Below are 63,413 nucleotides of genomic sequence, written 5' to 3'. Positions count from 1 at the left end.
TAATCATGGCACTTCTTGAAGAAACTTTATTTTCAAATCAAATAATGCTAATGTCTGCACAAAACAGGTGAGAAATCCTGAGCACATGAAAGTTATAACAAACAACAAACTCTCAAGATCCCCCTTGAAGTCTGTCAAATGACTTCTTTGGAAATTAATTTCAGATTGTTTGTTGCATTACAATCTGCATGTTTCTCCCCTAATCTTCTGAAAGAAAATTCTGTATACACATGTACCAAATTTTAATCCCATAACAGAAATGAAGAGACAAATAATTGTCTAATTACTCTTATTTAGATAAACAAGTGCCTATTTAAGATGAATCTTCTCTTTAATAGCAATAAAGTTTGGAAACTTAATGTCCATGGTGCTAAAAAAACGTAGCACAGTGGTGTGTGTGTGTGTGTGGAAGAAGTTATCACATTTCACAATTAGTTAATCAATTGCCGCAATGTTTATATAAAATAATCTTTTTCTGTATACCATGTGAGACATTTCATGTCTTTTTCATTAATCAGAAAATAAAGTAGATGCTTTTTGTTTTGAATTATGCCTTTTTAGGTGTCTACTTTGAAGATGAGAAATGTATTTTCCAGTTTTGTTTGTTGTGTGTGCACATATTTTTTTTTTAAGACAATAACATTCACACCGTCATATTATCTTTGCAAAACCTACTTCACCAACTTACTGCTCTGATAAAACAGAACAATGACATACAGTATCTTCTACCTCTCCCTCCACCTCTCTCTATCTCTCTCTCTCTCTCTCTACATCTCAAATGTCATGTATATTTACAATCTGTTTCACCAGACTTTCCGTAAGATAAAAAATTATTAAAACAAGATCAAAATCAAACACTTCACAGTGATTGCATACTGTAACTACAAAACAAATAGCACATGGATGGAAGACTCATTGTATGACATGACTGACTATTGATAATCTTTGTATTTTTAATACCATGCAGTTAGATACAGCACAAAAGTCTGATTTTTATCAGCACAATTTTCTGACTATACATGGAATAGAGGTGTCATTCAAGATCTATTTGCACGAGGAATAGATTTTATTTTCAAATTTTGTTTGTACTGCATATTTTTGTATATATATCAATCCTGACATTTTTTTCAGTTAGCGTACTGCAAACACAAAATGTAGGAAATATAACACAATCATGTGTGATACAGCTGTATCATATACAGGTGTATTGTCTTTGACTTTCAGTACACTTCCCTCTACCCTCCATCTAAACCATACAAATACAAAATAAAACAAAAATAGAAATGTCGCTATGGCAACTGGTATGTACCTTTTACAGCACATTATTCTCCCAATATGTCTACGGAGCATCTTGCAAATAAGAGACAATGATTTCACATGATCAGCAAATAACCACTATCTGGTAATAAACCAATATCCATGACAATGCCTCGAGCATTTTTTACAATATGGACCAAAATAACGAAATTGTAGGATTTTGTCTTGACCTTTCAACCCATGACCAAAACCATTCCAACAGAATCACTGTGCAGTCATGGATGTAGAGTGTACTATATACCAAGTGTAATTAAGCATATTCATTGAGTCACTTCTAAGATATATTCAGCTGCTTGGAGAAATATTGTAAAATTTACCTTTAACCTCATGACCCCTATTGCTAACTGATGCCGTCTTTCTGGTACATTTACAGAATTTTGCCTCGATGCATGTTAAAACTTGATGAAGAATATCAGAAGAGCCCATGGCTGAATCATAAACAAGATACACATACAAGATGGTACTACAAATAAACTTTGGACTTGGTTGCACACCATGTGTTATGTTTCTTCCCCTTTTTACATTAGGGGGTGCACCATATTTCATCCAAGTATTAAGATAGGAAAGCTATACTCAACCCAGGACCACCATCCATTAGCACTATGTCTGTTACACACATCAGCAGTCATGCTCAAGTCTTGCATAATTTCTGGGGTTCAAAAAAAGCATGTTTTGCTGGTCTGGTTGTTTGCCGCTGAACTGAAGACACCACTTTTCCTGTTTTATTCGTCTTCATGGATGCTATCTCTCTCTTTTTCAAATCCCTAATATTAACATGTCCTATGGATTTAATTTGTCTTCTGTTTGTGAGTGAAGGCTAGCTCTTGCTCTTTTCACTTCTTCCTATAATTGGTTACTCTTGTAGTCCATGATGTACACAGTGTCTGTCTTAGGAACCACAACTCTACTGCCTCTAATTTTCTCTCCATATCAGAGCTGCCAACTTTTGTAAAAGCCTTTCAGTACTATGATGGCTGAAAATCAGTAATTTGCACCTTTTTTGAGTGAAAATCAGTAATCCTTAACAGTGGTATAGAATTTATCATAGACAATGATTTCTAAAATCAGTAATTTGCTTGTAACCTTCAGTATTCTTGTCCAATTTCAGTAGAAATTACTGAAAATCAGTACTAGTTGGCAGCTCTGCCATATCCTTGTCAATTATACAACACTATAAAAAAAAAATCTTGCTGGAGGGCTGACCATTCAGTTAGGTGAACTAACTGAATGGTCAGTTAGGTAAACTACATGTAACTATATGGTCAGTTAGGTGAACTTTGAAGTCATGCACACCCCAAGTATGCCTCTACCACAGAGGGTTGATCAGCTGTAAAATGATGTTTCAATGTCAGATCTTCATATCAGCGCAGCATTTGTTATTTTCTTGATGTGAGCAATTACAAATGGGTACACTTTATTTTCAAACTAAGAATCATATACAACACACACACACACACACCCTCACACACACACACACACACACACACCTGTGATCATGACATTCCATGATATACATCAATTTCAAGTCATATTCTCCATCCAAGTTTAGATTGGATGAATTATTGGCACATTTGATCCCAGTCCATGAGATGCTTAAAGAACATAAACATGTTTGTGTGTTGTTCTTTTTCAAATCATCAAAGCTTAGAATTTCAGACATTTCTCGACATATTAAAAAAATCTAGCTGATGATGATGTTTTCAATCACTTGTTATAAGGAAAAGTGATATTGATAACACTCTGTTTCGTAATTGTGAAAACGTAAACATGGATGGTTCAAAGCAGGTTTGAATGCACTAGATTTCTACAGACTTTCAACTCCTTGCTCATTTTAAATGCAACTTAGCAGAGATGTTTTTCTCCCCTTTCAAGACCTAGTAGTATGGGGATACCATGGAGTGCCAAGGCTGGCCCAGCTCGGATGTATTCAAGAATTCCTGTATTAAACTAAATGCATACAGGTCTATCACTGATCTCTATGTAAGTACACACACACAGCCGATGAATCTTGACTGCAGCCGACTGTTACCAATGAGTGTACGCTTCAATGCACATATTAGTTGACCCGTGGCTGATGGGCGCCACTCATGGCTTTTGAATGTACCCTGGTGGGCAACAAATGAAGATCAATGTATGATTTTCCAAGCTATGATTTTCTTACAAGTCTTTAACAAGCACACTTTACACACTCATTATTCCATATGTCCACGAGCAGTTCATATTGGAATATGTCTAATGGTCCCAGGCTCTCATTGCGTATATAAGCTGGCTGCAAAAACAATGTCTCTCTTTATCATCTGTGATGCGTCCTCCATCTTACTGGTAAGAATGGGGTCGCCAACGATTTTTGCTGCATTCCGGACGTCCCGACACACTTCTTCCAGCCGCTGTATTGTCCTCACAATGATACCCTCAGACACATCGGTCAGGTCAGTGATGTCACGGAATGGCTAGGGAGGGGGCAAATGAAGAATCAGTTTATCTGTCTCATAAAATGACATTTCTGCAGAAAAAGAAATACAACAAAGTGAGAAGGTGACTTCTAGAAAATCACCAAGGTGACTTGTCCAAACTTGCTATGGCACATTCTTTAGGATGAGACAATCAGAATATGATTTTCTCTAATCTCATCTGGGCTTCTTATTCAAGACAAAGAAGTCCACAAGACTAGCTTAACCTGTTAAGGACGGGATAATTTTGCTATAACATGCATTTCCCATAGACACTTGTCCAAGTATACTCAGGACTCGTATTCAACGGGTTAAACTCACCTTGATGATTCACTCAAGACAAGGTGACTTTTGAAATCTATCTTTCCCTATTACACCAATATAGAAATACTAATGGAGATTGCCTCCAGGACTATTCCCAGCTTTGAAGCAATTTGATTAAAAAAAAAAAAAAAAATGGGTCACAGACATGATGAATATACATTTATGATGAATACAAACTCCTGCATATGAATTGCCCATGTTATGAGCACACATCAGTTTCTTGCAACAATATAAATCTTTGTATATGGAGTAGAATGTTTTGTGCAAGAAGGTCAAAAGTTACAACAATCAAGTGGCCACTTACCATACCCTTTGCCCACTCAAAGACCACCTGAGTGAGGCCGAAGCGGTACTGTTCAACAAAGTCTTCAGCTGGTATCTTCACCCCGCATTGGTACTGAAGTTCACCAATGGTCATTGCTACAGTCTGTATCTGCTTGACCCCCTAATAGCCATCAGAAGAGAGCAATGACAGACCAGAAAGGAGTCAGACTCACAAATCAGGTTAAATGTTATGTGGAAGTAAGAAGGTGATTACATATCCCTGTATAACATTCAGAGAAACTGTTTTATTGACCCCCCATTTTGATAATAATTGTCAGAGTATCACAGCAAATTATGAAGTATTCTTAGTTTCCTCTTATTTTTCCCTCCCTGCCCCTATCTACCAGCCATCCATTCATGCAACACATGCAAGTTATTCTATGCTAAATTTAGTCAGTATACACGTAAGAGCACTAGTCTGGTAATCTGGAGGCCTTGAGTCCATATCCCAATGGAATTGCATTTACTTCGTTCATTTTCTTTAATTTGTTTGTGAACTGATTACAATCAGAGGTACTTGAATCTGGAAATAATAAGAACAATAGGGTATAGCAGCAACATTTCCTTCATCTCCGTCATTGCCCAAGGTCTCACTTGCCTCTTCCAGTTTCTTGGTCAGCTCCGGTTCGCTGCATCTCTTCTCCTGAAAGACCATACAGGAGAGGAGGGCAGCAATCTCTCCCGGCTCGTAGGCAGAGAGAACGTTTTGGAAGACAAGCTCGGTGATGAGGAGTTCGTGGTTACTGACTGCACATGCTACTCGACCCTTCAGCTGGATTATCTTGCTCATGTCAATGTGGCCAAGTTTTTGTAAAACCTGTTGGAGGAAAAAAAAAACATGTTGTATTATCAAGTTGACATAATTCAGTGAAAGTACCTTGTAATCCATGGTTAATACAGGACAAAGAATGAACACAAAACTATAAAGTCCTGAAGACCAGACTTTGCCAGTTAGTGCACTGAATATTTGCAAAGATGTATGTTGAAGTTACTTTTTCTTGATAAAAAAACTTCTACTTTGCTCCGTCTATTGGTACCTCCAGATTGTTGCAGGAAGTGATATTTACAACATACATAAAACATGGTCTCAAACTTAAAAACAATTGATTTCTAAATTAAAGAAATATATGATTATCTTGCTCTTTCTTGGTGTCTCAACTGATTTTCACACAAAGGGTTAATGATAACACATGGTTAACTCTCACATGAAGTGCTTCAACCCCCCAAAACAAGGCAGCCCCATCTTGCGAGCACTTCAATTACATCTGTACATGGCAGCGAGAATCAATCTTCCAATAGGCATCTCCTGTCTTCTGCTTTGCAATGAATGTTCTTTCAACCTCACATATCATCCCTTTATATTCCTGCTGTGATGACTTAACTTAGTCACATTTATAAAGGCTGCAACATGAATACTAATGGTTGTCACGATTCTGTGATAGGTCAACATTCTGCATGACAATCAGCTTACTTCTATCTCCACTTCACACTTTCCACTGCAGACTGTGAATATGACTTGATTTTTACAAACCCTACACTGCAAAGGACATACCTTTATTCTCTGATGGTATTCAGGCAAGAGTTGTAGGCTTCTGTCTGAAAGAAGGAACTTGTAATGGGCCAAGTCCTCCATAATCTTCATCTTGTGGCATGTTTGGGCGTACTAGTAGAGACAGAACAGAAATTATGAATATTAGCGTATTGTATGTGTTACACATTTTCAACAACATTGCTGTTTAAGATTGCTAATCCATTGCATGCAAACACAAGCACTAACAAACACACACACATAGACACACACTCAGACAAAAAAAAAAAAATTAACTGAAATTCCTTCAGAGAATGACCTCTCCACCGTGCTCGTTGATTCTCTTTCTTAGACAGACAAGTCACATACCAGTAGCTCAATCTGTCAGTGAGTTTTACATTTGAGATCTCCTAGGAGTGCAATTGTTTTCTTTATATTACAGTGCCAAACATACAGTTCCCAAAGCCTCCCATACAAGCAAATTCCCATAAAAACACACAAGTCTACACACACTTTCTGACATAACTTTTATTATTCCTTACTATCATGTCAAACTGACACAGACAAGCTGTGTTTCACTTGTCAAAAGCTATGATGGACTTGAGCTAAGTTTGCTGAATATTCAACCATTCCAAGGCTTTACATGACATGATCAAAGTCTGAACAGGATATCACATTTCCTCTCCAGCAAATTTATCACAACGCAATAGCAGCTGAATGATATTCAATGCATCCTTGTCAAATAGCACATATGCTGATCACGTATGATATTGACACAAAAACTAGCTTGGGATCTTGAAATGCTCATTGGTTTAATAACAAACTGCTAAACACTACACCAGTCTGTGTGACCTCTAAATGGCACTACATATGACAGAGTTGTTATAAAAATTAGGATTGTCAATGTTAAGTTTAATATAGAAAGGCAGGATCAGCTTTATTTCCTTAATAAATGATTGCTCAGGCCCCTTCCTCTTTGTTTGTTTTTTTTTTGTTTCTTCACTGGATGGCCATCTTAAAATCATAATATTGCGAATGTTTTGATCATGTGAAGATTTCTAGATTTCTGGGGTTGTATTGTGATTTCTTACTTGATACTCTACATAAACCTGTTGAGCAATGGACTTACATGCTGCTGGAAGTTGAAACAGCGGATACACTTGAATGTGTCCAAGGTCTTCTCCACATGGTTTCTCTCTGTAAACTTGTCGACCAGTTCCAGGTCCCGGATATTGAGATCAAGAGTAGGGATACCGTCAGGGTTGGCTTCAGTCAGTCTCAGCAGCTCCTGGGTTGCTAGGGTAGCTGACTGACTCGGAGGATCATTGCTGAAGACGAAAATTAAGGTGACTTGTCCATGATCTTCTTTCTTTGTCTTCTTGTAAATTTGTCACTTTACACCTTGATGAATTTACTTGTGGTTTAAAGAAAACTAGAAATGTCGCTATGGCGACTGGTATGCCTCCGCCATAATGCATGGTTCTCCGAATAGGTCTGTAGCACAATGTCATGACAATGTGTGATGACAGTTTCACATAACTGGCAAAATATTAAAATGACAGGTTTGTCACAAATGCATTGAATGTTCACTTTTCTTGAACTAGGTTTATCTGGATGAATGGCTATACTGTCTACAGAGTGCAGGTATTTGGGGATTTGAGGATCTGTACCCAACTTTTGATCCTTTTATAAGTTTAAAGAAGAAGTGAAATTTAGCACTTTCACTTGACCTTTTGACCTTTTGGCAAGAAACTTCCAAGAGAATCTGTATTGGGTAATACATGCATACACTAAGTTTCAAGAAAAAATCCTGCAGGCATTGCATAAGATAAGAGGGAAATAAGACATTTTGATGAGTTGACCTTGGCCTTTGACCCCCTGACCTTTGACCAATGACCCCTAAATTCCCTACATGATCACTGCCAGTCAGTACATGCATATATACTAAGTTCCATGAAGATACCTTCAAATATTTGTGAGATATGGAGAAAAAAGTGAAATTTTAGCATTTTCACTTGACCTTTGACCTCATGACCCAAAACTCTCTCTGGGGATTTTAATTTGGTAGTTCATGCATACACCAAGTTTCAAGAAAATACCTCCATGCATTGCATAGATATAGGGGACATAGTGAAATTTTGAGCATTTGACCTTGACCTTTGACCTTGAGCATGTGCGCCCAAAAGTTGATAGGCACAACTTCGCCCACTCATACATATACATGCCAAGTTTCATTAGGATACCTCGAACGTTTTTTTAGATAAACTGTCCACAAAATTGATTACGGACGGAAGGGCGGACGGACAGACAACCCGAAAACATAATGCCTCCGGCAACACTTCGCGGCGGAGGCATAAAAATGGATAGAACACAAGTGCTTCGTAAAAACTATAAAGAACACTCTGTACTTCATGCTGAACTAATGGATTTAAATCTATACCAAAATCTACCATGGAATTATTATGACTGTTGCTGAGTTTTTCTTTTATCATTGTTGTATCATTTGTGTTACAATTAACTTTTTTTTTCTGTGCATTTGAAGCATAGATATTATCCTCATGAAATCCATTAAAATCACAAAATCATTCAAAATTTTGTCACACACACAATCTACCTTCCCCCATCTGCTTCAATATCTTGCTGAGCTTAGAAATAACAGTGAAATCTTTTTGCAAACATATACTTAAAACACACAAAAAAATGAACAGTGACACCCACCTAAATCTTGGTATCTGTCTCTTCTTGAAATTTTCAATGATCTTGTTGTTATCAAGCTTGATGGTCTGTGTGGTAACTCCTGTTATATTGTCTGCCACAAGGTCCTCCACAACATGACTGCACTGGCCCTCCGGCCTCCAGAGGGCCTCCTTCAAAAGTGGTGGTACATGAAGCTCTGCATCTCCCTTGCTACTTCCACTGCCAGATGCAGTTTTCTGATTTGCCTCTGGCTTTGCACTGTCCGAGGGATTGCACAAAATCAGCGTCGTCACTTTTCTCTCTTTCGACGCCCCAGAGGTACTGAGCACAGCACCCAGGACGTTATCATGGCTCTTGCTTTTGACTATCAGGATTCGACCTGGGCAAAGGGCCTTTACTCCAGCAGGGTGAGACAACACTATCCTCTACGATTAGATAAGAGATGACAAAAACAAACTGTACATGTATCACAACATGATATGTTAACTGAAAACGGTGAAAAGACAGTTCACAGGAATGTTCCATGGGTAAGGTCAAAGACAATGAAATTATTAAAGCTCACTGATTTATATCTAGACTAACATGTGGCACAAGTCAAAAGACGGTATAATATCCATTTGCAGATGAAAAGACAGACATTTTCCTGTTCAGAAAACCCCATATCAAGCCCCTCATTCTCAAGCCACAGTATGTCTACCTCTCCAGAGATGGTCAAGGCATCATCAGTATACACAACTCTCTACCCAGAACCTCATCCTAACCCCCTCCGCCCTGATCAAAGTTTACCGTAAATGACATCACCCCCGCTCTTTTACGACCACAGCAAGTCAATGACCTTGATCCCTCAATAAAAGAATCTCTGACCAATCAGAATTAAACCGTGGAATGTATTTTGAATGTAACTTTAGAAGAAGGAGACTCATCCCCCAGGGCTGCACACTAACCCATTTTTTCTGCCGGTCCAACCTGTCTTTGTCAGACCGGTAAATGCCCCTTTTTACCATTTTTTACAGGTCCGAACAGAAAATTTACCGGTGAACAACGACAACATAAAAAACATAAAATGACTTGCAAACTTATTTTCTTGTTTTTTATGGACGTACCCCCCCCCATGTACATTTTACAGATTAGTATTTTTTTTAAACTTGCATTATTTATTGCACAAGAAATTTAAAAATAAAGATAGGAAAAAATTAGAATGTTTGTTTGTGAATTAGTGTAAAATGATAATGAACAAAATCAGATTGTATCAAATGCGTTTGTGACTTTTACTAAACATCGGCGCACGAACTTGCTGCGTAACATGCTCTTGGTGGTCAGTTGGATTGCGATGATTTAATGAATTATTTTAGCTGTGATATTTTCTGATGCACGCGATACAAGGGGTTCTTTATTTTTCTCCCGATAATCTCTTCGCATTTGTGCATGCATTCTTAAAAGGTACACGACATGTACAGCCGAATTCGCAATCCTTTTTGCGCCCATTTCCACCTCAAATATTAGCGGGATTGTGACGATTTCATAAATTACTTCGGCTGTAATATTTTATGATGCACGCGCCAAAACGGGTTGAAAATGTGTCCTTTATTTTTTTTCCCCATAAACTCTTCGAATTTCGTAAGTGCGTTCTTAAAAGATGTACCACACGGCCGAATTCATGATACTTTTTTGTGCCTATTTCTACCTCAAATATCAGCGGGATTGTGACGATTTCATAAATTACTTCGGATGTAATCTTTTGTGATGCACGCACCGGCTAGAATGGTTGAAAATGCGTTCTTTGTTTTTCTCCCCATAATCTCTTTGCATTTCATAAATGCGTTCTTAAAAGATATACGACACGGCCAAAAATCATGATTCTTATTGCGCCTAATGATTCCTCAAACTTCAATGTGATTGCGATGATTTTATGAATTATTATTCGGCTGTAATCTTTACGATACAAGGGCCAAAAGGGGTTGAAAATGTGTCCTGTATTTTTCTCCCAATAATCTCTTCGCATTTCGTACATGCGTATCGACACGGCCGAATTCATGATCCTTTTAGCACCTATTTCTACATCAAATATCAGGGGAATTGTGGCGATTTCATGAATTACTTCGGATGTAATCTTTTGTGATGCACGCACCAGTTAGAATAGTTGAAAATGCGTTCTTTATTTTTCTCCCCATAATCTCTTCACATTCCGTACATGCGTTCTTGAAAGGTATACGACACGGCCGAATTCACGATCCTTTTTGCGCCTATTTCTACCTCAAATATCAGTGGGATTGCGATGATTTCATGAATTACTTCGGCTGTAATCTTTTATGATACACGCGCCAAAAGGTGTTGAAAATGTGTCCTGCATTTTTTCCCCTATAATCTCTTCGCATTTCGTACATGCGTATACGACACGGCCGAATTCACAATCCTTTTAGCGCCTATTTCTACATCAAATATCAAGGGGTTGGAAATGTGTTCTTTATTTTTTCCCCGATAAACTCTTCGCATTTCGTAAGTGCATTCTTAAAAGATATACGACAAGGCCAAAAATCATGATTCTTTTTGCGCCTATTGTTTCCTCAAACTTCAACGGGATTGCGATTATTTTATGAATTATTATTCGGCTGTAATCTTTATGATGCACGGGCCAAAAGGTGTTGAAAATGTGTCCTGCATTTTTTCCCCTATAATCTCTTCGCATTTCGTACATGCGTATACGACACGGCCGAATTCACGATCCTTTTAGCGCCTATTTCTACATCAAATATCAGCGGGATTGCGATATTTCATTAATTATTTCGGCTGTAATCTTTTGTGATACATGCACCAGAAGGGTTGAAAATGCGTTCTTTATTTTTCTCCCGATAATCTCTTCGCATTTGTGCATGCATTTTCAAAATTATACACTGCATGCAGGGCAGAATTCGAGATTCTTTCTTTGCGCCTATTATTGTTTACACAAATTTCAACGGGATTGCGAAATTTTCATGAATTACTACTCGGCTTTAATCTATATGATGCATGCACCAAAAGGGGTGAAAATGTGTCCTTTATTTTTTCTCCCGCTAATCTTTTCCCATTTCGTACATGCGTTCTTAAAAGGTATATCCTTTTTGCGCCTATTTCTACCTCAAATATCAGCGGGATTGTGCCGATTTCATGAATTACTTCGGATGTAATCTTTTGTAATGCATGCACCAGAAGGGTAAAAATGTGTTTTTTATTCTTCTCCCGATAATCTCGTCGCATTTGTGCATGCGTTTTTGATAACCAACACGGCATGCAGGACTGAATTCAAGATCCTTTTTGCGCCTATTATTTCCTCAAATTTCAACGGGATTGCGTTGATTTCATGAATTGTTATTCGGCTGTAATCTTTTATGATGCACGCACCAAATGTGTCCTTTATTTTTTTTTCTCCTCTATAATCTCTTCGCATTTCGTACATGAGCTTTTGAAAGGTGCATGACGCGGCCGGCCGAATTCATGATCCTTTTTGGGACGATTTGTACCTCAAATATGTAAGCGGGACTGCGATGATTTCATGATTTTTTTTCCTCCCTAGTATTATCATATTTTGTGCATGCGTTCTTAAAAAGTACACGGAAGGGCCGATTTCGTGATCCTTTTTGCGCCTATCTTCATTATGAGATCATTCTGAACGGATGAAAACATTCATTTGTGAAATGACTGTGTAAAATGAAACTGAACGCAATCAGATCCATTTACTGTATCGCTGAATATCAAATATGTTTTTACTTTTCTAAAAATCGACACAAGTAAATTAGTTCTAACATGTCAACTGCCACGCTGCTGCGAAGCCGGGATCGGATCGTGAGTAAAATGACCCAGAAATGCGTGCGCTTCTACCAATGCTTCTTGTCTGGCATGACCACCGATCGCAAGCAAACGAAAAGCAGTTACACTGTACATGCTTTGCATGTATTGCATGGCATGGCAGTGCGTGAGCAGCGTCAATGCGCAAGCGAGCGCGAATAACTGGTCGAATGCTAGTGCTCAAAACTGTATGTTTACTGTACAAATTGCACCGGTAGACATAAACGAAAACTTGCATAAAACTTGTTGAACAGTGCGATATCTTGCATTCTGTTTCTCCCTGATTGGGGCTGCTCTTTTTCTTTCTACTGACCCCGCCAATGCTTTTTTTTTTAACTGGTCATGTCAGACCGGTAACTTGTGGATTTCCTGAAAAGTTACCGGTCCAGCAGTGACTTTTACCGGTCTTTGACCGTCGGACTGGCGCCAGTGTGCAGCCCTGCATAAAAGGCACAAGTGGAAATGGTTGTTCTCATGTGTGACATTTTGTGGGAGCTGGGCGCCTTTGAATGTTTCTACAGATAAATGGCGCTATATAAATGCCGTTTCATCATCATCATCATCATCATCCATTGCTCTCTTAATTGATTGGATCACTGTCAATGTATGACCACTTTTATGTGTGAAATTGCAGCAATATTACCAGGTACTTAATGTAAAAACTGACCTATCAGTGTGACAGAGTATTCTTGTACATGTAAATGCATCACAGCATTGATCCCTCGTGACCCTAGTGCCACACAACAGTACATGTAGGTTATTTGTAACTAAGAAACAACTGGAAACATACCTGGGTTTCTTGCCTCAGTTCATGGAGGAGCTTGCATGTCCTGTAGTACTCCTCCAAGTCTGTGCACATATAGCAGTCAACATCCCGCGCCTAGGGAGGATACAGGTACAGTCTACATGGTAAAATTTGCATGCATGCATTTTGGTGAAAACGAAGATTTTTTTCTCTTCCAATATGCCTCTAGAATTGCAAAATATTAATCAATTTACTTGGCCTATAATGCCCATGAATATCAAAAATCATACGCCACCTAAAAATAATACTGAATTGTGTTTGGCCAATCACATGTCACATGACATTTCATATAAAATACCGAACAAAACTGCTTGAAAGAGACAGCAGTGACGACTGGCAGTGACGGCAGAGACGGCAGTGACGACAAGTGACGACTCTTCTTGCCAGTGCTAGCAAGTGCTAGCCTGTCCATTCACAGGTGGCTGGGTAGTCTAGACATGTGTGTGCACAGCCAGCCTACATTATGTGTGTTACTTGTTAGCTGCAGCAGCTAGCTGCGCTGTGCTGCATGCTAATGTACATGTGTGTACGTATAGCATCCTAACTTTTGCAAAATGGCAACCAACTTTGTACTGCTAAATGACAAATTTTTCCGGATAGCAATGCTTCGAAAACGAAAACGCTCATAAAATTTTCACTTTAAAAACTTTAGGGATTTGCCACATTGGCTGGATACAAATCAATTGATGACATGAACAGTTTGACAGTCAAGGAGTTGGACAAATTGTTGTGCAGGTTTCATGTTGGCCTCAGGAAGGATGACGGTACGTTTACAAAGAAGAGCATGCAAGGTATCAAGTACAGAATCATTTTATGTCAAGAGGTATGGACACTACCAGTTGTGAAAATATTCCTGAAAGCCAACAGTGTTTCATAGCCATGAAGAAAAAAAACTGAAGCAAAAGTGAAGGGCTGTGAAAAAGAATCCTGTCAGCAGGGAAGACATGAAAAAATAGATGAAAGTGGACAATTGGATATTGATACACCACTTGGGGCTACAGAACAAAGTTTTTATCGAAGTCATAGTCTACTTTAGACAAAAAGAAAGAGAGTCCCTCAGAGAAATGAAGCCTGATAATTACATCTGAACACAGATGAACTAGGCAATCGCTATTTTGAGCATCACAATGCTTTCATAAAATCGAGGAGAGAGGGTGAAAACAAAGAGTTTGGAGATCAGATGTATGAAATCAAAAGTTCTAGATGCCCAGTCAATATTCTGATCAAGTACAAAGAATCATTCAACCCATCCGGTTCCGCATTTTGGCACAGGCCAAAATCTAAGCCAGCAGAAGTGGGTCCGTGGTATGACAACGTTCCTCTTGGAATCAATACAATCGGAACTAAGATGAACAAAATCACAGAAGGGGCTGGGTGTATCACCAGGTAAACTAGCCATAGCTTGAGAGCAACAACCGTAACTTCTCTGAACGATGCTGGTTTTGAGAGCAGGGATATCATGACCGTCACTGGACATAAGGCTGAGTCTTCACTAAAGCATTATGCAAGGACCACTGCACTCAGGAAGAACAGAAATGAGTGTCAATATAGCAAAAGGCTCAACAGAGTGTGAGAACAAAATCAAGAATGCAGGGCCAGGACCATGTCCAGGGGATGTTGTGTCACATAAAATGATCCTTTTGTCTGTGCCAGATCTACAGCAAATCCAAAACCAGATTGAAGGTGTTGCTGATGTCAAAGGCGAAGGTCAATTGACACTATCCCAAGAACTGATTCAGTTCAACATGAACATTCAATCCTCATCTTCTTTAACCACCAAAATTGGCAAGAATATATACCAGCACTTTTATTTCAATGGACCAGTGACTTCCATCAATAAAGCTGAATTTCTGAAAGGAATGTTTTGTAACTTCATTGTGCTTTCAAGTTCAACTTTTTAACTTTTTGACTAGGCTTATCTCGCGCCTTGTGCAATATTCTTGCACAGTGCATCGACAACTCAAAAATTGTTCTTATACTACAAGCACATGAATTGGGTGTTATACATTATAGATTCAATGGTTTACCTTCAATTTTCCTCTTTATATTTCCCAGGTATTTGATAGGAAAAAGGGGATGAGTACTAATAAATGGGAGAGACTTGTTTATGAGTAATTCCACCTCAGTTCAAGTAGGATCACATTCACTCCTCTCTTTTATTTCAGCAAATGAAAGAAGCAGCAATCTACAAAAGATAATGACAAAAGATGATGAGACCATGTGAAAAGCTACAGAAAGGGGGTCAAACGGCTGCAGACCTGCTTTGCCTGCTGGCTGAGATCTCTGCACTGCTGGCGGTACCTGGCTGTGTCCTTCCTGGTAGCAAACTCAGAGAAGCTCCTCCTCATCATATCCTCTACCCTCAGCTCCTCCACTCGCAGCAGGTTCAGGATCATTCCATAGGTCAGGCGGAACTGGGACTCCAGCTTGGTGGGACGACCCTATCACAGGCACAAAACAAACATCCTCAAGCTGATGCATACAGTGGTAGTAAAATGCATTTTCTGATTCAAATGCACACAGCTTATATCAAATAAGCCCATCAATACAACAAAACATACTCAAGAATACTGGTTTATGTTCCGGTTCAATAACCTTACATTTCAAATAATATTAACAGTTGAAGTCTGCTGAAGGGAAAATGCAGTAACTTGAGCAGGAGATCTCACACTTTGGGGTCATTTTCTCAAAATCTCCCACTCTCCCACACGAGTTTGAATTTCTCCCGCTCTAGCTGTATGTGTATCCCCTAAAATTTTGCTTTCTCCTGCTCAACTTCAGTTTTGTCATACTTGATAGAAAATAAGGCTAAGACAGCTGCACCAGAGAGCATCTACATGTATAACCCTAGAGCCTCCACGGCTCACTTAAGGTCTCTGGACCCTGGTTGCAAGGCACATTGCACTTTGAACTCATGATGTATACATGCACACATAATATTGTTCTCATGTTCATGCAATCTCCAGCTTGATAGGGGGTCCAGGCGGGAGAATCTCTTGTTTAACCCATTGAGAATGAGCTGACTTTCCTCTCATGCATATTTCCCAAAGACACCTGCCCAAGTATACTCGGGGCTAGTCTTCAATGGGTGAAGAGATGCTCGGGGTTGGAGTCTCTGTTTTGAGTCTTTGGCGATGAGAATGACCAAGGAAGGAGATCTGGAGACCTACCTTCATCATGTAGTGTAGATCGGACATCTCGGGAACATCCCCCTTGCAGAGTAGGATGACCATCCCAGTGCTGTCCAGTCCCCTGCGCCCCGCCCTGCCAGCCATTTGGATGTACTCCCCTGGGAGGAGGTGGCGCAGGCTGGTGCCATCATGCTTCTTGATGGAATCAAAGAGGACGGTACGTGCTGGCATGTTGACTCCCATAGCAAAGGTCTCCGTGGCAAAGAGGAGCTGCATCACATAGACAACGAGCAGAGAAGGCTCTTTATACACATGGTGTACATTTACCCTGTCAATGCACATATCTGTATAAATGGCGGACACTTTCACGAGCATACCATTTATATACCTTCAGTTCAATCTATTCTCACATCTTTAAAGGGACTCAACATGACTTGCATATTACTCTTACTCACAAAACATGCTGATATTACTATCACAAAAAGAGTTAAACTATAATTTCTTGACTGCATGAAAAAGTGTCGTTGATCCTCTTTTCACTGACCTTCACAAGACCTCTCTGGAACAGCATTTCTACCACTTCTTTGAGGATGGGTAGAATGCCACTGTGGTGAACGGCCAGTCCATGTTTCAAGAGCTCTGTGAGATGCAACACCTGTCAGACAATGAAGATTACATACGGCCTTGTGATCAAAGCTATGCCCCATTGTCTTCCAATATTCTCTCTCTTCATGAAGTCAAGACACAATGTTGTTGGACTCACAATGACTTTTTACAGTGAATGCAAGCAAAAAATGTCACATCCAAGAAGACAGCATACTGTATACGCCATATATTTTGCGAGTCTAAATTTTCGCGAATCGGGAATTCCCGACGATTTTGCGAGTGGTTAAATTCGCGATCGTGGAGTCTTGAACTGAACGGAGAAATGTACACGCGTACGTCACATCCGCATCAGGATCAGAGTCAATATTTTCGTGTGTCTTTAATTTCGCGAATAGCACCTGACTCGCGAAATTCGTGAAAATAAAAACCTCGCGAAATATTCGGCGTATACAGTACATCATGGAGTAGATACAGAGATATGAAGAATCATCATGGCGGATTCAAAATATACACTGAAATACAACATGAAACTGAAATTACACTTGCTTCATTAAATTGGTTCCAAATGCAATTGAAACATCTGCATTCTATAATTCACTGTAGTTCAGAAAAAAAAAATCAGTTTGGGATCAACTTCATGATGAGAACATACACTGTACATAAGTGTGACGTAAATGTAGAAAAGGCTCCTACACCTTCATTTCTCAGTCTAGAGAATGCTTTATTAATTTTCATTTGGAGAGTGTCGAACATGAACAGACTGCTTCACAGAGAGGCCATTGCACCTCTACAATGGCATTTCATCTACGATTGAAATACATTATGCCATATAGCAATACACCAGTTGTTTCAAGAATATGATGTACCAAGGAAAATTACACTTGTCTGAAAAATCAGTAAACTGTATAGTTAATCCTGCAAACACATGCAGAGTGAATGAGCTTCAGTGCTCTCTACATCTCCTAACACTACTACCATGGCAGTTACCCCCTGTGTGGTACCAGACCATAGATGTCTTCTGTATTTCGTGAGAACAAGCAGGTGGAAATGATTTGATCTTTTTCTGTGTAGATCTCAACCTGGAGACCGAGCTGCCACTGCATTTGCTTTTTATCATATTTTGGGGGTTGTGGCAACTTTCTTCTCATTAATTTCTCTCCACAGGTGATGTTGACATCACAGGCTGTAAGCCATGTTCGTGGTCTGCACAAGATCAATCATACGTGCACAATGCAAAACACAAAATACAGCGGGGCAATGACCTCATTCATGAAATATGAGAAATATTTAGTGGATGATTGATCAATTAGATCACAGGATTCGAAATTACTAGAGGATAAATGTGTATACAACCTGTACCTGTGGGAGCTTCTTGTCCGACCCTTTTAGTTTGTCTACAGACTTCTTGATGAAGACGGTGATCTCACTCTTCTCCTTGCCCGTGGTCAGGTCTAGGCTAGACAGCTGGGCGGCGTTCTCATTGCAGCGCTTCTTGGAGAACGTGAAGCAGACAACAGGAAGCTGCTCCTTCTTTCTCAGCATCTCCACCACAGACATGTAGACATTCTTATCCTGAAGAGGAAGGAAGAAGGAAATATATATACTATATTGGATGGCTATGAATGGGATACCAGGGAATATTGCATGAGTTAGGGCCAATATTGCACGAATCGAAGATGAGTGCAATATTGGCCCTAACGAGTGCAATATTCCCTGGTATCCCATGAATTAATGCCATCCAATATAATTAATTTCATCTACAATCAAGTAGATCAAGCATAAACTGCACAAAAATACTGGGCTTCTACTCGTCTTTGAAGTTAACTCGGCAGTCACATCCCAGCACTGAGAAGGGGAAGCCCCTAAAACTGTGTATGAAGCAAAGAAAGCAACTAGCAAGATTACACTGTATTTGCGCGCTTGTGAAGTAACAAAATGACGTGCACTAGTAGCAAGTATTTGTGCACTAAGCAAGCGCTCATGCAACAGACGAGACAGAATACAGTGTGATCTTGAACGGCCAGTAACAACGGTAGCCTATGTGGAATTAATACGTTGGCCTATGCATTTCGTTCAATATGCTCTGATATTGAACGGTAAAAATTGAGCGGACAACAATACGTGTTTTTAATGTGACATTAAAATGTCCTATATAGATGATAATATAGTATAACCTTGAATCTTTTGTAAACTGTCCAATTTCAATCAAATATCAGTACTAATAGTTGAAGTGGTAACATTGATATTATCTGTTTGATATCAAGAATACCAACAGAATTATCAGAGTGCTTGAAAAGAATATGTCACATCTCTAATCTTCAAACAAAACGAACACAATAGCACACCAAAGAAATATATGATTAATCTTTGCTTAATAGTGCCGTGTCATACCATTTGTTTCATATCTCTCTCTCTTATCAAAATATGCTGGATACGTGAAAACTTACCCCTTTAGAGTGACCTTGTCTTGACCCCTTGGCACCAAAAGCTGCACTGCTCTTCTTTTCTCTGTCCTTCTTTGCCTGCACTGCTTTCTTGTACCTACAAATAAGTTATATTATATTACCAACTCATTTACAACATGTCTACATACATACATACAACTTGCATTAGGTGTTCTGTGTATAATGTAATATGTGAGGATTATGCAAATGCAGAAAAAACTAGACAAACACTCAGAAAGTTTAAGGAAAATCAGGCAATCCATTCTAAACATTGAAAGTTTGAGTTAATTGCTTGAGCTCTCTAGATAATATGAAGAAAAAGTTTCAGAAAGAAGCCATTTTCTAACATGTTACATGAGCAACTTGACTGAACTCCTTCAAAAGGCATGGCAAATGAAATTTGCTGTAATATGTCTCAGTACCTAGTCAAAAAAGTATTTTCCATGGAAAATAAAATGATAATTACTGGCAAAGACTTGACTGAAGAAGAATGTTTTTTTTTTCGTCATAAGAAAATATCTATGACAGAATAAGAAAAGTAAAATAAAAGAAACTATGGTACGATACTTCTCTAACACATACCTAGTAATCACATTAAACTTGCTGTTTTGTTTTTTGATAGTTCTTTAATCTCATAACTGTATTTTCGTTGTATTTTTCCCAATCACCGTCATTAGTTCTTCTTTTACATAATAACATATGGTAGCATTGACACTATTAAAAGAATACGCTACATTACACCTACAGAGAGACTAAACACAGACACTAGCACTGAGAAAGAGTTTAGTGGGGAGAGATGTAATATTACCAATCAAAATCTTCTTGCATTCCCTGTGCAATTAAGATGAGCTATTCAACTGATGAATTTTCACAAGTGGGAAAAGCCGTTCCAGTTACACTCAAATCTATTACCCACAGTCTGCTGGGTAAATTGCACATAGAAGAGAATTGTGGAAGGTCTGCTGTTGTAACATGGGGAAAGTGTAATCAGTTAGGTTAGGTTTAGTTTTATTCAAAACCATTATCTTTTCATTTTCAGCACTCTCTGGAACAGTAAATACATCTTCACTTCTTGTCTTGTGAAGATGAGGAAAGTGGGTATATATCACGATGGTGAAATATCCTACACTTATTCTATCAGTCTACAAAGTTAAGCTCTGGTTATCTGAAGCATGGTTAAAATAATGTATAATTCATATTTACTACATCACTCAAGGGAGTTATAGATAACATTCACACTTAATCCTTTCAACACTAGTCCTAATTTTATTCAGGCAGGTGGCTATGGCAAATGTGTGTAATAGCAAAAATCAGCTCATCCCAAATGGGTTAACACTGTGACTAGCATCCTACCCTGGCTGGAGGAAAGAGGAAGCAGCGTCTACCAGGAGGAAGAGCTCATCACTGGTCTTAGTACTGTTCCCAGTGAAGAGGAAATGCTCCAGGGGAACTGGTCTCTTCAGTGTGCTGATCACATAGATACTTTTTCGCTTGATCCTCCTATAAACAAGATCATTCAATCATTATGCAGAAATATCAAGACCATGTATATCTGTGATGAACATGCAATACATTTACTCCTCACACAGGTATATTATCAATGAAGCATATCATCTCCACCTGTGTTTACACTATTTTGTCATGAGACAAAGTACTGTTAAACCTATAAAAAAACAAACACACATTTCTCATAGTTAGGTATAAGATTAGCGATATGTAATGACATAATAGGAAATTCAAAGAGTTTGAAATACCATTACCCTGACCAGTCTACATCTGAACTATATAAGAGTATTAAAACTACAGCATTATTTTAAGGACACAAGGAATCCTAACTTTGCAATGAATAATACAAACAAGAACACACACACAAAACCACAAAACAACCCTAACCCAAATCCTAATCCTCACATTTAACTAAGCCTATATCCCTATCACAATCCAAACCCTAACCCTAAGTTCTTGGAGAAAATAAGACCACAGCTTTTGTCGCAAGAGCAAATGTTGTGACATCGACTATATTATACTATTCATTCATTCATTCATTCATTCATTCACTCATTCATTCATTCATAAATTTATTCATTCATTTTTTCCATTTCCGACAAAAACATAGACATATTTTACAGAAATTGAATACACAAATTACCTCTTAACGCATAATAAGATATAAGTTTAGAAAATATCGTAAGCATACAGGAGTGCTGGAATGGGGAGGAATGCTAAAAAGCAGTGCTTGTAAAATGCATTCCCCCCACAATTAATACAATAAATCCTATGATTGATATACTGTTAAACATAAGAAGCAGAATTACGAAAGAAACTAAAATATGGAAACCTAACTAACCTGAAACAGACACCCTGAACAAATCCCTACATTAATACATACATCTTGTACTGTTGTCCCATTATGAGATACTGTTGGCACTGCAATGTGACTGCTCACCCAACCCAGTCTGCAAACTCCATGGTGTTTGGCACTGTGGCACTGAGGAGGATGATGTTGACATGGTCCGGAAGCATTATGAGAACCTCTTCCCATACCACTCCTCGCTGCAATGAGACAGTTTTCAACACTTTCTGAGCACTTGGTACCAGTCAGGAAATTCATCTGCATCTACAACATGACTGCTGGCAGTATCAACATTATACTGCATATGCCATATATTTTGCGAGTCTAAATTTTCGTGAATCGGGAATTCTCAACGATTTCGTGAGTGGTTAAATTTATAATTATGGAGTCCTGCACTGAACGGAGAAATGTACACGCGTATGTCACATCCACATCGGGATCAGAGTCAATATTTTCGTGTGTTTTTAATTTCGCGAATAGCACCCGACTTGCGAAATTCACAAAAATAAAATCTCGCGAAATATTCGGCGTATACAGTATACGTATTCATCAACCAATAAATCACAGGTAACCCCCTACAGTATTTGTGATTCTATTGCAGTGATTCTGAGGATATTTGGATAGCATCTACTCCATTTCACATACCTCTGCGTCATTGATGTAGTGTACCTCATCAAAGATGACCCACTCCAAATCACGAATTATCTCTGAGCCATTGTAGAGCATGGACCTGGTACAAATGAATAAAATTGAATGGGCATAACAGATGGTGTCAAAAAGTATCCATTCAATATTTATATTCCTGATATGAGTATAAGTCATATTGTTTGTTGGGCAACAGAGTCTCATTCATTCATTCATTCATTTCAGCTGGCAAAAGTATGCACAGTTGTGATATGGATGAGCTCACGCCAACCTTCCCCTATGCTGTGTTTACACCATGTTCCCGATGGCCATGGCAGTCGTGTTCAAGGCCATCGTGGACAAAACGACAGAAAATATTGTGTAGTCTAGCCCAACCAGATGCCATGAGAACAACTTCTGATAGCTACATGTTCACTGGAGCAAGGACTGGAACAATTAAGACTAGAATATGGAGGGGAAAAACATCAGAATGTCCGATCTACTTACAGCGCACTGCATTTTGGGCAAACAGAGTTGAGAGTTGCCATGGCTGCCAGGAACATGATGTACTAATTACTACTAATTCCTACATGATGTAAACGTAGCATATCTCTTGCCCGATAGGATGCAGCCGAGCAACTGAGCCCTGTGTATTTCTGACTTCATGCTTTCAGTCCAAGTTGTCATTGAGAGACTCAGCAATTCATATCAACAGAATATACTTGTGTGTATTGTCTGTGACTCATCATGTTTTGCCATTAATGCAACATTTTCATCTGTGAGTTCAGTGGCACTACTCACCGTACATCACTTCTAACATCGCATGATGTACTCATTATCTGCTGTGAGGAACACATGTGAAACTGAGTGCCTGATGAAAGAGCTGACAGCATAGCGGTCTGACATCACGATAATCCTTAGAGGAATTGTTATCACCTGTCTGTTGCTATTACTAAACATGTAAAAAGTACATTAATTGATCATTCTTGGATTAAATCTCCTTAGTTTACAATACATAACAGGCCTCGAATCACCCGAGAGGCAAAAGGCAATTTGCCGCAATGCCCTATCTACTTGCCGCAATGCCTCTCTCAAAATTACCATGCTTACTGCAACTTTTCCTTGCTGCCCTTAAAAAATTTTGAGAGAGAGTGCCCCTAAAACCAAAAATTGCCTGTCCCTAAAACTGGCGAAATTCAAGGCCTGCATAACATGGAATAGGTTTCAGAAAAGGAGAAACCCTACCTGAGAATTTCTGTTGTCATGATGAGGCAGGGAGCTTCTGTTCTTATCTGCACATCTCCTGTGAGGAGGCCAACTGACTCATCACCGAATGTAGTCCTGAAATCTCTGAACTTCTGATTAGATAGAGCCTTGATTGGTGAAGTATACACACTCCTGCAATACAAACAATTAAATTGATTGACAATAGTGGAACAAGGTGCACAATCTGTGAGATAATATATGATAACTTAATGAACATTTCAACATTGATACATACCTTGCTGTACTAGGTTAGTGTTATCTGCACCAACAGGTTGTTAAGCAAAGTCATATCACTTTCAATTTCCTGAGTCTCAGCTTAAGTGATGGAAAGCAACTATTATCAAAGCGATATCATGAGGGAGATACAAGCAAAATTTGCAAGTGACTTCCAATGTACTGTTTCTAATAGCACAGCAGCTTTTTTTTTTTTTTTTTTTTTTTTTTTTTGGGGGGGGGGAAGGGGGATTTACTATACATCACATCAAGTATTTGGACATATGGACACTGGCCCTATTGACACTGGTTGATTGTGACCATGTAGCCTATAAGAGAAGTTAACTGGTGGGTAGTGCCTTAAATCTCCATCCTAATGAAATTTTTGGGATGAAAGAAAGTTCTTTAGTTCATCATATTGTACACTGCCATGATAAAACAGAGTTTCAGGAAGGGCAAACTGGTAATGTGATAAACTTTGCGAGTGGCAACAAACCTTGTGAAGTGTTTGATAGATAATGCAATTGCATATTCTGCCACCACAGTCTTTCCAGCAGATGTGTGTGCAGCAACAAATACACTCTGGTGATTTTCCAACCTTAGAATAGCCTGCTTCTGGAAGATGTCCAGCTCAAATGGATACTGAAGAAAAAAATAGAAGAAGATATTTATGGTTTCAAAGTAGTACAGATGCAAGGCATGGAAAGGGTACAGGACAATACAGGACTGTCATTTATTCGTATTTTCAATTGATTTTTTTCCCTTTCTTTTATAAAGTATAGCTTGATGCAATATGTGGGTATTTTCGCACAGATGATTCAAACTGCACATTGTGTAAGCAATCAAAAGGAAAACTTTGTGACTGTACAATGACAATTGATGATGTAATAATGACAAGTTATTCTAGAGGAATATCACTACACAAGGTACAAACTCAGTAACATTTTGCTGATGTGGCAGGATGGTAAGTTATTGCTTTTGACATACAATTGACCAGTCGACTTACAAGTCATGTTGCCATTGTGGCTGGATGTATCTCACAATAAGGTATTAACAAGTAAACCTTCACCTTGTGTGCCATGACAGGAATTTTCTTGTAGAAGTCTTCCACTGGTGAGCTCACATCAACTTTGATAGCCCAGGCTTTTTTCTTCTTGGGATCCTCTGTGGCCTCCTGTTTTTCTTTGGTCTTGGTGTTTGGTGGAGGAAATGTAGGGGGAGAATACATAAGAACATTAAATACTTCAATATTCTACAAACAAAATATGTTCGATTCCCCAGTGCTAACATAATATTGATAATAAAACAAGGATGGAGTATAAATATCAGATGCAAAGGTTCAATTATGTAAAAGAAAGTTTGGTAAACTGCTTAAAAATTAAACAAATCTCTTTCATTTCATTTCTCTTTTTTCTTCCGAAAAGTGGCTTCTCCTTCTTCCAATTTACACAAGCCATAGTACAACTATGAAAACTATGAGGTACTGGAGTATAGGCTATAAAACCGATGAATGACAATGAACAAGAAAAAAAAACAACAACAAACAATCAATGACAATGGCCAATCAAAACCAAGACACATACATTGTATAATAACAAAAGTAATAAACTGGTCAGTATACCTCTGGAACAATTTGCTCAAATTCCTCATCCTTCTTCATAGTTGGTTCTTCCTTTACCACCTGAGGTGTGAGAAGAAAAATGTGAATCAAACAATTTCAAATGCATTGGCAACATCCATTATATTGTGAGTGTAATAATAATACACAAAAGCATGCCACCACCACGCCACCACTTCGACCATATCTTGCAGGAAATAAGAGAGCAGTGGGTCTAGTGCTCACCAAACCATGTCACATTCACCCTTAGAATGTTGTTGTACACATATGAATGACTACTTAACTTCAATATATATGATTTTTTTTCTTTAGTCTCAATTACGAGGACTATATGTATGCTTCAAGTGAAACAACTGTAACATGTGTGATGCTCTTCATTATCAATGAGCGTAAGACTACTAAACATCATTTCCACTCACCTTTGGTTTGATGACATTATCACTGGCTGTAGTGTCTTCCCTAGTTTCCTTATCCAGGAAAGCAAACTGATCATCAGCCTCGAAGATGTCACTGAGTCCAACAGTACCTGCACAGGGCTTGAACTCTGCCACTGGCTCTTCCTTCTGCATATCCTCTTCCTCCTCCTTGGCCTTCTTCTCAAAGACCATTCCAAACTCCCAGTCTGGGGGAGCGGTCTGTAGGTCGTTCTCAAAGTCTACGTCATCTTCCCCCTGGAGCTTTTCAGTCAGCAGCACTGCTTCATCATCAAGGAAGGATTCATCATCAAGGCCACCAGGCATGAAGGGAAAGTTAGTGGTGCTCCCTCGGACGGCCTCAGACAACGGGCCGGGTTGCCTGGTCAGGGATAGGCTGTTTTTAGCCGTGGCACTGGTGTCTTCAACGGGAACCTTGACAAATGCATTAAATTCGATAAATTTTACGCAATGCCAAAACTGAAATATGTTCCAAAGTTTTTCCTCACATGAATTACCACAACATAACACAGGGAAAGTTTGAATTCTGATGACTTTTCCTCATTGTGTGATTATGAACTGCAGTACTGTTTTCATTAACAGCAATCATTACTGAACAGTGAAAAGGCAAAATTATGGAACATATTTCATTTTCAATGACATAATTACCATCAAAGATAGTTTAACTTATTGACAAAACACTGAAACACTAACTAAAACACTAAGCAATTCAGTGTTTATTTACATCAATGTAGGGCAATTTGTCAATCAATTGCAATAATAACAACTTGATGCAAGACTTTCATCAATTTGAAGTCAAAGATAATTGTTGGCAACTAATTGGAACTCCAAAGACAGTACATTTTCTTTTGACACACAATCTCACCCACAAGTATAATATACTGAGCATTCAAATATGGTTATTTGATCTGTCTTCAATTGTATACACAGAAAAAATAAGTTGTAAAATCACTCTGTTTAATACCAATTGCTGTACTGGTTATCCATGATAATTTCTGACATTAATGATAGCTCATGTATTCAGACATTACACCATAAAGGAACTGACATTGAATTTGCTCTCAAAGAACACACTACTTTGAGGCATTTTCTACTATTTTGTGTGGAATATTGCTAGGGAGGCAAGTTTTGCTACACATCTCCAGGGCTCACCTCTTTGTAACCAAGCAGTTCTCCTGTCACTGCGTTCCTCTCCACTTGTAGTGTTGTCTGCAATGGACACAGACTTACATTGTACAGGTTGGCTGGAGTTGATTTTCTGGGCAGTTTCCTTCAGGAAATAATCAGTTCAGCAGTAAAAATTCAGCAGAATTCATGCAAATACAGCTAAGATAATACTTCAAACATGTGTATGATTTTAGCACGCATAAAGTCAAATTCATTGTAATATGGTTTTTATGTTGTTTTTTTAAGGAGGTGAATGAAAAGATTTTTAAAGAAATAAATAAGACTGACGATGAAAAACTTGGAAGTGATAATGACCGCTGTTTCATCAACAAAAATGAAATGATTATCTGAACCGGTAGTTAATCTGAGGTTTGTTTGTTTGTTTGTTTGTCTGTTTTTTTTCACTGTACATGTTGTCTGTCATAAAAATCACTACTTAAAGCACTTCTAGACACATCACATACAGAGTGAGCACTGTCAGTGCTGGTTGAAATAATGTAGGCCTATCCCATGACCTGGGTAATAATAGTATGTATATGGAGTGGATATGGAGTGGATATTATACTTATGATTATGATCAGGGTGCTAGACAGTGGAGCAGATCCATGAATATTGTAACCAAGAGGAAGATGTTCAGGAAAGGAAGAATTCTGTCTGCTATATCAAAATGCAGGAAAATGTTAAGCTAAGGTTTGGGAATTTCTGATTATATCAACGTTTTTCAAAAGAATTTCTTTGGGAAAAGGATGATTTTACTTTTGAGCAGAGTACACATCGTGGATAGATAGCTTCTCTGGACAGTTGAGAAAGGCATTAACCCTTTCTGGCAGATCTTGGAAGATTGGTGGTAATCCAAATGGGAGCTGGAAGGCAGAAAAATAAATTGTGTTACTGTACAAGATGCTCTCAAGATTGATAACAACAGTCTGTTATTGCAGTGTCATTTGCATTACAGCAATCAAATGTCAGTATAGTATATAATCATTCTAAACACCCAATCTACTACCATGGCAGGAAAATTACAGCATTATATAATAATGTTTAGTGCAATAGGTTTCTCCACTAAGGTACATGTACATCTTGTAAACAATAGATATGAGTAAATTTTATCAACTTACCCTTCACACTTGGTGTGTTACAGAGATGTATATTTTTTACTTAATTTTCATTTTTTTTTGGGGGGGGGGATGGGGAGGGGGGAGTGAGGGCGGGATTGTACATTGTAAGTGCTGATTTCTTTAATGACCTGTCAATGCTAGACGATAAGATATAGAATATATTTTATAAGATCATGGCTGTTTCTAAAAAAGAGCAGAATGCAAAATTACTCAATGTTACAAGATAAGTATTCCAGGAGATCTGTACAGTGTGGTTGATGTCTGCTTACAAACACACATTTATATAATTGTTAATACAACTATACATACAAACAAACACAAAGAGAAAAACACCAAGCCTGGTATCAAGATTTAGTCTGGTATCAAGATTTAGTTGCATGAAATCCCCTCCCAGGTAAACAATGGATTTATGTTCACAACATTGCTTCATATGGCCACCTACATCAAACAGTGATGCCCCCAGACTTACTGTGGACACATGCGGCCAAGCATCCTGTCGCCTCTCACTGCTGGGGTATGCAACAGACTGCCCGCTGTTTCCCAGCTCAACAACTGAGAAGGGAACATCTTCATCTAAGAACATTTCAAATAAAAAATTATAATATAACTTGACACATATAATACGCAGAAGAAGAAGAAGGAATCAAACTCATGGCTCATAAATTCTCCCATATTACCCTAAACTGTACCAAGATGAATCCTAATCCTACCTCATGACTGAAAACATAACAAGTTAATAGGAAAATGTATGTCTTTTTTTATGTGATTCATTGAAAGAAAGCTTGGGCCTTTTAGATAGCATGTTTGTATTGAAAATTCAGTCATTGCACTGCAAAGCTATGGAAGTTCATTGGCAGGATGATTTTGTAAATGGAGAATGCCCATGCAAGCCAATTCTGATTGCTACACATAACAGAAGAATGTAAATTTTGTGTAAATTAGAAATGGAGCATGATGGCCGTACACAATACCAAACAAATGATTGACTTTTTTCTTTTGACAGGGTGCCCCTGACATTAACAAAACTCATCATTGCTTTTCAGTTCAATATAACATGCAAGTAATTAGAAACAATTTTAGGCTGTTATCTATTTTTCAACTGAAGGTAAATGGTCTAAGAACCATTTTTCTTCTAATTTAGAATTATTAAAGAGGAAGCTTCATTTCAATGTCATTTTCTTTTCTTTTATTTTCATTATCACAGAAAGGCCTACACTTAATCACTTAGGAGCATATCACTCGAAGTTAAAATGTGGTACCATTTTTATTTGGTCTTGTTATTAGTACTTCAAGTTTCAACTGACCCTGAAAAGAAATCAACCCAATCCTACAAATTAAAATATTACTAACCACTACCAACACTAAATATGAAGATGATGATGAAGATGATAACAATTAGTACGTACTACTGCAACAATAACTACTACTACTGTCACTACTGCTAAAACCAAAATATACTATACCATTTATTGATGACTACAGTAATGAAATGGTAATTCCAATGGTAATTACAATAGGCCCTACTGATTGGAGTAATGAGCTACTGAAAATACAAATAGAGTGACAGGTCTAACTCAGATGCGAGTTTCTTCACTTCGTCTCCCTCTACAAATTAAATTTGTTAAGATTGCAACTGTAAATTAACAAAATTAACAAATTTGTTAATTTACAGATCAGCAGTTGCAATCTTAACAAATTTAATTTGTAGAGGGAGACAAAATGAAGAAACTCGCATCTGAACCTTCACCCCTCTGAATAATATCTTTCTTTCATTTAATATGCCTTGTCTGCCTTGGACTACTTAACATAACAATGACGGAATTTCAGAGCTTGGGTATTTGTTCCATGTTCATCGTGTCACTGCCGGCAACCAGGAAACAGCCTGGTGGTAGTGCATAGATGCCAAGTTCAAACATTTTTTATGAGTGAGATTTCCATGGCTCAGCATCTCGGTGCGCGCGCATGTGCGTGAGCAAGGAGCGAAGCGACTGAGCAAGGGGAGGGAGGTGTCCACCCTCCCACGGTAGGGAGCTTTTTCAATTTTTAGCTCTTAATGGTGCAAGCTGGTGCATACTTAAGTGACTATTTTTCACTTATTTTGAAAGACAAAAGGGAAATATGCCTTTAATTTACAACTCTCACTTTAAGCTGTGCTCCCAATGCGTGAGAAAAATGGGGGTCATGCGTGAGATCGTGAGACGGACCCTAAATGCTTGAGTCTCACTCACAATGCATGAGACTTGGTAGCTCTGGGTAGTGTCGCTGCCCGGAAAGCAGTAGATTACAGGTTCGAGTCCTGCTGGTTCCTTTTTTCCGACATGTTTGTTGATTTACAGATCCTTTGCGATCTTAACACATTTAATTTGTACAGGGAGACAAAGTGAAGAAACTCACATCTGGCCCTTCACCCCTCTGAATAATGTCTTTCTTTCAGGTCTAACTCAGTTAGGATCTAGACCTGCATGCTGTAACAGATTACCCTACATAGATTGGCACTAGATCTACCTGAATGAAGAAACCTTGACCAAAAGATCGGTCTGTATCTGGTCGTCACTGGACGTCAGGGACTCCTCCGGACAGACAGATTTTTCTGTCTAGATAGTAGAAGTAAGCATGCATTTTCCCTGATAACTTAGTGCTGTTAGTTAGGGCCTACTGTTGTTAGTTACTCTGTTTTTAGACTGTACGTAGGCCTATCTCTGCACTACACTACAGTCTACAGACTCTCACTAGTGCAAGAAGTTGCCTCAACCAGCAAATATAGTTTCTCCCCTAATATCAGTTTATTGAAGGAAATTGTTTGCAAACCTCAGATTGAACCGGAGGACCCACACAGACCTATTTTACCATAATGACTTCCTCCATTCACTACACCATACATAGGACGGACGGGTTCTGTATGATTGTATCAACATCCTTGTCTGTACCATTGCTTTGCCAGGTTAGCGCAAGATTGATGTAAAGCTTTTACTTACACAAAAACTAGCACATGGGGCTAAACAAAATCAAAGATGTGCAGGTACTTTATATTTTTAAACTAGAGTCTAGACTGTCCAGGAAGTCAAATTACATTATTGATACAATTTTGTTCACTTGCCTTCCTCTAATTTTGAGACGCTCCCTTCGAGGGCTGCAAGATCATCCGAATTCATATCTTTTTGGACTTTACAGCACCTAACCACACACGGTCCTGTCGCTTGAGTTATGAGGTGCACCGTCGCCGCCGCCGCTGTGCAGAAGTGTTCGCACGGCGTCGAAGTCGAGTCTGATCGGGCTGGCGCTAATCTTTATGCAGCGATTCGAGGTTTTACATTACACGTGTCACCACAGAGGCAGGCGCGACGACGCAAGTGCGGGACGCGATGTCCACGACGCAAGATCAAGGTGCCTACACCAGGCAGCTCAGTCAATTCATGAATTGCAAAGTCGAGCATATTTCCTGAAAACCCAATGAGAAGAGGACTAAACATTGATTCCTGCTGTGTAGTGCTTGTGTTTGAGTGTATGTTTCGCACTGACCACCGTGTTTGCAGGTAAAGGGACTGTACAGTACTGGTTGAGGTGGGGATTCATGTTTAGAACATTCCTAAGTGAGATAATGAAAAACCTCTTCTGAAATATGAAAAAGCATGTCTTGTAATTTTAAGAAGGATTCAACGTTTATTTGATGAAAATTGGTTTTCAAATGGCTGAGATAGCCAAAAAAGTGAGAGGCCACGCTTTTTATTAGGATCTCTTTGTTTCACCTTGTTTTTGGATATCTCAGCCATTTCAAATTAAACCGATTTTCATCAAATAAAGTTTTGATACCCCTTAGAATTGCATGCTCTTTGACATCTCATAGAGTGGTTTCTGTATCTACCTCGCAAAACGTTAAAAGCTAAATCCTCACCTCAACCAGAACTGCACACACCCTTTAAAATTCCAACAACATGATTGACTATTGATTGATTGATTGATTGATTGATTGATTGATTGATTGATTGATTGATTGATTGACTGATTGATTGATTGATTTCATATTCTATTGTCCACTATGGATATTTTTCGTACCGTTGGTACATTGGATATTACAACAAATAGAGCCTACGTAAAATGCATAAAAGTGCACCCAAAGTACCTATAGGTAATTTAGGTAATTCAAAGACATTACAAAAACTGCACCATAAACTGAAACATAAATTATTGATGTATAATACAGTATCTATACACCCTTACAACGTTATGTTATACGAAATAAAGAAACAATGAACTCAATGACTATATTGACATATATCTATTTATTTATTGGTACAATTACCGGCTCACAACGTAGGCCTACTGTATTAACATTCTTTCCTGAAACATAAAGATAAGTGGATATAAGTGTATATCCCCTTCAGAAAAAATAAAAACAACTGCACTATTGACTGATATGTGACCGCCCAGCTACAATTGATTACTATTATCTTTTTATTTTATTATTATTATTATTTTTTTTTTTTTTGGGGGGGATCATTACTATGTAGGCCTCCGGGTATGAATGAAATCCGAGACAAAAACAAACAAACAAACAAACAAAACAAAACGAACTTCTAAAACAGGCACGCTGTGTGCGAGGACAGACTGAATAATTAAGATTATACCAATCTGTTCAAATTGTATAAGCCTACTAATAACCGCACGAAGGGTGTGCGGGGCTGTCATGAATAAAGAGATCGAGGCATTCTTCCCGATCTATGTGCGGAGATGTCTTGAATTAAAAATGGTACATAATCATAAAATCTCCTGAAATCTATCGCTTCTTTCATTTTGTTCCCGTTTAAAGGGGATGGCAGGTATCTGATCAGTAGGAATCAGTGGGAATGTTGGGGGATGATTGTTCCAATCCTTGTGGGATTCACTTAAGAGTACATTATGTATCTACTGTTGTGTGAAAATTATTTGCTTCAGAATAGTCTCATATTCGAGTAATGTGCAGTTTACTGTTTCCAGCTAGGTTAGCATGCCTGTACAATGACGGGGCGATCGTTAACATTAAACTGCATATTACTTGAATATGAGACCATTCTGCAGCAAATGATTTTCACACAACAATAGATATATAATGTACTCTTAAATGAATCCCACAAGGATTGGAACAATCATCCCCCAGCATTCTCACTGATTCCCACTGATTAGTTACTGGCCATCCCCTTTAAGGGAATAATGTACTTCCTTGCCCGCTCGTCTCCATCTTGCCATGTTTGTTATTCCCTATACACGTACATACTGTATACATCTCCTTACTTGTTTGGCAATGCTTTCACCTATCCCATTTTTTGATGCTCAGGTCTGATGTGTATATTTTTTTTTTTCTTTCACGTATGCTTATACTATCAGTGTCATTTTAATTCATTTTTATGATTCTAATGTAAAGCAACCGTATCAGCCTTCGAGCTGCTGGTTTGTTATTTTATTTCTGTATTTTTGCACAATAAACCACATTGAATTGAATGAGACCCACCAATTGACTAATCAATCGATTCCTGAAACATAGCTTTCTACATTGTTTTAATGCAGAATACCCTGAAATCACTGCACCATCCACATATATGTAATAATCAAGCACTCGCTTTTTCTAGCAATAAATTCCCAAATAAACGAAAATTAAAACGTTTATATCAAAACACATCCCTGGGGCATGCCAAGTATCTCAGTGCGAACATCAAGGGATGTTCGACTGACCCCGACTCTCTCTGGTCTCTTCATCAAAAAGGAAAAAATTAAACTGATAAATGAATGAACAAATAAATAGATAAATAGATAGATATAGAGATAGATTAATAAATAAATAAAATCATGAAATTCAACAGGGAGCGAGGATAAACACCATACACAAATTTCTGAGTTAACAAATACTAATTCGTTTCTTATAAGATAAATGCTCCGTCTAAGCAGAGGATGTACACAGGTTGGGCAGTATATGCTCTATAATCCATGCTATTTGTTTGGCTTGTTGGCAGAATATCGTTGTATTGTAGCTAGGTCCACGGTGAAATGCACTCCTGCTGAGCAGACGCTGATGTGGAGCCGGGAAATGCACAAACATCTAGCCGGGAAATGTGTCAATCCATAAAAGTGCATCAAAGGAAAAGGTGTAAGTAGTGGCGCCGGGAAATGTACAAGCGTTCCGTTTTGACGGGAAATGTACAAACGCATCAGGCATTTTGTGCGAATCAACTATATACTTCACGGTATTACGTATATAGATGGTATAGAGGAACCTTTACCATTTTCATTTACTTGAAAACCCCTAGACAGATTTTCACTAAACTTGGCAGGTAGCATTCCTAGGTGATAGGATCTCAATTTGATTAAATGAGCACCCCCCCCCCCCGGGGGCGGGTGGGGGGGGGGGGTGGAGCCCCATCACAAAGTCCGCAAATTATGGATTAAAAATATTCTTTAGAACCAAAAAATGGAGCTAGGTAACAGTTAACGCTTTGAAGACATCAAAGACTGTATGGTGTAGAGTTTCAAATTTGCAACTACAGTATCGTGTAACAAGGAACTACCTAAGCTCCTTGCGTATACACACACATAGACATACAATGTATTTCTAACAACAGTTGCCCAGGAACTTTCTTTTTGTTTCCATTTCTTCAAGTTCAGGGCCCTGTCTTATAAAACTTGTGATAGAAATTAATCAATCACAAATCTCTTGTAAGCTGCAATCAATCGCAACCTGTGATTGATTGATTGCAGTTCTCCGTCTTAATTTCAATCATAATTTTTTTTTTTTTATAAGATGGATTTGCATTTAATCTTTAAGTTGCGATTGATTTGAATCAATCACAAGTCTTTATAAGACGGGGCCCAGATCGCGGTTGGTGCTCGCAGATTTATATCTATATCTATATCAATATCTATCTATCTATCTATATATATATATATATATATATATATATATATATATACATATATATATATATATATATATATATATATATATATATATATATATGTATATATATATATCTTAACGACATTATTAACCATTTACAGAAGAAACAAAAACCCAGCTTTAGAGCTTAAGAATAGTTCTAAATTGTGAGTTAGGGATAGAAACAACAAAGTAAACATGTATATCAGTATAATCAAAGGGAAGTATTGTTAAATATACAAAATGTGACAATAGTGATATCTCCCTATATTTTAGGCTTTATTGCGGAATTTTTATATGGTAGGGTGTTTTGTGATACAACTGACCTACACATATCTATCAAATGTGATTACTTGAACATTTTTTTTTTAAATCACTGCTCCCAATAAAAAATACTTTTAAGTCTTGTTGGTCAAGTAGATTGTCCGGCTTTTCTGTTTGCGTTCAATAATTCTTGGCGACACTGGGAAGCAAGCGACTTTTCAAGTGTCACTATACTCGACATTATCTCAAATCGCTTGCGTTTGCACCCTTGTACCTTGAAATGAAAACCGAGAAAATCGTCTATGTTTTGATAACACTAAATTCAAAATACTTTCATAACTTAACTGTCGACTATGTAATTTTATAATTTTTAACTACACGGACTCATAGAAAAACAGCCACTGGCTGAAATGAGTGAACATTGGTGAAATCAAATGAACTCAACTCAGCTCAACTTAACTCAACTCTGCAAAATACTCATGATTAGACATAAAATGTACGGTAAATCAAAATATGGTTTATTCATCACCGTTACTCCTTCTTCCCTCTTCAACCTGAATACAGCCCCAGTTCTTCATGTTATCATTACCACCATTATTGTAAAATAGAAGATATTATACACAGTCTGACATACCAACATATACATGCGCACAAACACGGTGAGTGACAAAGACTCATAAACAACCCAAATGTATGGTAACATCCGCAATGAAATTAAGAAGAGAGTGTATGATTGATAAACTTGGTCAAAAAAGGGACACATGGTGTTAAATCTAACATCGATGTTTTTACAGTGTAAGTACAATTGAAACTTATAAACGATTTTCCCTTATGTGACGAGATGTGTCAGTGCAGCATCATGAGTACTAGTATGTAGTCCTGAGATGTTAAGTGCGATCCTTCAACATGTTCAAATTGACTTTGTGAAACATTTGCCGTATATTCATTATTTGCTTTTCTTTTTGTAGATTTGTTTTTCAAAATTTACAGAATGAAGCAAATACGGCCAGAGTTTTATCATATGGCAACAGCCACACTATCTATGCAGTATGGACGAAGTCATGAGATCATATTCTGAAAAGCCTTTCACTGACTTACTCGAACTCTTCAGAAAATCTCCTTGATTTCTGCATAAAATCTAAAAGAGAAGCCTACGTTGAGATTCGATAATCAGTCAGTGCTGACTTTTTGAGGATAGGCTGTAGCTGCTATACTATCTATGCAATCACCTCTGTGCATGCGCAAAACAAATGGAAGATCTGAAAATTGAAAACAGTATCACCTCAGCCAAATTGCATATCTCTGGCTTCGACGGATGTCATTATTCTGTAAAAAGATTTAAAACCTTGATATCCCAAACTCTCTTACTGCAAGTCCAATTTCGATGTCACTGCCACCATTTTGTTAGTCAGATTTTATGTTGTAAATCTAAGTCAATTTAAGTCAATTTAAACTATTGAACGAAAAATGAAGTTAATTGCAAAGCATTGTTTTTCAAGGATATTCACATTGACGTGAAACTGCTTGTTATACGAAATAGCAGCTTATTTCACTAAATCAATACCGCATTCAAAGTCCCTCAAGCGGGTTAAGAGAAGGCCATCCCAAAATGAACACCGCCAGTCTCAAGTATTGTGAAACAAACGAAAATTTTATGATATTTATGGAATGGTTCGCTTTGATATTTTCAGACATAATTATTGGCTTACATCTTCATATTAAATGTTAAGTTAGGAGGGCATATATGAAGCCTCCAGCAACGCGAGAAAAGACGACTAAGTTGAAGATAAATGACTCGAAGCACATACTGTATTTCATGTACTACCAAGATTATATGCATGGTCTACATACTTGTCGGTGATTGGTCATAATGCACTGACGTGACCACGAGGATCGAAATTGTTATACTGCAAGCACTGACGTCACGTCAAGTGATACGATTCAAGAACTTGACTAGCTGCCGATGGGGCTATGATGAAAATGATGTGTAGTTATGAAGATCATGTATGAAATACGATATATTGTCTCGTTTATAACCTTGCAATGAAGCCTTTGTCAGCCCTTGGGATTAATGTCTTACCCTCAGGAAAATATAGTTTCTTGGGGAAAAGATTTCACGGGGACGTCAAGTGTTTAATTGAATCTTAGAAAGCGACAAAAAAAATGGTTTACGATGGTTAACAACACGCGATGATCAGTTATCCTACAGCACGTCGCTACGTGACATTCACAGGTCACGTTAAAATACAATAACCTATTGATCCCCGAAGTTATTGCACAAACCATGTTTATACGAAGTTTGGCAGAGACATGCAGCACATTACTTCCCACTGCTTTTGCTATATTTGACAAAGGTTGTAATTTCACGCCAGGTTACTGGCAGTTCAGAACACAACAGATGTAGCAGAGGCAAGTTGCTGGTACTTTTCCTTACTGCATGCGGAGGAGGTAAGCGATCAATATTGTATCCTACCAGCTTGTCTACTCTGGCTGCAAGAATATAGGACACAACTTCCAGTTCACATACAAACTGTTGTTTGGCACCAATCGCAGGGGGACGTGTGGCACTTACTGGGGTTAACCAATAATGTGCTTTGGCCCTACGCGGGGGCAGTCGTGACCGGATTATGTTCCAAATATCATGACACGCGAACACTGAAACGGTAAGTCTAACACGACTTGAACATGTCACAGAGAAGCCGCTGTATTGGTATGCTGCCAATGGTGTTCCGGAAGTAGAGTATCTCCATGGTTCTGGATGAAAAAAAGACAATTCTTTTTAATAGATAGGTACACGCATATTACAATAATCAAGTTACAAATAGGCGTGGCTTATTCATCTCTTCTGAATGGTAAAAGAGAGGTACGCATTTTGTATCATCAAAAACATACTGTATTTGCTTCTAAATCCATTAGATCTATGTGCATTGTAACGACAATGACGGAAAATATAATATAGGGATAGAGAAAGTGATGGTGACGGTTTATTTAGAACCGTGTGGAGGGATCGTGCTGGCGGTAGTTTGCTGAAATTGATTGTGGATTATAGCAGTGCTTTAAGTGTGAGGTGGCAGCGGTGGTAGCAGTAATATACGATATTTTTTCATTTTGAAGCGCCATGAGCACTGAAAAGTGGACCTGTGCGCTATACAAGTAGCCACTATTATTATTATTATTATTATTATTAATAGCTGTGCTTATGGTAGTGGTTGCGTGCTTGACTGATATAATGTTGTGGAAAGAGGTATAGTGGTGAAGTTGAAAGAACTCATAGATGTCTTTGGCGATGCTAAGTGTTGTGTGATAGCAGGGCAGAGGCAGGGGGTAATAATGTGTTGGATTCTCTAGTAGATAAGGCTCTGGACCCTTGAAACATGAGATCACAACTTCAAACCATGTCTATCGCATATGGTACTAAATTTATTAATGGACAAGGGGTTTTACCCACCAATATGCCTCGCCATCCAGGTGAATGAATGGAAACCAAAATGATGGGGTAATAATAACAATAACAGCGTCCTCTTGGAAAACAGCTCTTGCCTGTACATCGAAGCAATACCACCAGCAAGTTTTAACATCAAACATGGTTATTGATACTGACAGACATTCGGCATGACATAGACATTGGTAGTGAAGGTGAACATTCACGGTTTCATTGGCATTTTCATAGTGGTATTGCTGCTCATGAATCATACTTTGACTGGATGCTGCGAACGGATGGTAGGAGGAGAAGAAGTCGTCCAAATCTTGTCCTGTGGCCAGGATGGCGTGTCTGGCTGTATTCTGCCAGGGTCATTTGGGTGTCATCCTGTATCCTCTCGACAGCAGCACCCTCCCGAAGTCCTTGGGACTCTGTGAAGTTATGAGTAGATGCACTTCATCATCAAATCATATCATCCAAAGCTATTCGAGTTTTGATGATGTTGTGCTCACCAGACGCCAGAGAGCCAAAGCGCAGCATAGTGACTATATTGCGCCATTATGATTGTCTGTGATGTCATTAGTAAAACCTTAACATTTCGAAGCCTTTTTGTAGACCCTAATGTTTCAAATAATTAAATAACATCGCAGCATCCTTACTTTTATGAAGATGTTTTTATAGTAGCTTGTGATCATAAAGTGACTTGAAAAAAAGTTACTTGTACCATTGTACATTCCGTAATCACCACAGAACAACAGGGGGTTGTTTCATTGATCTCTCACTTTGATACGATCAATATCATTCGAGCTGTATCAAACAGGCAGCTTTCAACCCATACCTGGTCGGAAGAGGGCGAGTGCCTTCAAACAGGCAAACTCCATGGGGTCGACTTGCATCTCTCGGGCGCGGTTAACGACGTCTTGCAAAACTTTGACGTCATGCTGAATGGCGCTGTCTGAGTGGTCGCTCTTTAGAAAGTTGAGTGTTTCTACGCTGAAAAGCTGACCTGTTCAGGTTTGTAGGAAATAACATACACCAAACATGTGAACATGACAGGAACATAAAAGGGAAGACTGCACAATTTCATCGTGATAATTCATAACGTACTTCATAACGTAATGTATAGACCCTGAAATGACGCTATTGCATTTATGTGTATTCACCAAATGTGACGCAGATAGGAGGCGAACGTTTTTGTTACTATTTTTCCCAAACATAGTAAAATTACGATATTGTTTACTTTTTATTAAAGACGAAGGCCTTAAATCACTTAGCGAGTAGGTTAAACATGGGTGTAGGTTTGTGCTACCGTCATCTACCGATAGTCACGAAATAATGATGATATATTTGTAAGACTATCTACTTGAGATGTGGAGTTTGTTGATTACACAAACCAAATACCTAGATAGTATTCTGAGGCATGATTAAATTGACTTTACGATTAAGATAAAATCAGCATTTTGAACTTTTCATCAATGTCAGACAAGTATGAAAATGAAGGAATTTACGTTTTTACTTGCTATCATAAAATAATATCATTGGTCGCATATTAACGGCAGATTAGCAAAGGTAACACAATCATCATCTTCAAAGTATTGTTTACCATTGGGAGCAGTGATTTGAAAAAACGGTCGATTGTCACATTTGATGCATATGCGTAGGTCAGTTGTGTCCAAAAGAAAAAAAATCCAACCATGCAAATATTTTGCTATAAAGCCTAAATATAGGGAGATATCACTTTTTTCTCGATAAACCATAACTGTAGACGGTTTATTCTGGAAGTAATTTTATTTTAACTATTGTTCACATTTTGGATATTTAACAATACTTATCATTGATTAAACTAATAAACCTTTTTACATTGGTTGTTACTATTCCTAAATCACATTTCAGAACTATTTTAAGCACTAAAGCTGGTTTTTGTTTCATACATTTATGTAAATGGTAAATAATGCCTTTAAAACTATTCATCATTTCGTTATAGACAAAAACAAAAATATTCACAGAAATCATGATTTGGTACATATTTCACCAACTACAGCACTCCTTTACCCCTAGAAGTCATTATGACACTTGCACTGTACGACTCTTTCTCTTTGATTTCATGTCATAGAAGGATATTTGGTGAATGTTATTTACATGTCACGGGGAGTAAGGGACGTATAGATATCGCCACCTCCTTCTAACTGCATGTGTGGCTGCGACAATGATTGTCATGATTGTTGCATGTAAAGAGTAAAAGTAAAAAAAAAAAATATTATCCTGAATGGGTTCGATTAGAATGAAATTACATATACCATTCTGTTGACTGCTTGTACAAAAAAAAAAATGTATCTTATTTCCAAAGACATACTGGAAATGATACTGATTTGAACTTTGAGGAAATGAACATGGCATGTTCAAATTCAGATGCAGGCAGACAAGAGGAATGGTTGCGATAGAAAACATCGGATAGAGATCATTCAATTTCCTCATGGCTATGGCTAATTGCCTTCTGGAGACTGAGCAAATCCAATGGCTGCAAAGAATTCTTTGTCGATTCCCTTACCACAGCTTTGCGCCACAGACCACTGGCAACCTCCGAGAACGAACAGCTCGGCCCACGATTCCTCCAGAAGAATAGCTTGGTCGCTGAACGGAAGCGTGAGGAATGCTGGGATTCCCCTCGCCCATTTCACCGTCATGAAGAGCAGACGTGCGGCGCTCTCGTAAAGGTGGTCACGTGACATCGGAGGGATAGGCAAAGGCAGGACGGATGGAATGTACGTCGGTTGATCGAATGCTGTCTGCTTTACTGAAGCATTATGTAAAAGGCAAGAAGGCAATAAAGGTATCATAGAAACAATTGAAAGTGAGCCGAGATAACATTGTAGCATACATTACAGCCCACATGTTAACAAGTTTGACAATCACCTTATGAGACCGTCAAGATGGCATTTAAAGCGTATGTCCTCATGTCTATATGTCTTTTTCTTTGTTGTTAACTTTTTTTCAGTCACGTTCATAAACAGTGACATCAAACCTCTGATCCCCATTGTCTGTAGCAGTGATGATCATAAAATGACAAAAGCACAAGCATTTTGATACGCATTCCAAGCCACCACGCAGAATGCCATCTCATTGCACCTCCCTTGCAGCTCAACACTACTTACTGACTGACGTCTTTGATGGGTTTTCCTTATAGGCATCACTTGAGGGTGGCAATAGTCCGTCCACGCCAAAACTATGTTGTAGCGAGGGTTGAAACTTGTGATTGACTACTGGCATCTGACGACCCGCCCCCGGTGTGCCATGATCAGGTAGTTTGGGTGGAAGTCGAGTGGCGAAGTCGGGCACGACAGGCGCGAAACTTGAGCGGCGTTCGTAGCCAAAGCCTGTTGGGAAGGGTCGATGTGGTTGGACTAGTTGGGGCGTCCAGCTTGGTGTCAGGTTAGGTTTGGTTTGTGTGATGTCATTCTTTGGTGTGGACGTAGGAGGGACTGAGACGCCAAAAGGAAGCGCAAAACTTCGAGGTGCGCGTTCATGTTGTACGGCTGTGAAATTAGACAAAAAAACAGAAGGAACATAAGGAAAATTGGTCGTGCTTTGGGTTTACTATTGCATAAAAGCATATTCACGCTTAGAGTCAATGAATGAGTTATGTATTCATAATTATGTATGCATATGTGTATATATATGTATACGTACACACATATTATGTGCGTGTGTGTGTGTATTTAAAACATGCATTTAGGACTCATGCATTGATACCAGTTAAATTGCACTATAGCGTCGTATAATAACGATCCTTTTTGTAAATTAATCTTATTTGGATTATTCTATTTTTTAAATTATCTATTGACTTTAGTTTGCACAAGATGCGAGGATCAGACCTTAAAGGCACCGTTTACCTTTGGCAGCAGTGATTTTAAAAATGTTCAAGATATATTGTATCACTTTTGATGCATATGTGTAGGTCAGTTGTATCAAAAAACATCCTACCAGTAATATTTTTGCAATAAAGCCTAAAATATAAGAAGATATCACTATTTCTCTCATTAAATCATAACTGTAGACGGTTTAGTCTGGAAAAATTTAATATAACTATTGTTCACATTTTGTATAGTTAACAATACCTAACATCGATTATACTGCTTCAATTTTTTACAATGGTTATTTCTACCCCTAACTCGCATTTTAGAACCATTATGAAGCACTAATGCTGGGTTTTAGTTTCATCTGCAAATGGTAGATTATGTCTTTAACGTATATTGTTCTGTATTAAGCAGAACGAAATTATGACAGTGATATTGATATATACAGCAAAATCTTGAATGGAATCGGCGGATCACATTTTATCTGGATGCGATTCTTTCCTAACATGGACCTTGTATCAGAGAATGAGGTTGTAAGGTTGAGACAGCTAGAGGACGGACTGCGCAACATGAAATATTCTATAAATATCATATTCATGCTTTGTCAAAAGATAGCTCACACTGTATGCATCGAATGTACGATATCATCACCCCTTTGTGTATAGGACACACTACAAATTAGGCCCGTAAATAGGACATTTTCGTAGTATTCAAATCGACGTTTAAGGAGAGTTTTGTCATCATACAAATTACATGTGTATTTCCTATTATGAAACGCTGATGAATGAAACGTTGTTCACAACCTGGTTTTGTTTACATTGCACGTATTACAGCATACATGTACATTTCTTTTCACATTTAACCAGCAAATACATAATGCTATTGATGATTATGCCACACTTATCTGTATTCCAGTCACTGTTTAGTTTTTGTTTCTAATGACGTCTACAAGGATTTTTTTTTTCATGTCGGTGTAAATACTATATAACTACACCAGTCCGTGGTTTTGAATTTGTGTCATTCCCCTCCATAAACTTTAAGATCATGATAAAGTTTCCATTTGATTTTTCCTTCCATAGATATCCACCCCACTACCAAATCAATAGCACATTTGCTGTCGTGACCTGGACTTATTTGATATTTTACAGTGACATATCATAAACTACAATAAATTACAACACGGTGTTGATATTGGATTTTTGCCGTTTGCTGAAGCAAAAGAGCGCAGCGTGCGCAAGAATTAATCAATACTCGGAAAGGGCATAAAAATCAATCTTCTTGAAGTAAGATCGATGGTTGATTTCACACGTTCAACAATCTGTGTAAGATCAAGGTTATTAGAGTAGGTCATAATCGTGAATTCTACGAACTCGCGTCCTGATGTGAATGAGTGTAACGAGGAAGTACAGTCTTCTTAAAAAGGAGTATATGAATGATGCATAGTAAATATAGTATTTGGTAGATATGCCTTCCTAAATACATGCGTACAGTGGAGAGACTTTGGCTTATTGAGTAGTCAATATTTTATGTCAAAACGCTCATTTGGTGCGCCTTTAATCATATTCATTAAAACACTGGTGTGGTGTTTTTTTTTTACTCTATCTTTCTAAATTCTGGAGAAATGTATGATAAACTCGATGAGAGAAGAAGACAAAACTTTTTATGCCCGAAATTCATGTGTGAAGTATGAGGGAAAAGATCATAGTATTTACAGGACGTTTCCATCAGTAGTAAGCTGGGATCCACGCGGTATGGAACAGGATGGTGCGTCACAAAGAAGGATTCAGCTGTCATTGTGACGTAGTGAGCAAATTGATCGAGATCTTTGATCGCTGGCAGAGTGTCTGGACATCTGGTTCATCTCCTATTCCCCCCCCCCCCCCCACAACGAGCTCGCTTTAAGGACGTATACACAACACGTGAACATTCATAGTATGGCTATATTCTGTAGTGTACCCAGAGCACACACTATCAACAAAATACGCGCATCAGTTCAGTCAATATAAGGGAGAAGCGATCTTGAATTCTGTCTGTTATTTGTTTTTCTCCACGCAAATCTATGTCGATTTTTTTTCCAGATCTATAATGTAGGGTACAGTACACGAAGTGGTCATTAATCTTTACCAAAGCAAAAACATCCCAATCCACACCTGGAATAGCGTACACTGAATTCCCTTCATGAAGTGTCAATAACACATGACACCCCCAGAACTCACCTTGTAGGTAGACAAGAGAACAAGATGTGGATCTCAGGGTATATGGTGGATCTCATGACTACTGTCGATTATAAAAAGCAATCATTGTTCTTGTAGTTTTATCGTGGGCGGTGACAAAGCTCTTAGTTTACCAATTCTTGCCTCAAAAAGATCAAGAGTAAAGAAGTAAGAATAAAGAAGTAAAGAGTAAGAAAGGAAACAAGAAAGTGTGAGTTAGGTTTTCCAAAGTTTGTTTTCCCTATTGTCGATGAGATCTATTCTTCTTGAAATAGAATGCCGATACATCTCAGCTGAGTAAAGACAGGAACACCTTGTGATACGATCATCGACACACCAATAATCCACTCTGCGTATTACGGTTGCTTATTCGCCGATCTTTCGAGGACAAAGATTGGTTGTTTGATTTCCAGTTAGAGATTAAAGGATACTTTTAGGTTAATCTGTAATATTCATTGATCAAGTCTCAGCAATTGATTTTAGGAAGGGTAGGGCTCTACTAAATGCACTTCTGAGTAGAGAGTGTAAAATTGAATCTGGCCACTGCAAGTACATAAACCATTGCTGTTCATGCAAATTGATCCCCATCCCTGTAGGAATATATATCCAATGGAAAAGTGCTATGCAGGATTGATTCTTATAACACCAATACAATGATTTTGCGTTGATATCTCATTATGTCATAACTCTCATTCCTCCATATCCCTGAAAGAAGGTATAACTTTACACCCATTCTTACTAAGTTTTCCTAACAATTTACCTACGCCGTGGAAATTTCGCACATGTTGCAAGCCTTTATCGGCCACCTTCGATCTGTTTACGCAGCTCGATTACAAAGCCAAAGGGGGTTCTTAGTCTATCATCGTGTGAGCCACGCGACACTATAGGTTCAGATAAACACAAGAAGTGTTTGTCTTGTACACGATTAAAGTATTTGATGATGAAGTGGTTAATTACTCACGCACACTTTAAGGGGCAATTTTCCCTAGCGCGCATTAGCACCACTTTGTTAGTATATATTTTTTAAATCGACACATATGGTGACATGGTAACCACACATGGTGAAAGAAATAGCGACGGTGAATAAAATGTGTTTCGAACAGTCAAGCTACTTTTGTTCCTTTAAGCCTCGATTACATTATTAAACAGCGCCTTATCACATATCAAATATGACGTACATCCCACGGTCGTTTGCCCAGTGTAAACCAGTCTTGCTATTTGACTTTATCCCAAGTGAAAAAGTCCTAGTAAAGTTTAAATAGATTACATCACCAGTTGTCTTGGATGCTTCAGAGCCATGGCTTTGCTTAATGCCACATATAGAAACCCGAGGTGTCTCCTGTTGTCGTGTTTTACTTCGTTATGCAAAATTAATACAATTCTCCAGCAGACCTTTTGCAATGCAAGACATAGAGGAAAAATACAAACTAACAAAATGTTTGTACGTTTGTCTGTGTTATAATGAACACACACACACACACAAACAAACAAACAAACAATAGCAATTTACTCCATGTGATGAAGAAATTAGAAATAACGAATGTATGGTTATGTTAGCTTAATGGTCCGTTTTAGTATAATCATATCTTATCAAGTAAAATCAAACCAGGCCATTCGTGATTCCTCCCTCCCCCCCCCCCCGTACACACTTGCACTCACTTTTTCTGTAAGTAAACCCTTAAGGTGTTTTTTTGTTTGTTTGTTTTTTGTTTGTTTGTTTGTTTGTTTTTGGGGGGTTTTTTGGGGACAGAGGAAAGGACTTTCATCTCAATAAAGATCATTACGTATGTTTATAACGGCCCTAGCAAAGTAGAACAAGTCATGAAAAGGGAGAAATACAACAATTTACCGTATTCTCTATCTAACTGATTTTTCAAATTTGTAAAACTTGATGTTCCTCAGAATCATAATCCTTTTCTATACCAAAATTAATTTGTTATTGTTGTTTTTCGTTTTTACATTGTATTCTTGAAAAAAAAGTTGCAGAAATAAATTGAAGTCGAAATGAAATTAAAAAAAAATACTAATTCATATCAAGATTGCTTTTTGCTCCATCACACCACATTAATGAGTGTGACAGCCGAATTTGTTTAAAGCTAGACCGCTCATTCATCTCTCACTACCCATGTACATGTACATCACTTAGAACATTAGGGGGCATTTCATCGATTGTTGCTTTTTTCAGATTTTTTTCCTGTAAAATTTGCTCTCAGCCAATCATATGCAAGAATGTCAGTACAGTGTACCTTGAAACAGTTTGTCAGAAAAATTATATCTGACAATGCCCCCCCCCCCCCCCGAATAACGATGAATTTGCATCAGATCACACTGAGGTGGCCGTAAAGCCTAATAGTATAACCTCTTGGCCCCGTTCTTATTCCATCAAGGTGGGGCTGGTCGCGTTAAAGGTCCGTTGTTTTGAGTGTCCTTAACATAGTATACAATAAAGAGTACAGTTTCATGACACCTTACTCAAATTATGTTTTTATATTGACCCCCCCCCCCAAAAAAAAAAAAAAATGCTGCTCAAACTTTTTTCGATGAATAACATGTGCCGTGTGTTCAAAACTTATAGATCCTCCTACATGAAACTTGATATCTCTGACAATATCAGAACTTTACATCTCAAGCGGTAATTTTAAATGAAATAGAATGCTAACAATATTGCGTTAAGTCGTTTATATGAGTCAGTTGATAAAGAGCTGCAAATCACTTTGTAGTCAGGGAAAATGGAAATGCCAACATCAGAAGATCAAAATATGAACTTACGAGAATCCACAATTCACAAACGACGTGACATCTTTGAGTCAGTAGCTAGGCAACGAATGATGTTGACGGAAGAAAAGAAACCTTCAGATATTGGCCATGTGCTCTGGTCTGTACACTTACCATCTCGATTCATGCTGACCTCCAAGCATTTCCGGTAGCGACATGCCTGGCACTGGTTTCTTCGAGCAACATCCACCACGCAACGGCCTTCGTCACGACAGATGTAGGCCAGATTTCGACGGACGCTCCGTTTGAAGAAGCCCCTACACCCATCGCAGCTGTACACGCCGTAGTGTCGCCCGGAGCTCCGATCGCCGCACACCTGACACTGAATGCTCGCACCTCTGTCTTGCGTCCTGCCGATGGGCAGTCCAGGCGCCACGACGGTGGCTATGCTCTCGAGCCCCATAAGGGACGAAGTGTCGAATTGACTGGTGGTTGCTGTTGTAGTAGCAGCCGATGGTGTTGATGGTTGTTCAAGGAACTTTGAAACACTGTTCGTCGGTGTTCTTGGTGAAATTTCGCTGCCATCTGCTCCATCTCTCGTCTCATTCTCACATTTTGATTCTGCGTCCTCTTTAAACGGAGAAGTCTTATACACTTGTGGCTTTGGTGTTTCTGGTTCTTCAGATGGGCGGGATGGATTGTCTTCGGTCTCGCTTGATCTGACCAGTTTTACCGTCTCAGATGTTTGGTCTTAAGAAGGAAGAATACATTATTTCTTTATAAAATGCAACGTTGTGGAAAATATACAGTATAAAAAGGAAGGAAATTAAAGTTTTGTTGACGTAAAATTCTAACAATGTGATGAACATGACTTTTCTTTCATTGTTCCGTTCCTCTGTGCAGCTTTAAACTCAACATAGCTCGCAGGCCCATCTAAAAGTGGCTTGAAGAGACGTTGACGATGAAAGTGAATGTGCTTGTTGCAAAGAGAGAATCTAGTCTAAGAGAGGATGATAAAACCTGACGGAGAGCCACATCTAATCGAAAAAGTAACAACTTATGTCAACGGGAGAAAGAATACTTCTGAAAACGCAGTGAATAGTGGGCATTCTCTTCATTAACGAGGATGCATATGCTGCTGGAGATGGACTGGGTTGAAGAATTACAAGATATTATACAGCTTTCACTGACTGTAACAATATGCTACCAGAAACAAGGTCAAGACTCACCTGGAGGCGAAGAGAAGGTCGGTTTCAAAGTGTCATTCACCATGAGATGAAAACGCATTGATTTGACTTGGTGATACTATTTAAAATCAAATCGTCTCTTTAGTGATAATACCTAAACGAAGTGCATTTGCAGCACCACAAGTGTTCAGATCACTGCCTAATTGATATACAATAATATCGCTGTTCATCATTTTCATTATACATGTATGCACAAATTCCGAAAATGTACCACATGGATATGTGGATCAACTTTTATTATCTTCAATAAAGTATCAGAGTATAGCATTCTATTTGACTATCCATTTGTTGCAGAGTAACTGTAGTATAAGTTTGCAAAAGATTTGTCTAAACCATCTTTCCGAAATTCTTTTTGCCTTTCCAGAAGATGGTCCGTATCAAGATGAGCAACGCCAAGACAAGGACTACGTTTAGCTATTGTTGGAATTGGAGGAGCCAAAGTATGATTGTCTTGACATATTATATCATGAGATAGTGTGATATTTAAGAATAAAATAAAGTGACATTGCTCTAAATTGATCATTTCAATACACGTAGTTCTCTTACCTGAAGATCTTTCCGATTCCATATTGGACCGAATAAATGGAATTCCGATGAGTAGCTCAAGCTAACATCAGGACACAAAAAAAAAAAGAACAAAATCTTGATGCTGATCATCCAGTCCTCAAATATCACAGAGTGGCAGGATGATGAGAGTTGTGACGTTGTTAAATGCAATGTTGCAGACGAGACCAAAATTCCTCAACACCACACTTCTCCCTCCTTTCAATTAAAACGACTCAGGCAGTCCTAACTCACACCTGTCCGTTCAATGTCCTACATTGGACTGTTGATGAAACACTCGTCCGACATTCAGCGGACGATGTGTTGAGGATACTTGATACAATTGAAAAAGGCAATGAATGAAATGCCCTCTCTCGAACTGACATCTGTCTTCGTTCACGCAAAATGCAAATGCAAGAAGGGGGTGGGGACGGCAGCATATGGTTGGTATCAGATTTATGCTACGCGTATAGAGGTTAGCGATTAATATTGTTGATAAGTTGTAATCTCGTCACCGAGCAGCTAGTTAAGGCTTTAGAATATGTAAGAGCAAATCAATTGGTATAACTGCAGATGGATATCAATGCCAACTCATGTTGCATTATGAATCAGACATTGGGACCATTATGTTTACATGGAAAGCCGTGTCAAATTACACTTTCTCCATTAACATGGAATTATTCTATCACAAAAAGCCACATCGTTGTCAGAAGAAGAGGAGATGGGATGGTGCATATAATGCTTTGAAAATAGAAGTACGATTGTTTGACCTACAATTGTCTCTATATGGCATTGTGATAAATTAACATCCCTCATAATTTGACTGGAGAATACAATCTAATTGGCCAGGACAATATTATACTCGACACAGCGCTGGTCGTGCGAAAAGTTGCACCTGTGAAGTTCTAACGGTTGGTGTGCTGACTGACTGCACTTTGACTGGTTGTACATGGCAGATTTGATCCACGAGAGGAACAACATGGTTAGAGAGGACATACAGAGCAGACTCCCTTTAAACATGATAGATATAAAGGAGAAAAAGAAACATTGAGAGGGAGGGAGAGGGGGAGGGAGAGAGGGAGGGAGAGAGTGTAGGGAGTTGCAGAAGGGGCGAGGAATGAAGGGAGGATCAGAGACCTCGAACAGACAAGAAGACACAACGAGAAACAAAATTGCTTGGTAAACTAATAGACAAGAGACACAGGCGACAGAAAGACCGAAAGTCAAGATGGGAATGAGAATAAAGAAGCTTAGCACATGAGGGACAAACTGCTTCAGGAACTTTGCTGGTGTAGACAAATATAAGCCAGTTCGGGGTTAGCTCATGGGCACATCGATACAAATGACCTTTCTTCTTTCTCAGTTGATTATAGTAGAGCAGATAAGCCCTCAAAATCACGTGAATTGTGCAAAATTTGACTAAAGCATGAAACTTTCACCAGTGTTAGTACATACCATAAGATTTATTTTAAGATCGGGAGGTAAGTCTGATTTGACCTCTGATGACCTCCAGAGGTCAATGTACTTTAGATATCAGAAAATCGATGTTTTTAGACATTTACAAATGATATATGTGGTTATGTTGCACTAAACATGCATTTATACCACAGAGAAATCATCCAGATTCAACAGAGCACTGACAGGTTTTTACCTTTGACCTCTGATGACCTCCAGAGGTCAATGAACTTTAAATATCAAAATATCGATGTTTTTAGACATTTGTGAATGATATATGTGGTTATGATTCACTAAACATGCATCTATACTTCAGGGAAACCATTTTCTGATTCCACGAAGCATTGACAGGTTTTAACCTTTGACCTCTGATGACCTTTGGAGGTCAATGACCTCAAAATATTATATTGATCTGTGATGTCATTGGTTAATGGTAACCATTGTTAAGATGTACAAAACAAGCATATCTGTCTTACAATGAAATTGTCTTCATATTCTAAAGAGCAGACAGGTTTCTACCTTTGACCTCTGATGACCTTGAGAGGTCAATGACCTCAGAATATCAGAATATTGAAGTATGACATCATTGGTGAAAGGTCAAACATGGTAACGATGTACAAAACAAGCATATCTGTGTACAATGACATCGTCTTCATATTCCAAGGCACACAGACGAGTTTCTGCCTTTGACCTCTGATGATCTCGAGAGGTAAATGACCTCAAAGTATCAGAATAGTTTGGCATCATCAATGGTAAACATGATGATGTTTTAGAGAGCACTCGTAGGCCCTGTTTATTAACGAGCCATTACCGTTCACCTATGAAAATCACACAAGGTCAAATACCTCGAATGAAATGTGAGGATGTTAATATTGATATTGCGATAGTTAATAGTTAATAATTGTTTATAATGTAGGGCTTACAAACCATGCATTTCTGTTACCAAAAAAGTGGCTACTCATTCCGCAGAACTTTTCAGGTAATTATCTAAGTCGGGTATGTGCACAGAGCAAGGGGTGTCGATCTGTTTTCACGTGGGGGGGGGGGGAACTTGGAAAATATGTAAAAGCATAAGTTCATGGTGCAAAGAAATGAAGCGGAGGGGGAGGGGGAGGATGTGGGTGGGGGATTGGATTTTTGCAGGTTTAGACCTGAAATCAGTGATTCAGTGTAGCTCTTGTTTAATTTGTACGTCATCACTTATACGGAAGTTGATGGGGTGTGGGCGCATCTCACCTACCCTCCTCCCAAAGACGAAGTTTTTTTTTTTTTTTTTTTTTAAGAATCTGATGCATACGTTTTGGGGAATATTTGGAAAATTATGGATCACCAAGGTGTACCAAGTCTATATGGATGGGAACCCAGCAAGCGCAGCGTTGGCGAGGGTAGGGTATTCCACTCCCATTCGACAGAGCTCTTGTATTTTGAGAAATGAGATTCAACGACCTGGCACACAGGCACTTTTGAAGGAATACCTCGAAATTTGTATCAAAAAGGTGTAGTAAGTCAGCCATCTATGGAGGAAGACCAATCCACAGAAGGATGTGGGTGGAGGTATCCCCCTCTCACATTATGGAGCTTTTGCATTCTTTTGTTTGCAATTCAATGATCTCGTGCCACTCTTGGTTGAACTACCATTTTGAAAAAAAAAAAAGTCCATACCCAAATGTGTAGCCATAATCAATGCATGGAGGAGAGGTTGATACAGCGAGAGGAGGGTATGAAAGGGGCTGTCCCCCAATCCTTCCCATGCGAGGGAGCCTTTGCAGTAAGAATAGAAATGTAAAAAAAAAAAAAAATGTAGTATACACATTTATGATGGAATATTTGGGAAATTATCAGTAAAAGGAGTGTACCAAATCTAAGGGTAGAAACCGAGGAGGGATTGTTAATTGAAAGATACACTACCCCCTCCAACAAGAGGGATTTTCTTTATGTCGGAACTGAAATTAAAGATCTAGTACATACTTTGTGATGATATAGAACAAAAATGGGACAAAAGCACTGAGCGTACATGGAAGGGGACATAACGAAAGATAGTGTGGGGGAGGGGGTATGCAAAGGAGATTCTGCCTTTTAATCTGGTGCATACTGTAGCTAAAATGTTCAGTGACAATTCATTTTCTGTCAAAAAAGTGAAAAAAAAAATCTCAATCTCAGGAAATACTTGGAGGCAAAGTTGTATGTCCCCACCATTCCCCCTCCCATATTTTCTCGGGAGCCTGGGGAAATGCCTCTTGCCCTCCAAAATGAACAATCGTGCATATATAGGAAAGCCTTTTCATCTTTGGAATTCAAATAAAAATATCTCTTAAAAACATTTTACATAGAATAAGGGAAATTATCATTCCCCAAAGTATGTTATATCTGTGGAAGGAACCAAGCAGGGGGAAGGAGTCTATCGAAAGGAGATATCCTCTCTCACAGAAGGGAGATTTTGCATTTCAGAATTAAATTTTAACAATCCGATGCACACTTAAAGTGAAAAACTTGGGCAGTTTTCTGTCTAAAAAGCAAAAAAAAAAAACAACAAACAACAAAAACTAACAACAACAAAACATAGTCCACATCTCAGAATTTAATGGGGTGGGGGTCAACTATCCCTGCCACCACCCCACCCCTCCTCCAAACTAATGCCCCGGTATGTGCATGTGTTTTATTCCACTTGTTGAAAAGAAGAGAGAGTTTTAAGAAACAATATTGTTCAGTGGTCGCTATCCCAGTCAAGTAAATTGTTTATCAATGAGGTGATTTCCTTCACCTGTATACCTTAAGATGATGTAGGCCTGGTATTTGCCTTGCACGTTATTACATCTATTTCTTTTTTAGTATTCTCGTTTATATTTTGATGTGAAAGTTGTTTACTTTGCCACGATTTTATTTGTACATAGAAAAAATAATCCAAGACTGAAAATGAAACTGATACAATATTTAATGATTGACATGATGCACATAATTGTGTATTTCTATAGCTATAAAAGTGAGCAATTCAAAAGGCGTGTACTCATTTCACATGAACATTAGCGATGATCCTCTGACCTCTGGAGAATATTGAAAGATATGCATCAAAATGTAAGAATATTGATGTCTGGTCTCATTGGTTTGTAATGGCCTGCTGCTTATGAAATAATAACTATATTTTAAAAAATGCATTTTGTGTGTGTGTGTGTGTGTGTCCAAAATTGTATGCAGAGTATTCCACACACAGTTCAATTTTGACTTCCATCTAGGACAATGAGCGGTTACTTTTTTCTCAACTACACTGTAATATCAAAATCTATTGATAAAACACGGTGGCGGCTGGGTCTAACACATTATCATTCCTTTTCGTTGGAGATCCATGCGGGATGGTCAAAACAAACATAAAAAAATAGATATCTCAGACCTAATTGTTATAACAAAGCATCATATCCTCATATACCCAACCCAACCCTCTATGCCCAGACAATGTAAACCACCCCATGGACTTACTTGGAGCTTTAGAATATCCTTTGTCAACAGAGAGAGACATCCAAACCTTTGCAGTGCCGACTAAGATCTGCCATGGAACTGATTGGTATTGGCTTTGCATCATTGATAGCAGATCTCGTTTCCTATTCTCCTTCTTCTTCTTCTTCTTCTTCATTATACTGTGTAATCTTGTAATATTCTGCCATGGAGCCTTTCCTTAATTGGTTAAAGAAGGTATCCAAAGAGCTATATGAAGCAAAAAACAACAAACAAATGCAAAAACAAAAAGAGAGACATATGTATCTTTAATAACAGAGCTGAATATTGAGTATCTCTCTCCTGAAGTGTTTCAAAGAGATACAAGAGACAGTGGCCGAGAGTAGCCGCCACCTTTTTTGGGAGTAGGCCTACTTTGTGTTCTTGCAAATGATGCCTGACATTTTTGGTCATTTGCCCTTTTTGAAGAATGCAGCAATAGAGCCACAACTTCCTGCGGAGTGGATATTGTGGGGTTCTTGATGCAGAACATCATCGCTGAATTTGCCTGAGCTGTACTTTCTTACAGGGATTGCCATTGTAGTTTTGTTTTGTTTTGCTTTGTTTTGTTTTTCAAGTGTGGCTGTAACACTGCTTGTTTTGCATATGATGGTCATTGCAGCTAAAGAGTGCATATCTTCTCTGGATCATTCCAAACTTCATGATGTTTCACCTGGGTGAATGGATCCCAGATGATGCATGCATATTGCAGGACAGTCCTGAGCGGCATGGAGTAGCAAAACACCTGAACTTTATGATACTCGTATCTTCGTCTTGAGAGAGTCTTTGGTTGAAGTATAACCTTTTTAAGCTGCTGTGGCGATTTGATTCCAGCTGAGCCTCCTATTGGAACTCCAAAATATTTTGCACAATCCGCTTTCTCCATAGTTTGCCATGAATGCTTATCTATTCCCTGGGTAGGTCTCGGATGGCAATAGCTAGTTGCAATACACAGGATTGCTTCATGTGGAATGCATGTTGGGCCTCACAGTATGTCGAAGTTTTCAAGATGGTCCATGATGTCGCAGCTGTGGACTGTATACTCCAGGACCATGAGTCATTCATCGCAGTCATACTGTAACAACCCACCAGCTTTACACCGGCCAATACAGGCCCACCAGCTGGGAACTATGCAAATATTGCCCATGAGCTTGACACTTAGGCAAACCAGTCCCATAATGAGTCCGACAAATGGGGGAAAAGATCTATGAGACTTACACTGAATAGATTAGACACTCTGTATATCAGTCTCGTGGGCCTTGTTTTCCTCGAGTGTCGAGATAATGGCCATATTTGCTAGTCTACATAACTAACCCAAACATAACAGTTGTATTTGAGGTCACTGCCATCACTCAAGAAACTTAAGCTTTTTTTTCTGAAGTAATTGACCTCTCACATTTCAGAGACCTGTTACTATAAACCAATGCCCTGTGGAATATGCATACATACTTTGATCAAAACATCAATGCGTGATTTGTACATGATTAAGCATTTACGATTACACCAATGAAGCCAAACATCAATACAGGTAAGCCTACACATGTGACCTCAGTGACCTCTCATTGTCCTGAGATGTCAAAGTTGGATATAATGCACAGGCTAATGACCAATGTTCCATGGAATGACAAGATTCTTCTATTATAGCATAAATGATTGTACATCGGGTATTATAAAGTTGACCATTGACTATACATAGAATATCAATATTCTGATATTTTGAGGTCATTGACCTGTCACCTTCCTCAGAGGTCAAAGGTAGAGACACGTAAGTAATTTCTCTTGCTCTGTGGAATAGGAAAACAATTCAATTGTAATACAAATGAATATAACATCTAAATCATGTTTGTCATCAACCAATTGCACCAAATATCAATGTTCTGACATTTTGAGGTCATTGGCCTCATCATAGGTCATCTGAGGTCATCAGAGGTCACAGGTAGAAATCTGACTCGAAAGGCTCAGTGGAACATTGAGGCAATTCCTCTTACAAAAATTAGTTTTTAGTACATAATTATCGTGTTTCAGTTATGAGTGACGCATTAAAATATGAATTTTCTGACATTTTGAGGTCATTGACCTCTGAAGGTCATCAGAGGTCAAAGATAGAAACCTGTCAGGGCTCTGTGGAATATAAAGACAATTTCACAGTGACAAAAATTAAGTTTTAGTACATTATCACTGTGTTTTATCATTAACCAATGATGCAAAATATCAATTTTCTGACATTTTGAGGTCATTGACCTCTGGAGGTCATCAGAGGTCAAAGGTAGAAACCTGTCAGGGCTCTGTGGAACATAAAGACAATTTCACTGTGACAAATATTAAGTTTTAGTACATCATTACTGTGTTTATCATTAACCAAGGACGCAAAATATCAATTTTCTTAGATTTTGAGGTCATTGACCTCTAGAGGTCATCAGAGGTCAATTCAGACGTACCTCCCGATCTCAAAATTAATCTTATAGCATGTACTAACAATGGTGAAAGTTTCATGCTTTAGTCAAATTTTGCACAATTCTTCGGCTTATCTGCTCTACTATTAGGCACTCCACGAGTTTTTAAGCGAGAGAAGGTATTTCAGCTTACCCGACGTAACAATTTATGGAATTCATCAGTCATGTTCAAAGAAAGAATGAACTTGCGTAGACCAGGTGACCAGAATGATCCATCAATTAGCACTTTGGAAAGCATCCATTTCATTATTTCGCATTGAATAACAATCTTTTTCTATTGATACTGTCAAATACCGCATTTGCTGTCAGGTGGATGTGCTAGCAAGCACCACTCATAATGATCACTTGAATAATCATTACATCACAGATGCTTATCTCAGTGAATAAAAAACCAACATGCTCTGCCGGTACTGATGACCTTTTTCTGCTCATGCTCAAAGTGGAACCCCGAACTGGCTTATTCTATCCCTTTCGTGGTGTTCGTTACTCTCGCTCTCTATCATCAAGCGGTAATTGTGATCTCTATATAGGATATATCTCCTATAGAGATCAGTGGCTAATGTTGAGCTTTCGAGCAGGGTTGTGGGTTACTGACGTCGTCACTGAATCCACAGCAATCATTAAATGAAATAGCCGTAGGATTGATAAACATTAGTTTTCCAAAAGTTGCCAATGATGCCCAGTCAAGGATTTAATGTTGGGACAGCAAGAAGAAGAGGAAGCTATAACACTACCTTTCCCCTTATGGCAGAGAGGGAGTGAAAGGAGAAATAGACAGTCCTGGGTGGTGCCATGGATCTAAAGGAGGGTGTTATTTGAGGATTATGAATCTCACGGTATATAGCTGAAAATAGAAGGAGGCATTATTGCTCATCACAGAATTGAACCGACCATGTTCTATGGGCTGCTGCAGAGGACAATGGTACATGTACAATGTATTGTTATATTATACACTAATATTCAGTATTTCATATACAAACCTGCATTGGCGGCCACCTGCTGTATGCAGCCACAGAAAAAAAAAAATCCTCCAGCGAGAAAAGCAAGGTTAAAAACTCTGTCTATAGCGACCGCCTGTCTATAATGGCCATTCGTCTCCCTTGGGTCTCCCCCGCTTTAGATAAATTTGACCGTATACCACATCAGAGAGTGATACGTGATTTGAAGAGATACAAATTAGGAGTACGGCCTATGTTGTAGAGTCCTCCATGATAGTTTCAACAAGTATTGTGTATACGTCTCACATAGTTCGCCTTTTGACACATTTCTGGGTGCTATCTCAGATAATTATGTGACTTGAAAGTGTGCAATGCTCAAAGAGTCGTAACACATAATATAGAAGCACATGCACATACATGTATAAATGCGTACATGTATATTATATAGACAGCTACGCCCCCGGTGTAAAATTTGTTGTCACTACATAAGTCACCTTGCATCACCCAGGTTTAGGATTTTAAGCCCACTGCTGCATATGTATGTGTGTATGTGTGTGCGTATGTGTGTGTGTGTGTGTGTGTGTGTGTTTTATTCATATCAGCCATGTCTCTTCAGTGCAACCATTATATTGATCAAAACTTATCTTAACAACTTTTTCCAACAATCCTTGTAATTTAACCAATTGAACGCTGTATAAAGCAGATGTTATCATATCAATTGTTTTATAATTATCACCATCTGTCAGGCAGATTACTAGTATGAAGCGACATCTGTATTACGACGCCTATCTACTCAGAACAATTCGTCAGCGCCAATGTCTACATGAACTTAACTCCTCGATTATGATATTTACTATAGATACAATTAATCTGTGAGCGTAGCTATGGTCTAGATTTTAAGTTTGTTTGTCAAGAAAGAAATGATTGTGATCTATTAAAGTCATAATTCTTGTTAAAAACAATGCTGACGTCCAGTCTTTGTACTGAATAGAATAGTGTGATATTCAACGGTCATATTGAACAAATTTTTAATTTGACAACTTATTGTAAAAAGAAGAGTTGTTCACACATCTCGTTCTTGCAGTGCATATAAGCATTTTGATTGTAGTTTGTTTTCAGTTCTAGTTTTATCTTATTTCTGCATTTTTCCATGAGATTGAACAAAACTGAAAAATACACTTCCAGTTTAAGAGAGAAAAAATGCAGGAGTGTTCCCTCTTAAGCAGGTGCTTGATAGTGATGGCAGCCTCATACTCGGGAAAAATACCCTCCTAAACACACACACACACACACACACACACACACACACACACACACACACACACAGAAATGGGCACTTTGCCATTTTGACTTGTATTGTTCTAATTTAACGAAATCGATGGAAGCAAGTGGGGAAGAAAGTAAAGAAAAAAAAATACCGTGAGGTGGTAAATGAGCTGAATAGGAAATTAAGTGAATTAGGTGCCGCAATGTCGCTTATGCTTATATCACTACTGAAGATAAGCAGATAAGTAAGAATGTTTTGCATGAGTAGACATGTGAATCTCTATATGTGATATGTACACGTGTTTGTGTGTAACTCATGTTTTTTTTTTGGACGTGTGTAAGTGCTGAATAGTGTAGTTGTATCAATATAGATAAATCAGTATGAAGAAATAACCCTTCAACTTATTTCTGACGCATGGTAATAACTCTGATTGTTTTCTGCTCTTCCAATAATGTATGGAGAATTCTACTCACGCCTACATGAACATTATTTAAATAAACCTTCCTTGTTTTCGGTCTTGAAAACGTATATCCTCTAACACACACACACACACACACACACACACACGTACACAAGAAAACATATAAAATCAAAGAAACAACACGCAGAAGCACACAAGCAGCACGTTGGAACACACTTATAGAAATACCCTCAAACTAGATGCCATTAGTAGAGCCTGTGATCCTATGCACAGAACACACACATCACCAACACCACACATAGCTCACGATTTATCTCACAATAAAATGGTCGAAAAAATCAAGGACATGAAATAGATTTTGAAAGTAGTGATTATAATATTATTGCAGAAGTAGTTACCATCACGAGCAAGTAGTAGTACACATGAACGGATTATTAGCGTAAATCCGTGAAAAATACATCAAGACAGGTAACACTCGTTCAGCATGGTGTCCCTGCACAGCACTGTTGCAAGTTCGATGCTAGTGCTGGTGTTGGTGCCATTTTAACACTTACCATGATGGTATGATCTCATATTTGTTATAACACTGACATAGAATCTTAATACTAAGTGATCACCAATACAATTCATTTTCAAGAGAAAAAGATAATATTAGTAATTGATTTACTCTTTACTGTTTATATGTACAATTAGGATTTGATACACATTATGATACATCTAAGATAAAAGCAAACTTATTTTTTCAGTCTATCTACAACTCACGTACGGGCATAATGATATGATTCATATAATAAATATCCGCCTGTTTTATTTTTTTTTCATTGAGAAAAATATTAAGGAAGATATTCTAACATTTTTCGTGTATATGAAGTTGGAGAACAATTTGAAGGAAATATCTGATTGGCGTACGCAGTTCTCAGACTAAGAAACAGATATACGAATTATTGCAAACATATCCTTCTCTTCAAAAACCTTTATCAAAACGCAAATGTGGGCGTTATTTCAAAAGTCTTGTGGCTTCCCACTTCAACTTACTTACGGAGAAAGTTAGGTTGAAACACTTTCAATTAACACAGAATGATACGTGATATACGTATCTACAGTTTGTTGTTTTATTTCCTTCATGTTTATCTAATGTCATGTTTCTCACATGAAAAATTTGTTGGGTCAACACACAGTGATACGGAAAATCGTGACAATGATTTAATTGTATACCGACATGCAACTTGTAGGAAGTTACGTTAGCTCCCAAAGTGGGCTGTTGTTTTCGTTTGCCTATTTTTCCTTTTTCACTATGTTCACTGGGAAGATGTATCCTCACCTGCGGCTGAGAATGGGGGGGGGGGGGGGGGGTCAGAACTCGAATTATCGCCCAAACTCGAAATTAGAAGAGGGTTAAAACATCAAGTAAACAGAGAGTATGCGCGATGTGAATAAAATATGAAATTTTGTTTGGCTATCACTCACGTGCTCTGAGAATGAACGATGTTGCGACTGACCCGCTCGCAGCTAGGTGACAGTGCATTCACAACGTGTGCGTTCTGTAACTACCTGCCAGTGCCATTTGGTACATGGAAAAGTAAGTATTGGGTATAAAGTCAGTTGGGGCTGAGGATAAATCATAAGGACTGTATAGAAACTACCCGATCTGACATCTCTCCCATAACCTTAACACGAGTACAGACAAACGTCATGACAAAAAGTGGCGTTAGACACCCTATAACTTGCTTTTGAGTATAATCATTTCGTGTACAACGATCATTCTTTGAATTATATTCATAGTAACAAGTATTTTCCCAAATTTCACGTGGAAAAATGAAGATTAACGGGGCTTCACTGTATTGTATGGTGATGTCATGATTATGATAACAGATATGTATTTCTGACATTGCAATGCATCGAAGGATACCCTTGATTGCATGGAAGAAAGAAACTTATATTTCACCAATTGTGACCATCACTTTTCAACGGTGATCACTGGGGATAATTCATGAAAGTATGTTTCTATTCTATCGTCATCGTTTTATTCCATTATCTGTGTCTTCAAAATACAGGATAAACTCTTATTGCACTCAATTCCATTGTCAATATTGCTATTACTGGATTTTATTATTTTATTTCAAACGGACGATTGCCTACTCTATAGGGCTAATACGCGTCAGCCCATTTGCCTTATACCACAGATAAGCACAGACCAGCGACTAGAGCGACAAAGAGCATCAGCTTCAAAGCCAGGGGGTACCCCTCGGGACCGTTTCCCACTGGAGTCTCGCGGAACTTCGTTCCAGATACTGTGTTCTGCCACACGTTCATGATGGCGTCACGGGCACCGCTCCAGGTGTGAGGACCCACCAACCGGTAGCTGGGCGGAACGGCCGGCCCGAAGAAGCATTTCAGCGCCAGCATGGGATCCTTGAAGAAGAGTTGTTTGAAGTTGGGCTTGGCGCCGATCTTACTGGCAATGACATCCTGGTAAGGGATCGGTGGGATCTGGGTACAATGGGAAGATACAGGGTAAAAATAGGGGAAAATCAAGATACATCACGCCTACATAACTACAGCAAAGCAAACACGCGGGATAATGATAATGCTCATGAGTATAATTTTGCCCCCTTTCCCTGTTCCTTCCACGGTTTGTTATTTTTTTTTTCATTCTCTTTTTTTTTTCGTTACAAGAGAACTGCCTTTTGTTTATTTGTGTGTGTGTATTTCTTTTTGTCTTCTCTTTTCTAAGGCAATTTGCGTCGTCTAAACAGTTCAATCATTAGGTATTAGTTATTGTTTATGAGGAGACTGCAAGCTGCAAGTTTTGCTCTGCAGCAGTCACCTCCATTTCGAATCAATTTTGGTTCGGTATTTGTCGTAAAAGTCACGACATCTATTGTATTTGAATTCACAGCATTTTACTTGATTACAATGCTGTATTGATTTTTTGCAAATATGTGTTACATTGTAAGGACAGCGCTCTCATAACTTACGAAGATGATGTGCTTGCCGTATCGTTCGTAGAGAAATTTCCTCTTCATAGCGATGTCTGTGGCCATGACCTGCTGGCTAGGCAGGGGAACCTTGCCTTTGAAGACCTGAGTAGCCCAGCGAGCCTGCAGCTCGAAGACGGGCGCGTGGGCGCCGATCGTCATGACGAAACCTATGCAGGCAAAGGTCGGGTGTTTGATCTTTGACGGGAACACGTACATGTAGAGGTCCAACTCCTCCACCTTATCTACATGGCGGGAACAGACAGGAGAGAGATGTGATGAGTTAACAAAGCACTTACAGGATATCTACTATGTATCTACTATGACTATTGTGATGGTTAAAGAGCAGTTAAGTATAATTGTTTGTGTTCAAGCTGGTGAAAAGACCTTACTAATTTGTAGTACTCGCACTAGTATACTGTAGTACATGTAACAGCATAGTGGGAAACGATGCAGTAGAAATAAACGAAAGCATATTTTTATGGATACATGGTACTAACGGCACAGCAAATGTATCATCAATATTATAGATGCAGTATAAGTACTGTAACTACGACAACTTATCGTCTAACTTTAAAACATGTAGGCTCTACATACCAGTTGAAGCCATATGCAAAGAAGTTAACATGAATCCATGGACAACATAGTAATGGAAGATATCAAATAGCAGTCAAACCTAGGTTGACGGTAAGAAGAAAAAGAAAAGAAAAGAAAAGAAAAGAAAACAACAAAACAACACCCAAAAAGTTGAAATTGTTGTTGATAATTATTATATAGTTTACTTGATAGCAAAGTGAACGAACAACGTACCTGCAATGAGGTGTGTTCCAACGAAAGGCACTTTGATGTTGTAGCCGGTAGCGTAGATGACAACGTCCAGGTCGTCGATTTTCGTCCCGTCTGTGAAGACGACCCCCCTTTTGGTGAAGTGTTTGATGCCGGGTTTAGCTGACACTGCGCCGCAAAAGATTCTAAATAGTGTAAGAACAAACGAGGCGAGTCGAATATAAATG

The 63,413-nt window shown here is 38.5% G+C and overlaps 3 protein-coding genes across 3 annotated transcripts in view; all 3 read right to left on the bottom strand.

The window, feature by feature from the left end:
- Positions 1 to 2,807: 2,807 nt before the first annotated feature.
- On the bottom strand, positions 2,808 to 31,393 carry LOC140241191 (superkiller complex protein 2-like). The gene is made up of 24 exons (XM_072320951.1): positions 31,339 to 31,393; positions 28,711 to 28,814; positions 27,880 to 27,986; positions 27,109 to 27,226; positions 25,927 to 26,370; positions 25,524 to 25,576; positions 24,974 to 25,097; positions 24,401 to 24,546; positions 23,671 to 23,823; positions 22,447 to 22,531; positions 21,895 to 22,001; positions 20,802 to 20,948; positions 19,452 to 19,545; positions 18,364 to 18,576; positions 16,943 to 17,053; positions 16,438 to 16,668; positions 15,526 to 15,708; positions 13,253 to 13,342; positions 8,662 to 9,065; positions 7,073 to 7,271; positions 5,968 to 6,078; positions 5,014 to 5,232; positions 4,396 to 4,536; positions 2,808 to 3,767 (listed from the first exon to the last, which is right to left on the bottom strand). Exons 1-24 carry the CDS (start codon positions 31,391 to 31,393, stop codon positions 3,567 to 3,569), a joined length of 3,840 nt encoding a protein of 1,279 aa, XP_072177052.1. The 3' UTR covers positions 2,808 to 3,566.
- A 6,685-nt stretch (positions 31,394 to 38,078) lies between these two features.
- LOC140241190 (photoreceptor-specific nuclear receptor-like) lies at positions 38,079 to 49,427 on the bottom strand. Its single transcript, XM_072320950.1, has 7 exons — positions 49,406 to 49,427; positions 47,787 to 48,362; positions 41,983 to 42,363; positions 41,379 to 41,624; positions 39,669 to 39,836; positions 39,105 to 39,261; positions 38,079 to 38,163 (listed from the first exon to the last, which is right to left on the bottom strand). The coding sequence occupies exons 1-7, from the start codon at positions 49,425 to 49,427 to the stop codon at positions 38,079 to 38,081; spliced, it is 1,635 nt and encodes a 544-aa protein (XP_072177051.1).
- A 12,167-nt stretch (positions 49,428 to 61,594) lies between these two features.
- The window catches only part of LOC140241005 (dimethylaniline monooxygenase [N-oxide-forming] 2-like), a 7,145-nt gene continuing 5,326 nt past the window's right edge, over positions 61,595 to 63,413 (bottom strand). The window contains exons 5-7 of the mRNA XM_072320782.1: positions 63,211 to 63,371; positions 62,401 to 62,645; positions 61,595 to 61,912 (exon numbers count right to left, since the gene is read on the bottom strand). Of these exons, the coding sequence (XP_072176883.1) occupies positions 61,595 to 61,912; positions 62,401 to 62,645; positions 63,211 to 63,371 (724 nt within the window). The remainder of the gene's footprint in view (positions 61,913 to 62,400; positions 62,646 to 63,210; positions 63,372 to 63,413) is intronic.

Source organism: Diadema setosum, chromosome 17 (genome assembly GCF_964275005.1).
Source record: "Diadema setosum chromosome 17, eeDiaSeto1, whole genome shotgun sequence".
Taxonomy (NCBI): domain Eukaryota; kingdom Metazoa; phylum Echinodermata; class Echinoidea; order Diadematoida; family Diadematidae; genus Diadema; species Diadema setosum.
The sequence above is the reverse complement of the archived record's forward strand: the minus strand, read 5'-3'. Positions and strand labels throughout refer to the sequence as shown.

Coding starts and splice junctions, on each gene's coding strand:
- LOC140241191 (XM_072320951.1), bottom strand. CDS start 31,393: ATGAATTCGGATGATCTTGCAGCCCTCGAAGGGAGCGTCTCAAAATTA. Junction 22,002..22,446: donor ACTACATCAATGACGCAGAG/GTATGTGAAATG, acceptor GTCTCATTGCAG/CGAGGAGTGGTATGGGAAGA. Junction 6,079..7,072: donor GTTTCAACTTCCAGCAGCAT/GTAAGTCCATTG, acceptor TGTCTCTACTAG/TACGCCCAAACATGCCACAA.
- LOC140241190 (XM_072320950.1), bottom strand. CDS start 49,427: ATGGAATCGGAAAGATCTTCAG. Junction 41,625..41,982: donor CCCATCAAAGACGTCAGTCA/GTAAGTAGTGTT, acceptor ATAATGCTTCAG/TAAAGCAGACAGCATTCGAT. Junction 38,164..39,104: donor GTTCGCAGCATCCAGTCAAA/GTATGATTCATG, acceptor TTTTTCATCCAG/AACCATGGAGATACTCTACT.